The 71,841-nt window shown below is 43.0% G+C and overlaps 1 protein-coding gene, 1 long non-coding RNA gene and 2 other non-coding genes across 10 annotated transcripts in view; 3 read left to right on the forward strand and 1 right to left on the reverse strand.

Annotated features, from left to right (window-relative positions):
* The first annotated feature begins 9,562 nt into the window (after positions 1 to 9,562).
* Positions 9,563 to 9,633, forward strand: Trnag-gcc (transfer RNA glycine (anticodon GCC)). The gene has a single exon. It is a non-coding gene; the product is annotated as a tRNA-Gly (tRNA).
* Positions 9,634 to 9,891: 258 nt separating this feature from the next.
* Positions 9,892 to 9,963, reverse strand: Trnaa-cgc (transfer RNA alanine (anticodon CGC)). The gene has a single exon. It is a non-coding gene; the product is annotated as a tRNA-Ala (tRNA).
* A 110-nt stretch (positions 9,964 to 10,073) lies between these two features.
* On the forward strand, positions 10,074 to 42,797 carry LOC126489163 (uncharacterized). 2 transcript variants are annotated; one of them, XR_007588873.1, is made up of 5 exons: positions 10,074 to 10,385; positions 11,033 to 11,105; positions 14,805 to 14,944; positions 40,319 to 40,408; positions 42,171 to 42,797. It is a non-coding gene; the product is annotated as an uncharacterized lncRNA (long non-coding RNA). The 2 variants fall into 2 exon arrangements; XR_007588877.1 differs by lacking the exon at positions 40,319 to 40,408.
* Positions 42,798 to 55,230: 12,433 nt separating this feature from the next.
* Positions 55,231 to 71,841, forward strand: part of Nr4a2 (nuclear receptor subfamily 4 group A member 2) — a 17,025-nt gene continuing 414 nt past the window's right edge. Inside the window, exons 1-8 of one of the 6 annotated variants that reach the window (XR_007588917.1) lie at positions 55,231 to 55,361; positions 66,128 to 66,248; positions 66,714 to 67,579; positions 68,338 to 68,467; positions 68,842 to 69,005; positions 69,855 to 70,057; positions 70,497 to 70,554; positions 70,706 to 70,774. Coding sequence is in view for 5 of the 6 variants with exons in the window: in XM_050123643.1 (XP_049979600.1) it covers positions 66,716 to 67,579; positions 68,338 to 68,467; positions 68,842 to 69,005; positions 69,855 to 70,057; positions 70,376 to 70,554; positions 70,706 to 70,962 (1,797 nt within the window). In the remaining variant the exon portion in view is untranslated. Of the gene's footprint in view, positions 55,362 to 63,908; positions 64,507 to 65,163; positions 66,249 to 66,713; positions 67,580 to 68,337; positions 68,468 to 68,841; positions 69,006 to 69,854; positions 70,058 to 70,375; positions 70,555 to 70,705 lie in introns of those variants that run through there. The other 5 variants (XM_050123643.1, XM_050123666.1, XM_050123674.1 and 2 more) reach the window with 5 other exon arrangements.

Consider the following 71,841-nt stretch of genomic DNA (forward strand, 5'->3'; position numbering starts at 1 on the left):
CCCGCCTTCATTCCTTCCCTGTGGCTTTTGAACCATGACCCAGAAGGAATACTTCCTCTCTTCATTTGCTTCAGCTCAAATACTTGATCGTAGCGCTGAGAAAAGTAACTAACAATAAGGTAATAATAAGGTCATGGGATGAAACCCTGATGAATGGAAGAGGTGCCCTTACCAAAGGAGCAACCTGTGTGCCTCCTCCACTCTTTCGGCCATGACACGGGAAATCATCAGTCTGTAGCTGAGAAGAGGCCTGGTGCAAATATCTGCACCATGGTGCTCCAGGCTTGGCCTTCCTCATTCCAGAACTGTGAGAAGGAAATTCAAGTTCATTAGTCATGCAGCCCGTGGCAGGTTGTGGTAGCAGTACTGGCATTAATTCAATATTCTTATCATGACTTTCCTCTAGTGTCGGATGAAGGAATGAAATGTTTGGCAGAGAATTCTTCTTTAGAGAGGGGGCCTGAACTTGTTTCCTATTTTCCTCAAATATTATATATTCTAAATTTAACCTGGCAAATTCCAACTAATGTAAAATATCACTAATTGCATTATAGATAAAAAATATACTAAGCAAGTAGCAGAGAGTTAACTCTATTTTTACCAGTGATTGTGTGATACGAAAAAAATCTATGTGAAGGGGTTAGATATTGACTATGGGTTAGAGGGGCAGCCATCCAAGGGAAACTATGATCTTAGACTTCCCAGTTTCCATAGTGAAGATGTATATCTATCACAAATGTGGAAATATTAAGTATTTTGTGAACATATGCTATTTAATTTTCAATGGTGTACCATGCTCAAAATCCAGTTTCCTTGTCTGAGACTAGCCTGATTTCCCTATACTTTGAGCATAAGAAGGAAAGCATCATATAGAGACAAAAACAGTATTCTTGGGGGATAGTGTAAAGCAATCTGTCAAGCAACTGGTTATGGGTTTGGGTCCATGTATGTGGACTCAGAGACACAGTTTCTTATTCCCGGCTTCTTGTTGTTATTGTTGCTAAGCTTCCTGTGGGATAAGCAAAGGCTGTACTACTGAGCCACCTCTCCAGTCTGAAGGGACTTTCTTCTGATAACTCACCACATGAAGTTTCTGAACTTGGAAAATCGAGGAACAGAGCAGCCATCCTTTTCCTCCCTGAGCGTTGAGGCAGCATGAACAGCCACTTCACAGGCCTGTTCATCCCTTCCTTGTCAGGAAGGCCTATATCCTTAGATGGTGAGCAAAATGAAACTTCACCCTCCAGCACACACACACACACACACACACACACACACACACACACTTAAAAACCAAAAATTGAGGACTAGACCATGAGCTGTGTAAGTCACCAAGGTAAGTGCTGGAAGGCAAATATTTTAGAAAACCATCTAGCTTGACTTTGACATTGAGGTGTACCTCATAAAATGCCAAGCTTACAGCTGATAATGGCCCTCTGAATTTTCATATTCAGATGGATTTTGTTTTTAGTGATAGGGATCAAACAGAAGACCTTTGGCATGCATCCATTGAACTATATCATTAGCCCCAGTTTTTGCTGGTTTGTTCTTGGTTTTCAGTCTTATTATGCAGCCCAGCCTGGCCTCAGACTCATGAGCTTTTTCTTTTAGGCCCAAGTGCTGCAGATAACTGATTTGTCTATATTTAGCAAAAAAAGATGACATGCAGTAGAACTTGAAACAGATATAAATAATAAGAAACCCCCAATCTAAAATGTTATTAAGAGGAACCTAGTAAAGGAGAGCTGTCCCCTCTATTTGATAGGAGAACTAAGGTTGAAAGACTCAGCATCTACTAACCAAGAAGCTGGTCAGTGGCATGTATACTTCTCCATCTACCACTCCGCTTCTGCCAGCCTTTCCCGTCAGTCTCCCTTTTATCATTAGACACATTATTTTCTTTGCAAAAAGGTTAATATAAAGTACCATTTCATAATGAGCCTTTGTTCTCCTCATGCCCCTCCCCCAAATATATCATGAAGATTTGTGTGTGTGTGTGTGTGTGTGCTTGAGACAAAATCTCACAATGTAGTCTTTACAATCTGGATACTTACTATATAGATCAGACTGGCTTCAAATTCATAGGGATCCTCCTACCTTTCCTTCCCAAGTTCTGGGACTAAATGTGTATGCTGCCATTACCAACTAATCTTTGAAAGAAGGATGAAGATGCTGGCACAGTTCACTGGCCTATAGGGTATTGGTGCATTTCCCCACCCCACTTCCTTTTGCAGTGCTGGGTTTGAACACAGGGTTCTGTGCTTGCCACACAAAAGCTACTGAGATAAAAATTCTCATCTCTAAAACATCTGTGTGTGTGTGTGTGTGTGTGTGTGTGTGTGTGTGTGTGTTTGCGCGTGTGTGCATGCGCAGGTTTTGGATCTCCTGAAGCTGCCTGCTGTGGGCACTGGGAACTGACCATGAATCCGATGTAAGAACAGCAAGCTGTCTTAATCACCGAGCTTTCTCTACAGCCCCAATCATTTTTTGAAGCAGAGTCTCTCACTGAACCTGGAGCTCACCAATTAATCTTCATTGACTGGTCTGTAGGCTAGTGCTCCTGTGCCTCTTCCTCTTCAGAATTACAGGTAAGACTTTACTTTCTGGCTGTTTTCCTCTTTTCCTCCCTCCTTCTCTCCATCCTGCCCTCCCTCTTTCTTTCTCTTCCTTTCTTTCTCTCTTCTTCCTTTTTCCCTCCCTCCTTCCTTCCTTCTTATTTTCCTTTTTCTCCTCCCTTTGGGCACCAACTGGGAACCAAATATTCAAAGGACCCCCAAATGTGAAGGGCACCTCATTCAAAGCACCACAAAAAGCCTGGGACCTCTTTGAATTTCTACCTCCCTTTGTTCTTTTAAAGACAGAGTCCTCCAGGCCGGCTTCAGACTGGAAACTCTCTTAGCACAGGCCATCACTTGCTTTGCAATTTTCTTTTTCTTAGAGCAAGCCCTCTAAGTAGTTAAAGTACTGTCATGCTATTTGACTTTATTCCTTTGTGTATTTACAGTTATATTTTAATATACCACCACACTCCGGTTTCTGTTTGTACTCACAATTTAGAGTTTGCTTTCTACATCAATTTTTATTAAATTTTAGCATTGTAATATTTTTAAATGGTCCGACATTAGAAACTGTATAAAAGTGAGCGATAAAGGGAGTCTACCTCTCATCTACTTCATTCCCACGGAGCGCTTATGGATTTCTCCTCCATGATTTCTTTTTTTCAGGTGTGTGTGTCAGTTAATACATGTATGTGTGTATGTGTGTGTGTGTATGCATGCACATTCAAATCAGGGAATTTAAAAATATAGATGATTAATAAACAAAGCATACACAGATTTTGCACAATAACTACAAGATTGATGGTGCAAATAAAAACAATATTTCATGCCCTCCTAAAGCTCCATGCAGTCTGTACTTTGTAGTTGATCTCTGATGGAAACCCTTTGGAAGTACTGATCACACTTGCTTCTCCCTAGACATGAAACTAGAGTTGTAGCATTTACGCTAGAAATTTACACTAGAAATTATTAGATAAGCTTATTCAGAACAAGTGGTTTCTGTTTTACTTTTCCATTTTTGTGTTCATTTAGTTTGTGGTACTGGGGATTAGAAAGACCGTTCTTAAAAAGCTTTTGTCAAAATTACTTTATTTGAGAGCATTCCTGCAACAGCTGTACTATTAACCTGTTTGGAGTACTAGAGCATTATGAAACAATTCAAAAATATTTTCTAAGATTTCTTAAATTACATCTCTAGTAACTGGGATATTATCCACCCCTTTTTTTCTTTTCCTTTTTTTCCCTCCAAAATCAAAATGTTATTCTCATCCTTATTGTTAGACATAATCATGTTTTTACAGATTGCTGTTGTGTGTGTCGACGACATCAAAAGCAGTAGTGTCTTTTCCATTAATTCTTCATCCGTGTTACTTTCACTATCAAATAATTGTGACTGGTGTGTGTGTGCGGGGGGGGGGGAGTGTTTCCACACACTGACCAGTGCAATATTGCAGTTATAATTAAGGTGCCTTGGAGGCCTGGAAACGAATCTGTCAGACAAATAAATTTATTTCCACTTATTCAAGTAAACAAAATAATTCATAAATTATACATTTACACAGAAAAGCAATTATCTTTCCATTCCATTTTTATCTTTTTTCTCTTATTCTCTCTTTTTAAAACTTTATATTTATTCTTTGTGTCTTCGACATTGTGCATTTTGGCCCCATTTACTTCCCCGTCCCTTTTTATCTGTCTTCTGCCCTTGCAACCTCTCTCCCAAAATAAGATAAAATGAAGAGAAAAGAAAGAAAGGAAGAAAGAAAGAAAGAAAGAAAGATCTCATTATGGAAGCTGCAGTGTGACGCCCCCCCCATCTCTTTCTCTCTCTCTCCCTCTCCCCCCTCGCCACCCAGGACAGGCCTCTCCGGGGGTTTGGCATGGTGGTCTCCTTTTCCCACTCAGTCATTGTATTTTCATCTTAAAGAACTGAAGTAGTCGATAATTTTGACAAATTCTGAAAGCAACTATAAAAGAAGGAATTGTAACGTAGAATAAAGTCAAGAGCTAAGCCTGCATCAGTCTACCGTGAACAATGGAACTCTTTGTTCCTTAGCTGTACACCTGTCTCAATGCACAAAGTTTTAGAATGGTTTAGATTGGATCATTTTTCTCCAATAAAAGATACTCTAATTTCTGTATTTAATTTTTTCATTTTAATGCAGTCTCGTGCAGCCTAGCTTGGCCTCAAAATCTCAATTCCTCTGTCTCAGATTCCCAAGAGCTGTGATTGCCTGTGTTCCCCAGCACAAGAAGTAGCCAGGATATTATTGGAAATAAATCCAGTCATTCGGTCTTGGGAGAGACAGTACAGCAGATGAGAGTATTTATTGCACTTGTAGAGGGTTCAGGTCTCAGTACCCACATGGCAGCTAGGAACTGGCATAAGTCTATTTCCACGAGATCAAAAGAAGCTCTCTTCAGATCTCTGTAGGCTCCTGCACTCACATCGGGCACATAAACACATTCAGAAGCACGCGTGCGCACGCGCATACACACACACACACACACACACGAGTTCAGTCCTATGTCTTGGCTTTGCTATTAAATACTTTGCCACCTTTGGTTTCATAATACTGCTTAATTTGAGAAACAGATTAAATCAATAATTATAAGAATAAAGCTAATATTATTAATAAAAATGTAATGGTCTCTGCCTAGTCAAAAGTTCAAGCCTACAGTGTCCTCCTATTTGGTTGGGTCTCCTTTTTCTTATAACCTGGCACATTATACTTGGTAATTGTGTCGCTTAAAGTGCAGAATCCGTTACCCCAGTTCTGGAGGCCAGATTCCAGAATGCGGTGTCAGAATGTGTGCTTCCTCCTGTAAGCTCTGAGGGGGATCTGGTTTTGTCTTTTTTTTTTCTTTTGTGATTTTCTATCAAAGGATAGATTGCTATTGGATATTAGTGATTATCGATAGGTGACTTTATATATTCAGTTGCCATTGTTGCCCGGATAGCTGTCACATCAATATTGCATTAATTATAAAGAGGGGGTCAAGCAAGTGGACATGCAGATTAGCTTTCCGGCTGGGCCTGTTTGTGTGCACAGGTAGCTGGGGGCTGTGAAGTCAGGAACATCTTGATTGTGAGGTCAGCAGGGAGTGGCTGTATAGGAAGACCTTGTCTTAAAAGATAAACCAAAGGACCTTTGACCACAAGGACAACGTGTTAGGAAGGTTAGGGCAACAGCAACAAAATACAAGCAGTAAATAGTTAAGAACTATACAGTGATACTCTGCCTTTAAAATAAATGAACACTCAACTCTCCCCCAGCAATTTTATTTGCAGGAATTTATTCTGCAGCTGATATAATCATGCAAAATGGTACTAGTTCAAAGCACTGACTGTAGCATTAGTCCTACCACACAGCACCAGGAGTAGGGTGAGCATCCTCTGCTGAAGACCCACCCGAAGACTCAGCCTCTATGACATACACTATCCTACCATCCTTACGCATCGTAGGACTGCAGCCGTGGTCTTTACTCCCATGCTTTGAGTCTAATCTTTAGGAAACCTGGCCTGAGGATACTACTTACAAATGAGAAATGGAAAAGCCAATGTCGTAATTCTTAACCTATAAATACAGTTAAAAGATGTACACAGAGCTCCCTTTCCTGCCTCTATAAAATGTAGCTGCCTATGTTAAGGTACCTTTTTCTAAGATGATTTTTTTTTCCTGGAGAAAAAAAAAAGCAAAGCTTGTGGCTACAACCATATGTATTATGTCATGTGCATACACCATGTACCCTCTCTGCTTTCCAGTAAATGAAATATTTGTAACTCCTGAGATGAGGTGGGACAAAGACCACTTTCAGTGACTAGGCTTTCAGTTGAATTTTGAGTCATAAGCATAAGGTACTTAATGCATAGATATGTGTGTGTAGACACTTTAGACACAACATGACTTGGGAAGAAGAGAGCCTCGGTAAGGAAGGCAATAGTGACTTCTGCCAAAAGATGGTGGTGGTCGCATGGCACGGAGACTCTTTGAATAAATGCTGCCCCCCCAAAAAAAAATAGGAATCAGAAGGGTGATGAATTTATACTTGCATCTCCATTCCACACTCTGTAGGGCTTGGAAACCAATTCGGTTTTAGAATCAATAATAAAGGAACAATGAAATTCTCAAAGAATAAGGGAGAAAGGAATGGGAGAAGAGAGAGGAACTGGTGAGGGAAGAGAGACAATGCAACTAGTAGCTGCATGGACCATGGCAAAAGAGATGCGGGTGTTCTCAGTCTAGGGAGTCAGGTGGTGATTGGCTACCCCCAAGTAGGAGAGACTGCTGTGAGGAGGAGGAGGAGCAGAATTCAGTTCCCTTTAGGACAGAAGCCTCAGACTTGCTGACTGACTGGGCATGCCTGGGAACTAGGAACCGCAAGCAGGTGACTCTCAATGACTGCCTTCCAGGAAACAGCGGGGCATCCTCAAAGCCTGCACGTGAGAATTATACCTGGGTTCTTCCTTTCCATGTCCCGATTTTCATCCTTAGGGAAGTGGGCCTTAGGGTACTACTCGTGATTCTAAAATGGAATAAGTAATGATTTAATTCCCAACCAGTAAAGGGCAGTCCAAATGACAGGCTCCTCCATTTCCCCAGGGCTAGTTTTTAACCTGGGACAGAAATAAGCCACGTGTATTAAATCAATACAATCACTCACAGCTTAAAAAAAAAAAAGGAAGGAAGGAAGGAAGGAAGAAAAAAGGGCGCTCCTTTGCTGAGTGTATTATACCAACTACTTCTTACCTCCTTCAGATGGCCTAATCCTAACTGCCCTTCAGAGCCAAGCCAACTCCATCCTTGGATTTGGTACCTTGAGCAATCACCCAAAGATATTTCTACTGAAATATAAGCCCAAAGACATGATGTGATATTCTGCAATTCCATGCCACTCCTGTGCTTTCTCGTCCTCTCTTTCTCAGTGGGGGCCGTCTCTGTGAATCAGAGAGACCAGACTAGAGACAGTGGGACTGTGTGCCCATGCTCAGGCGCGGTGAGCCGGCCTCGTGAACTTCGCATGCATTTTGATCACACAGATGGCAAAGTCACTGCCCACTGAAACATTTCTGCTGCTTCTCTGGTGCCCACTGCCCACACGCTCAGGGTTATGGTCTCAATTTTCTACCCATCGGCTCTGGAATCATCACTTTCCTCCTCAGCCACTCCTGCGGTCATAAACCCCTTTCAGTTGTCACTCCTTTCTTTTTCCCTTTTGCTCTGGAGACTACATTGGCCTTGACTTTGAGGCAATCCTTCTGCTTCAGCGGTCCAATTATAAGTGTGTGGCATCACCACCCAGCTTCTCATTTTTCATTAAAAAAAAAGGAGTTCAATTTTGACATTTTCACATATGAATAACACACTTTTCACGCACACAGTAAATCTGGATTATACATATTAAAAATATATATTTGTCTTTCTGCATCTGGCTTACTTTGCTTAATGTTATGATTCTCAGCTGTAGTCTCAAAGTTCTCTCTCCCTCTCTCTCTTTCTTCCTCAAGTTTCTGGCTTACAAACTAATAAGCAGATACTAGTGAATGAGGGGCTTAAGATGATCTGATAAATTGAGGTGCGGGACGAGGAAGCAATGGCTTTCCTCACTGGCCTGGAACAACACTGGAAGGTCAGGTCCTTTCCACAGTGATATTTTAAACCCCATTTCTGCCCCCATTTCTCTCATTTCAAAGAACAAACTGTGTTCAAAGTAAAATGGTTTTGACCTTGTTCTCTCACAGGTGCTTGGGATTGGAGTTTAGATTTTTTTTTTTCCAGCGCTCTAATACCTTATACTTTTCGCTCGTTGTGATTCTGTAATTCATTTGCCTTCAAATTCTGCTGTTTACCCCCACACTCAAAGCTCCTTAGGAACAATCTCATTGTATAAGCCCTTACATTATTTCAGGGGCTGCTTAGGATCGTTCGTGATCAGCATTCGACTATTCTGAATGTATAGCAACCCGAGTTACATCGCAATATTTCAGGGGAACAAATTGGGCAGTCGGCAAGTCCTCAGACATCAGACATGATCGGTGCCAATCATGCCCCTAAATGCCCCGGCCTCATCATTTAAGTTGCAGCAATTTACTTCACTAGGATGAAGTCCACCTGCAACATAGGCATCAAGCCTCAGACATAGTCACTGCTAGTATAGCTCGTATTTTATTTTCTCCTGGAATCTTCCTCAACTAGTCAAAGGCCCATCACAATTTTTGAAATTTTCATTCAAAAAACAAACAAGCCAAGGATGCCCAAATCCACAGTCTTCTATGAATTACAAACACATATTTACATTGAACTCATTTTTTTTTCCTGTTACCTGATTCTTAACTATACTGGTTGTTCCTCGGCAATATCCCTTTCCAAGAAAACAAGCGCAGATTCAGACTCATTCTGAGTTGAAAGGGATCCTGGGACTGTCATTCCACAAACGAAACAGGGACAATTTAGAGAATCCAGGTCACTTGGTTAGAGTAAGTAATGATTTCCAGTTTTGTGGGGGTCGGCGTGACAGTTCGGCGTTCTCCTCAAAACTCCGAGTTTCTGATCCGTGATTCCTATTCCCAATCCTGAAAATTTTCCACTGTGTAATTTTGTCTGAGTATTTAAAACAATCGATGAAAACCAAAAGGGGTGGGATACACAGGCCGGTGATCATGTAATCCTTTACAGAATACAAAATCTCTTCACTTGTGTCCTTTGTCAAGAACAAGAAAACTCAAAGTTTAACAAAAGTTAGAACAGTGAGAATTTTAAAATGTTAATGTTTTGCCAGTATTTAGCGACTATTGAATTAAAATTTCTGTGCCATGTTCTAAAATCCTGTGGTTGGCAAAAAAAAAAAAAAAAAAAAATCTAAATACAATGCATGTAAGAGATAAAAACTGAACAAGAGTAAGAAGAAAATTCTATTCTTTTTTTCTGATTTTTGAATGAAGACACAATTAACAAATTTAATGGTTCCTAGTATAGTATGAGAGAACTGAATCTTGCGTGCTTGCATTGGTGGTTCAGTGGTAGAATTCTCGCCTGCCACGCGGGAGGCCCGGGTTCGATTCCCGGCCAATGCAATGTGAGGTATTTTTGTGGTTCTCTTGGCGCACAAATCTTGTTTTTGTGAAATTATCAGCATTAATGAGGAACGGAAATACGAGTTTTCTTTCCGAATCTTTCGTTTCACTTTCTCTTCGAGCAAACACGTATCTGTTTTCCATATTTTGTAGAATTTTCTTGGTCTTTTTGTTTTGTTTTTTTTATTTTTCGGTGTGTTAGTTGTGAGCAAAACGTTGATAAAGATAGAGAAAAAAATTAAACCCCTTGCGGCTGCTTGGAGATGCCGGGGATTGAACCCGGGACCTCACACATGCGAAGCGCGCGCTCTACCACTGAGCTACATCCCCCAGCCCGTAAGGGCACTCTTAACAAGCATACTCATTCGTGCAACTGAGCGACGCTCTACCACGTAGAACAAGGATTAGGTCTGACTTCATCCTAGTACAAGTTTCTACGGTGCATTTCTTTCTTTGTGCTATCGATTTAGGCTGCGCTCCTGTTGCCCCTGGGCCGGCCCCTTGCAGCGAACCAGCAGCTGAAATTTAGCCGCCAGGCGAGTCGCAGCGAGGGCTGCGAGCCGGCTTCGCCGGGGTCCGCCGGAGCCGGGAGCCTTGAACAATCAGAGGGCCAGGACCGTCCCGCCGCCCGGTTCCTTCCCGAACCCAACTCCGTGAGCCTACTGCGCAGGCGCCGGAGATCCCTGCGGCCTGTTGAGTGGTGCTGAGTTTTTTTTCGGAGCTAGGTTACAGACCCGGACTTCTACCCGGAGGTCAAGTCCGCTAGGGGAGGGCCGGTGGTGGTGGTGGTGGTGGTGGAGGAGGAGGAGGAGGAGGAGGAATTGCGGGCACCACTCAAATGACTCAATAGACCTCTTGCTGCATAGGCCTGTCTCTGCATTTAAGACTTTTATAGATTTAGCTGGGCATCCTGCACCTTTGGAAACCCCCTACGTCTCAGGAAAACCACATCAAAACTCCGTTTTACCCAGTGACTTTAACCTTCCTGCTCTGCCTTTTGCTGGACCAGATCCACAGAGATTCTTTAGATGGAGGTTATGGCCACTTTTTGCAGCTGAAGAATGATTTTGTTATTTGTTCTTCTTTTGCATGAGGCTCAGGCTGAAACAAAACCATGCTGTCCCCCTCTAAGTGGCTTAGGCGTGTATAAAGGATAAGTGGGGTAGGGTAGAGAACCTTCTCTAGATAGTCTTTCCAGTCCTTTGATATTTACACCTTGGACCAGTTGGATTGGCGGATGCACGTATAACTAGTCGATATGCATATAACTCTTTTAATGCCCTCGACATTCCCTGACCTAATCATGCCTCGGCCCTAAAATTTCAGTCGGCTGGGAGCAAGCTAGATGATCCGGTGGGCCGGCTATCTTTGAGTGAAGTAAGGTGTGTGTTCCTTCCAGGTGCATTTAAAACAGATTCCACTCCAGGAGGAGAGACTTTGTGGTAGCCGTTTCTGCTGCTAATGGCGGCAGGGTAAGTACCTGGTGGAGATGGGGCTGCGTCCGTCCAACCTGTAAGGTTGAGGCCAAAAGGCTGCAGCAGAGCGAGGGCCTGGAGTTGCCTCGCCCTTGGCTCGTGCAGAGGTCAGCTCTGCAAAAGGCAGAGGGAAAAGTAGAAATGTCAGAGTCACTGGGTAAACCACAAGCTTCATAATCACACCCTGCATTACGAATAAGTAAATGACCATGTTTGCTCACAACAATTTAAACAAATGATAATTCCGATTCGGGTTTTTTAATGAGAACAAGTCTCACTTGGATCTAATTCAGCTGTAGAAAAAACGGAGTTCGGGGGAACAAGTTAGACAGCTAACAAGGAGGTCTAATATATACCTAAGAATGCCCAGGTGTTCCTTCCCAAGGCATCAGACACACATTTCTTAAGCTGATCCTGAATGAGAAATCGGAGGAAGATCCAGGTCTCTATCCCAAGGTTTTCACCAGGGAAACTGGGGGTGCTTGCTGTTGCTGGCTACTTGCTCTGGAATTCCTTGGGTTGCCTTTCCTCGTCTTCTGTCTGTTTTACCCACTACCTGAAACCTTTCCTTTCTCATAGTTCTTTCTCAGGTAATTCCGCTTTTGTGGTTTCTAAGGCAGAATCTTAAATGTAGCCCAGGTTGGTCTTGAACTTTGGACAATCCTTCTGTCTACCTCCTAGGTGTTTGGATAATAGGCACATGCTGCTAGGCCAGGCTCTCGGTAATTCTGAAGATTTCAGATCTAAGTATAGGGAAACCTCATCTTAAATGCTACTCCTCCAATTCCACAGATCCCCAAGTCCCTAAAACATCAGTTCTCAACCTATGGATCACGAAATACGTGTTTGGTCTTAGGAAATGAGACACCACTCAGTAGCAAAATTACAGTTATGAAGTAGCAACAAAAATAATTTTATGGTTGGGGCCACAACATGAGGAACTGTATTAAAGGGTCGCAGTGTTAAGAAGGTTGAGAACCACTGCCTGGAGATTCACCTGAGAAGGCAGATGAGCCTAGGCTCCAAGACCAACAGGGACTGACTGGGAAGCGGTATCACAGGTCTGGCTTAGCCCAGGAAGATAGCTTTAACTTACTGCACAATTTCACGGCCGTGTTGATGGAGAGATGAAAAAGGAGGCGTGTTTCAGAAAACTCCTTGAACCACATCCATTTAGAATGCAGATAAACCTTGAGCCTCAGCAAGCTCAAGGTTTGAAAAGGCTGATCAGGTATCCCTAACTATAGAATTTAAAAAACAACCAAGCTATGCAAACAACCACACTCGAACAGACCAGTCTGTCTCCTCCTCCTATGCTCCTTACATTCCTTACATTACATTCAGTTGGAGAATGTTTTCTTATATTCCCAGATTTTTTTTCCTACCAAAAACCTGATACCAAGATGTATACGCACATGTGTACACATGTTCACGCATGTGCAACGCTACTCTGAGCGCTCCCCCCCCACACTCCCAATAATGTATACTGAACTTAGAGATAATAGGGCAGCTATTCATCTCCTGAGCTGAGATGCATTTCCAGTCCCCTTTTCACTTTCTTCTTCTGGGACAGAATCTCACTCTTGCCCAGGATGGGCCATGGACTGTAGCTCAAACAGACCTTGCATTTTCAATCCCCCTGCCTCAGCCTTCCACCTCGAGCCTACACCACTAGAAGCAACTCAAACCTCTTTCTAAAGCAAGCGGTATTTGTCTCTAGTACTGCGTTAACTTATCTTGTCTCAGCTCTTAGCACACATGATCTGGCAGGTATTGCTCAGCCCTCCGTTAGTGCCAGCCACAAGTTAAGGTGTCCGTTCCCTGTCTAGGAAGTGGACTTATTCCTGACTGTGCCTTGGAATTACTGGCACAGCTTTTGAAAAAAGATGCAGTTGTTTATTTGAGCCCAAACCTGGACCAACTGAGTTAGTGTCTCTGAGGATGAGTCCAGCAGCAATGTGTCCATAAACACATGCCTCTATTTGATAAAGAGTCCATGTATAATGTGATGATTTGGAATATATGCACATCATGTGAAGACTGCATTTTAATTAACATATCCTTCAAAGTTTACATCATGCTTTAGATCCCAGGGCTTGTTCATTTTATAACTGCAAATTTGTCCCCAGAGTTCAAGTTTCTCCATTTTCCTCACAGCCGTATCTTTTGAAAATTCTTCAGATGATTCCAATGTGCAACAAAGACCTAAAGCTGCACGCCTTTTGTGTAAACAGGAGAACTCTAACACTAAGTCCGTGGTTCTCAACCTTTAGCACATATGAGGATCAGTAGGAAGGCTGTAAAACTAAACTGGTACTTGCATCTCATCTCCAAATATTCTAATTTAACGGGTTTAGGGTGGCCTGGGCATGGGATGTTGGAAAGGCTTCCAGGTAAGTCTCCTAGGAGCCAAAGTAGAGTATCATTGCATTCAAGCGCGTACTTTCTCAAGTTCTCCACTTGTGTGTGAACATCCAAGGCTGCCATAATTCTGCAAGTGGAAGGCTCATTGCCCAGAGCTCCCCCACACACAGGAATTAGTGCTGCTGGAGGATGGAGCTGACTCATTCCAAGTTCTCTTCCTTATTTTCCTTAATGTAAAATCAAACTGGTGGAGGCAGGTGTTTTAGTGCTAAAAATGAGCATTTCTTATCCTCGGGTTCTGCGTTCTCTACCCCACATTCTTATGAATGGATTCCTTAAGTGGGGGTGACCCTGCAGATTTGCTGCCAACTCTGAGGCTCAAGAAGGGGCTGGGCAATGAGTGGGAGGGGTGCGATTTGCACTTGGCACGCGGTATGCTTGGTGCGTGTAACTTCCTGAGTTAAAATCCCGATTGCTTTACTCAAGCAGCTTTTCCAATACATTTTTTTTTGTTCCTTGGGGGCCATAACCATTGGTAATTCTTCCTCACCACAGTTAATTATCATTAATACCAATCTGAGGGCCAAGAAAACTGCTGATTACATTTATTACAGAGAAAGTTAATAAACATTACTCTTTCCAATATGGATCCCAAAGTGAAAAATTATAGTGATCATGGTCTACATGTAGAGTCAGAAGTGTTCATCAAACAGTAAGTTAGATCTTACAAGGAAAGCTGTAGATTTAGATTCTAATCACAAGTAACTTAGAACAGAAGGAGTAATGTATTTAAGGGGGGGTCACAAAAGTCTCATACATCAGGAAAGTGTCAATGGACACAGCTTTACAGAGGTTTATTTTAATATTAGAAGGAGTAAAATAATAACTGTCTTAGTGTGCTATGAAATATTTTTTCTGAATTTCAATGATCTGTTCAACCCTAGGAGTTTCGGTAGTCTCCATCTCTTATCATTAGAAATGGAATGGGTAGTTTCTCATGGTTGTCTCTGATTGAGACTTATCACCACTGGGTATCTGCATGTCTGTGACATGTGTTGCCTTACAGTTCAGTGAGGACAGTGGTACAAAGAACTCCTAGGGGTAAATGGGCACACGGAATTCTACCAGAGGATAACGATGTCATGACACTGGTTTATGGGATGGCTGCACAATGCAGTAGACATCCTAAAAGTCACATGATTGCAAGAGGAATGGATGGATGGCAACATGCAAATTGTAAGAAGATGGAGTATGCAAGGGACAGATGATTTCAGTAGGATGGAATCCTATGGGAGGTTCCTCATACACACTGTGTTTTTATGTTGATAACAGAAAATAAAGCGCTGAAGCACAGAAGATGGAGAGAGGATGATGACAGCAACCATTTCCCATGGATGCAGAAGGAGAGGAACGCATCTTCGGCAGAGATAGGAAACTGCCATTCAGTGACATCTTACCCATGAGCTGAAATAGTAAGTGATACCATTGTTGGCTACTGAACTGAGTCCAGGGGTACATTGCAGTACAACAGAAAAAAACATTCACAAGCGTTAGAAATCCCCTGTGTTTACAGAAGGAGAGCAGCTGAAAACAAAAATCAACCCAACTTACCTCAACCTCATTCCTGTACCCCAAAGTTGTACCTTCCAAGAATACTGCTTGCCCTTAATATCTGCTCCTCATTCTATGGCAGGAGATCTTCTTACCCATAGCTGGCCTCATGGCCACAGAAAGTAGTTAAGGTCTTTATTATCCCAAGGTGTATCTTCTCCTAAAGACACACCCAGAAACGTGATCCTCTCTTTCCTCATATTCTACAAGCCAGACCCTGATCTAATTCAAGCTTCACACGAGTGCAGAAAGAGAAAGAGGAAGGAGAGGAGGGCTCAACACACTAGCCCTGAGCTGGCTGCTTTGGGACTTCAGTGGCTAATAAATACTCACTGAAGGTTAAGCAACTCTCTCCGTTCTTCCCTCCCTCCCTTCCTTCTCGTCCTACCTCCCTCATTCCTTCTCTCTTTCCCCCCCCCCACTCTCCCCCATTTTTTCCCTCTCTCCCCTAAATTTTAATTCATAAAAAGGAAGCTTGTCATGATTCTCTCTGGGCCAAAGTAAACACACAGAAAAATGTGGCCCATGTGACCTGGCAGACATCAGATATATGTGCTTGAAGCAGTGTTAGTCAAACTTTATAGGTCAAAGGGGGAGGTGTGATTCTTGTCACTACGAACAAGGCTGGTGCAGAGAAGCCTACCAGCAGCCAGCAATTTATTTATTCCTCTCCTCTCCTCTCCTCTCCTCTCCTCTTCTATCTCTCTCTCCCCTACCCCTTTCTTCTGTTAACTCTAGGTAAAGAGCATCTATACTACTTTTTTGCTTGCTTAACCTCCCAAGGAAAGGAAGCAAAGGCAATGTGCACAGGAAAGAAATAATCTTCCTTAGCACTTCCTCTTGCTTTCTACTTATTTGTCACTGGTCATAGCCAAATCAAGAGGGGAAAGTTACCACAGCCTGTCCTCTGAGTTCAGAAGTTTAACTTCCCAAAGACAGGCTTCCAGTTGCTTTCTTCTACTTCTTTTCTTTTTTCTTTCTTTCTTTCTTTCTTTCTTTCTTTCTTTCTTTCTTTCTTTCTTTCTCTCTTTCTATTTTTTCTTCTTTTGGTTTTTGGAGACAGGGTCATTCTATGTAGCCCTGGATGTCCTGAAACTTACTATGTGGAATACGCTGGCCTCAAACTCACAAAGATCTGCTTGTCTCTGTCTTTTGAGTGTTTGGATTAAAGGCATGTGCCACCATGTCCCAATTCTCTTCCTCTTGTTTTATATATATATATGTGTGTGTGTGTGTGTGTGTGTGTGTGTGTGTGTGTGTGTGTGTAAGTGTATCCACTGAAGCTGGAGTTAAGGTAGTTGTGAGCTATCCCACATATGGGTGCTGGGATCAAATACATCATCCTTGCCCCCGTAGTATAGTTCCCTCCCCTTCTCTTTTTATTCCGTGGTGGAGATTGAACTTGGGACTTTGAGCATTAGAATGGTAAGCACTCTACCAACGTGCTATATTCCCAGACACTAAGTTCTTGAATTTTTTAAAAACATTTATTTATTTACTTATACTGTGAAACTGAGCTCCAAGGCCTTTGGCCTCTGTGGCAACCTGCATATAGACCAACATAAACAAAATAGAAATAAGATCTCTAAAGAAAAATGAATGTTGTAGTGAGTACATTGGTTTAACTCTGTAAATACAGTGCTTGGGAAGTTGAGGCAAGAGGAGGAACAACATAAGTTTGAGGTTGAGAGGCCAGCCTAATCTACATTGTGAATTCCAAGCCAGCCTGGACTAAAAGATGAGACTCCGTCTCAAAAACAAAAAATAAAACTGCAAATGTCGTATAGAATCCCGAGGAAAAAGTTCCATAGCAAATAAGCCCAATACATGTATAATTAAACCACATAACTAAATATAATTATGCAACGATTACATAGCTATATATATGCTTTAAGACGACTATACAAATTTGCTGATGTAAGACATTTCTAATACCAGCCACTAAATATTAATTGATTAAGACTATATAATGGATGGGAATTGTGAAAGAAGGAAGTGGTATCTACATTTCTGGCTTGAGCAATTATATACAAAGTGCCCATTAAAAAGAAAGCATTCAAAGAAATATATGTTTTATTTTTGAAGCAGGACCTGACTGTGTAGTTCAGGCTGGTCTAGAACTGGTGATCCCCCTGCCTCAGTTGCCAAGTGCTTAGGTACAGTTGTGTGCTGCTGTATCCAGGTGAGTGAGTGGTAGTGGTAGTCATTAACTCCATTTCTCCTCTGTACAGCTTGGAATTCATCCATCTCTCCCTTAGGAGAGCTTAGGTAGATACTGACATGTCTTTAGAGACAAGAAGTAACATTTGAGCTGGGCGTGGTGGCACATGCCTTTCATCCCAGCACTCAGGAGGCAAACGCACACAGATCTCTGAGTATGGGGCCAGCTTGATCTACAAAGAGAGTTTCAGGACATCTAGAGCTGTTCCAAAGAGAAACCCTGTCTTGAAAAACAAAAATAAAACATCATCGTCATAATAAAAGAGATTTTGAAATATGTGTATGTATTTGAATCTGTCAGGCTGGGTAATAAATGCCTAAAAGTCCAGCACTCAAGAGGCTAAAACAAGAGGATGCTGAATTCCAGGGACAGACAAGGCAGGGAGGGACAGAGTAGCCGAGAGGCTCTGCTATTGAGAAAATAGGGTTGTAGAAATGAAAGAGAGCATTGAAGAACATCAAGAATGAACAGGAAGGAATAGGGAACCTAGAGACCAAGAAAAAATGAAAAAGAGGGGCTTCAAAGACAGGAAATCTGGATCATTTCAGAGATCCCTGTAGGAAGAGAAGGCTTTGAAAGGGTGGTTAAGGTCTGGAAATTGGTATCAGTGATAGAGTGTTGGTCTACCATGTGAGAGGCCCTGAATTTAAACTCCTGAACTAGAAAGGGAAGAAAGGATAAGCTTTAAAAGGCCTGAGGAGTCAGGCAGAAAACTCCAGACTTAATGTTTCCATGAGAGTGAGTAACATGAGCAACATCTGGTTATCTCCAGTGACAGCTATTTCACCAAAAGACTGAGTGCTAATTCTTCTAAGAAGTGCTCTGCAATTTACAGTGGTTTTTATTTTCTGGAACAAGTCCCTGCCTTTCTTTTGCTAAAGCAGATGTTTCATGTACTTGACCTTTTAGTACCTACCTCCAAGAAATTTCCTTCGAAGCAAGTGCATCTGGATATAAGAAAGAGCAAGAGGCACAGATATCTTTAAGTCACCAGGACCTTCACAAATAGTAAAAGTTTCTTTCTATTTTATTTTTGTTCCTACCCCCAAATTTATTCATTGCTCAGTAAACAGATCTCTCTTGAGCACCCTACCACATGCTAAGCCCCATTGTAGAGTGGGACACCTCACAGCCACACAGCTAGTGCCATTCCTATCCTGACCTCAGTTAAGGCCAAAGAATTAACATCCAAATACAAAAGAATTATTTGCGAGACAAATGCAGGTAGTCTTCGCCCGTACGTACATATAATCCAAGCACTTAGAAGGCTGAAACAGGAGGTTGGCCGTGAGTTTGAGACCATCTGGATCTACATAGAGAGACCTGTCTCCAAAATAAATATAAATAACAAAGAAATCATCAACAGTGCAAAAGGATATGGTTGGAATTGCTGAGGGTTGTACATGAGCACATGGGATGGGAAACTTGGTCCATATTTAAGGCGCCTGGAACAGTCTGATGAGACAAAATGTGAGCAGAAGACGCACAGGGGGAACAAAAGAGCATTCTAAACAGAAGGATCAGAATAGACAATGACTAAGAAGGCAAAACCATGAAGATGGGTTTAAGGAAGGAGAGAGAGAGAGAGAGAGAGAGAGAGAGAGAGAGAGAGAGAGAGAGAGAAAACAAGTGTGCACTGTAGTGTGGGCTATGAAAAGCAAGTGCTGGAACTGAGAAACAGGCAAGTTCCAGGTCATGCAAGGCCAGGGAAATATCCCAGGACCCAGAGAGCCCTATGTACAGTTCTGTAGAGGCAACAACCTAAAGTTTTATTTTACAAAAATGGGGGCTGGTAACATCATTACGTGCCTGCTGCCAAGCCTGATGACCTGCGTTGATTCCTGGAGCCCACATGACAGAGAAGAGAACTGACTCCTGCGGTAATGTGTTGACAATATAGAAAGGAAACTACTGGAGGCTTATAAAAAAGGGATTTGCTTTTAAAATTTATGTATATGAGTTTTTTTTCCTACATGTATGTAAGTTCAGCACATGTGTGCCAATGGAGGTCAGAAGAGGGCTTTAGATCCCCTGGAGTCAGAGTTACAGCTGATGGTGAGCTTCTGTGTTCTCAGTGCTACGAAACTACCGAGGCATTTCTCCAGTCCCAACTGGAAGCTTCTCAGTGCCCAGTAAAGAGTCCATTTTCAGAAAAATATTAATCTAGAGAGCTTACACAGTCCATTATGGTGACAGCTAGCAAGGATATGCATAAAACTTCATAGTGAATATTTATGGAAAAGACAATGTGTTAATATTTGCATTAAATGGAATATTTTATTAAATTTATTATCTAATAATAGGTCTGTGATGTGGGATGCCCCTCTGCATGCTGTGAATGTGTTTTATTACCATTGTTTAATAAAGAAACTACTTTAGCCTTTTGCATGGCAGAATGTAGCTAGGTGGTAAATCCAAGCAGAGATAGAGGGAGAAAGAAGTCAGAGCCAGGGAGAAGATGCCAGCAGCTGCTGGAGAAGCAAGATGTGAGATAACAAGCCACAAGCCTCATGGTAAAATGTAGAATAATAGAAATGGGTTAATTTAAGTTGTAAGAGCTAGTTAATAACCAGCCTGTAGTAGTAGGTCTAACAGTTTGTAATTAATATTTGTAATTAATTTTAAGCCTCAGAGTGATTATTGGGGAACTGATGGGTGCGAGAGAAACCTCCAGGTACAGGACTGCTATATTTGTGGCACAATATAGTACTGCTATTAAATATATCTATTGTGGCTTTCAGAAAATTAAAATAAATCTGCATGTGTGGTTTGCATTGTATTTCTGCTGGATGCACAGGTTCTAAACTTCACAGTGGAAATGGAGAAAAGCCGAGGAATACTGAGACAAAAGGTGGGCTTCTAGATCTCATATATGTTTTACTGAGGGTTTCTATTGCTGTGAAGAGACACCATGACCACAGCAACTCTTGTAAAGAAAACATTTAATTAGGTTGGGTAGCTTACAGCTTCAGAGGTTCAGTCTATTGTCATTGTGGCACAGAGCATAGCAGTGTGCAGGCTGATGTGGTGCTGGAGAAGTAGCTAAGGGTTCTGCATCTTGCAGGCAACAGGAAGTTGACTTAGACACTGAGCAGTATCCTGAGCATAGGAAACCTCAGAGCCCACACCCACAGTGATACACTTCCTTCAACCAGGCCATACCCACTCCAACAAAGCCACACTCCTAAGAGTGCCACTCCCTATGAGATTATGGGGGCCAGTTACATTCAAACTATCACACATACCAGCTGGGTCCATGGGGAGAAGCAAGAAGAAGGAACAAAAAGACTTTCTCAGTTCTCACTTGAGCGTCTCAATGAATGTAAAGAACACTACAGAAACCTTGGGGGTAAGAAAAGCTTTGTTCTGCTTGTAAGATGAGAGAAGAGTCGGTATATTTAATGGAAGTAAAAGGTATCAAAGAGAGGAACTCAGACTGTGCTAAATGTTCCTCACAGAGAAGAAAGATGTAGTAGATACCTTATAAGAAAAGAGGAGGATAGGTGCTGGGCAAAGATTGTTAGAGACAATGGAATACAATTGTTTGAAAATTATTTTATTTAACAAAAGAGGGAGGGAGGAGAGAGAAAGGGAAGGAGAGAGCGAGAGATAGAAAGATACAGAGAGACAGAACAGGAGAGGTGTTAATCATGAGGAAAGCTGATTTATAAATTTTTAGCCATTCAATAAATATTAGTTTCTTTAAACAGCTTACATAGAAATCAATAAGTGATTTCATATTAGAATCACATTCTACTCTTCTCTCCACCAACACATAGCGATGGGTCTGTCTTTCTCTCAACACACACACACACACACACACACACACACACACACACACACGCACACACACACACACATCTCCCTACAAACAAACATGAGTCCAGGTTTTAAGACGAAAACATTCTTGATGATTTAGAATTTTATCAAGTTTTATGATTTCTTTCCTTGTTGCAGATCGAGAAAAGATGGTCTTGCATTCCATTAACAAAGGAACTTCAAAAGCGTGCTAAAGTGATAGCTCTAAAGGTTAAAGGCGGCCATTCCCAAGCCGAAGCAGCATTGTTAGTAGTGGATTTTGATGCTGAAGACTGCTGAGTTAGGAGCGGGAAGACCTGGTTTCCAGTCAGATTCCAGTCAGGTTTTCATTTGTGGTTTGGGAGACAAGATGCTTCCCTTTGCTGAATTTCCGCCTTCCTGTTGCTAGAAAATGGTGGTTTTTACAGTTCATAAAGTGAAACAGGTCTTTGTGAGGATTCAGTAGGAAAATGTGCCAGAAAGTCATCTGGAGCCTGTGATATGCACGTGGAGTTTGCTATATGACTGGGCTATTGCCTTCCCTCCAGTGAGGATGTTTTGTTTTGACACAAGGTTTTACACTGCGGCCCAGGTTGGCTTTGAACTAGCTGCAATTTTCCTGCCTCACCCTTCAGAGTACTAGGATTATAACTGTAAATCACCACACCTGGCTAAGTAAACACTTCACTTTTTTTTTTTTAAAAAAAAAATCATGACTGCTATTGTATTGATAAAATTCACTTTTAGGATTAAGAATGAAATTATAGAACTATGATTTTAAAATTTTTATTATTTATGTATGTATGGGTGTTTTGTTTGCATACATACCTGTGCATGCCCGGTGAATGCAGAAGCCAGAAGAAGGTCTTGAATCCCCTGGAACTGGAATTACAGATGGTTTTGAGCCGTCGTGTGGGTGCTGGGAATCACATTAGTGGAATAGCAGCCAGTGCTCTTAACCACTGAGACATCTCCCAAGCCTCTAGTATTCTGATTTTTGATACATGGGCATTTGCTTATTGGTTACTTTTGAGTTTGGTAGGGTTTCTGTAAGATTTTTTAAGATTTATTTTTTCAGTGTAGATGATTGAACCCTCAGCTGGTAGCCAGAAACACTAAAATAAATAGATATTAATTTGAAAGAAATCTACATGCCATACAATTCACCCCCTCAAAGTACACACAGTGATAGTTTTAGCTGTATTTAGAAAGTCATGAAGCCATCGGCTTTATACCTGGGCCTGCTGAGCTGAGGATGCTCTGTGACTGGAATGTAAAGAATCCCCTACATCTTCCCCAAGAATGAAGTTAGAAGCAACAAATCATTGCATCCACAACCTCCTCTGCTTTCGTAACACTAGTAGCCTTCTGCTCCATCCATGTCCTCTGCTTTAGGACAAGGCTAGGATACTACAGAGAAAACACCGATGGCACAGCATGGAATTTTTCGCTTCCTGCAAGCTGGACAAGCTTTGGCCTTGACTGTCTACTCTATGAATCAGAAGATGTCTGGGAGGGGAAATGAATCATGATTTGGCTAGTTGCGAGAGGCCTCAGCCCCTCCATGAGACTGTTTCTAATTCAAAGGTCTTCCTCTGTTTTAAGAATGCAGGATCAATGCCGCTTCCTAATATCTTTGGACAGAGCTGATTGACATTTCAGATTGTCAGCTTCCAGAACTCCGCTGTTGACTCAGTTCTATCTCTGTTTAATTAGAGAGGAAAGACTGTTAAACAGAAACAGTTCATTGTGCTCATAAAGGCAAGTGTGGCAGGACAATGGAAGCTTTGGAGAATCACAACTGTTTAGGCTGGTAGCTTAGATGCTTTGAAAAATCCATTTCTTACTCTGTGGGGAGAGAGAAATGTTCTAAAGAGAGCTTTACTGGGGGATCCAGGCAATGCTCTTTTCCGGTTTTCGCTGTGAGGGTTTCTGATTTTGTGGTATAGTAAATATTTCTTTTTCTTTATTTTTAAATATCAAACCAGCAAAACAATAGTGGTAGCTTCCTCATTATGGCCTTACCCCTAAATGCACTCTTCTTTCTCTAAGTTGCCTTGGTATTTATCTCAGAAACAGGAAATTAACTAATACACAGCCCTTGACTTACATCCATACCCTACAACACTATGGAACCAGAGTTAGAGGGAGAAGGGGCTAAAGAAATTTGTGAACATTGACTTCAATCTGGATGCTGTCTGTTGAAATCGGGGCATTGTTGGGGTTAAGGGTCCAACCCTCTCCCTGTTCATCTTGAACTAGTTGGTCAAGAAGTGAACTTTGGGTCGGGGTTAATATCTGTGTTCATACATCAAAAGAAAGCTGACTGTGTGAGTTAATGTGGCACATCGTACCAGGATTGGGATGAATCAATGGACAGATTAGAAAGGAGTCTTCAATCACCCAATATAATGGCACCAATATATTAGACATGGAAGAAGACAAGGACTGGGTAGAGTAATGGTTTGCTATAGACAGACAATCGTGTTTCTCTTTCTTTCTTTCTTTCTTTCTTTCTTTCTTTCTTTCTTTCTTTCTTTCCTTCTTCTTCTTCTTCTTCTTCTTCTTCTTCTTCTTCTTCTTCTTCTTCTTCTTCTTCTTCTTCTCCTCCTCCTCCTCCTCCTCCTCCTCCTCCTCCTCCTCTTCCTCCTATTCCTCTTCCTCTTCTTCAAAGAAAGGTTTTTTTTATTTTTAAATTTTAATATTTATGGAACCCAAGTTAACTTTGAACATTCTATTCTATTGCTTCTGCTTCCTAAGTCCTGGAATTGTAGCTGTGTGTTAGCATACTCACACCACTTCCTCTAAACCCTTGAAGAGGATCAGATCAATCCTTTCTTTTTACATATAAGAAAAAAAATAGAGGCCAAAGCTAGTAGAATTTAACTAGACTTTTTTTTTCTCCTCGGTATAGGTGGTTACACCTATAAAGGAAGTTGTCTCTAATAAAATTTCCTGCTAACTTAAATACTGTGTTCAGGGTAAGAATCTAAAGGCATGATGAAGAAATCCTTAGCCTCTGTTAATAGCCCAAACATTATATTTTAAAAAATCATGAGGTTAAGTGAAAGCAGAGGGCGGGCTATGTCTTAAAAACTGGTTATTTTCCTTGCTGTTAAAATCAAAGCAGACCACAGGTAATGTTTAAGAGTTGGTTGTTTTCCTCTGCTGTGCACACGACTGTCATTTTAGTCTAAAGCTCAGTTCAGACACTCTATGGATGCTTTCCAGACTCCAAAGAGCTCTATCTGGAGACATCACTCAAGGAATTGGTAGCATTTCTCCATATTTCGTTGCCTCTTGTTTTGAAGCTCATGACCCCTCAATAGTACCGTCAGGTACGACCTGAGGCGTCCTGAGTGCCAGGAAATACCTTGTCATCACACTCTTGGCAATTTTTGGTTGCCCATCAGCCACGTCACAAATAGCACTCACTTTTCCCAGTCAGTCTTTCCTTTCCAGGGACCCGATTCACCTCTTTCTGTTTGGGTTTCCATGCTGACATTTAGAAAACCAACAGTCACTCAACTCATAGAGCCTTTTCTCTATGCGCTGTACTAATTTTAATATTGACTTTCTCCTAAAAGCTCCAAAACATTTTAAGGATCCCCCCCCCTTTTTTTTGCAAGATTAAGCTTCCAAGCTTGTATTTTTAAAGTGCTTCCAAATTTTTTTCTTAACATATGTTGCACGAAGTCTGTCCTATTAACAGAACTAAATCCTCTTCCAAATAGTATAAAAATCCAAAGATTTAGCCTTTCAGATAGCATTTCTAGGCTGTACAATTGCTTTGAGCTTTGTGTTCAGTTCCGACCATCTTGATTAGGATGGGTTCTCCCATGTCTCTTGTCTAGGAGTCATCAAAGATTCTGAGTACAAATCCGTTTCGGAAACACTCAGTTTGCTGTCTCTCTTGGTAAGGACACTATTCATTGTGCCCACGAGGACAGAAAAAGATGTTTAAGAAATGAACACAGCAATATATCACTTGATTCTAACATTTTTTTTTAAAAAGCAGTTCTCCTTTACATCCCCCTCCCGCTCAGGAAACTCTAAAATCACAGGATTTGATAAATATGTGTAGCAAATTAAGGATTTTCGAGAGGTGTTATGTGTGTGTGATTAAGCACTTTGATGCCGGAACCACAATGCTTCGGCTTGGAGCTGAGCTTTGCCACTTCCTTCCTTCTTCAGCAACCTTGAGAAGGTCACTAGTCTCTCCATGCCTCAGTTTCTAAAGAGGAATGGCAAAACAGAAGTGAAGATAAATATCAAGTATATGCAAATCTATTTGGACATGCCTAGTGCACAGAAGTAATAAGTATAAGCAGTTTCTATATAACTGCAAATACCAAGGATAACGCTACCATAGGACACTGCAAACAAGGGTTTACCAGGACACAGGCTATTTGAGGGGAATTTGAGATAAGTTCCCATACATTTTTATTTAGTGCCTTGAAGTTTTATCTCACTATTTTATTAGAATTGTTATGAATTGTTAGAATTTTTATTTCTCGCCCTGAATTTCAATTGCCTCATAAAGAAACGAGGTTGCAGTAGGAAGTAGTTAAGGTCCTTCTGTGGCTGTTACTTGTGATTTTATATGGGTTTGGCATCCATTTCGCGATAGGTGTAGGAATCAAATGAGATCTTTTTGATTGGTTTTGACGAATCTGGGCCTTCGAGATGCTGGGATGCTGCTGTAAGAAGTGTTCTGGAAACTCCTGAGCCACCTCTAGGATAAAGTGTGGGAGAGGGCAGGAGTACAGTGTTGTCTCCTCGGAGGGCCCTTCATAAACTCCAGCCAGATCTTTTAAAGACTTTTGGCAAGGCTTGAAGCTGAAACAAATACCCAAGAACTCATTTGTGGTGACGAGTTCTTGATTTACTTCACTGTGGGTAGGTTCTGGAGCTCAATTCAGGCTGGGCCTGGTGGCACACACCTATAATCCCAGCAGATTGGTAGCTAATGAAGGAGAATGTTAATCTGAGACCCATAGATCCTGTATCAAAACCTAAAAAATTCAGTTTTGCTAGAAATGAGCCAGATAATATGAAAAATGATGAACTAAAATTTTCATTGTCTTATTTAGTACCAAGACTTCCTTGGGCTGTATATAACCTTGGATTCCTTATGTGGAATCCAAATATAGTGATGGTTTGCTATGTCATGTTGTTGTCTAGCTCTTCTGTCTAGGTAAATCTCACTGTCCTAAGCAGGCATCGGGACTGGCATGCTTTTTTGTCCCCGTTAGCATTTTCCCAGCATGGGCTGTGGATTGAACCCTACTACTGCTTCACAAAAAGATCTCCGTGCTTACTCCCAACTCATAGCATGTTATCGCACACACTGTCGACAAGCCCATTTCGCCATTAATCTGCATGCATGGCATGGCAATAGATCTCCCTAAGGATGGTATCCTGTGTGTGTTCAATTATAATCCTCGCCAAAGGTCAGCTCTCTGCTCTGGGAGGCCCAAGAGCATGCAATTCTAGGAGCTATTGTAACTCCTTTCTGAAATGCGGTACAAGTATAACTTGGTTCGCCACACTCAGCTTAAAACACACACGCACACACACATGCATGCACACACGCAGTTATTGTAACTCCTTTCTGAAATGTGATAGCAATATAACTCAGTTTGCCACACTCGGTTTAACACACACACTTGCACGCACACATGCACACACATGCAAACTCACATACTGGACGAAACAGACTAAGAGGATTCAAAAGGGAAGAGAGTCGAGGCTTTTTGGTACACACGTGTCTTTGAAAATTGTATTTTCTCTTAGTCTGTTCAAGCAGAATAAGATAGGTTGTAGCTTTTTTTTTTTTTTTTTTTTTTGTCTGAGACAGGGTTTCTCTGTAACTTTGGAGCCTGTCCTGGAACTAGCTCTTGTAGACCTGCCTGCCTCTGCCTCCTGAGTGCTGGGATTAAAAGCTTATGCCACTACTTCCTGGCTAGGTTGCAGCTTTTAAATAGCAGAAATGTGTTTCTTATAGGTTTGGAGCTGATAAGTCCAGTACCAAAGCTCCAGTAAATTTATCATCTGAGGAAGTTTTCTTTCACGGCATGTAGAAGGCAGCTTCTTGCTGGATCCTCAGATGGAAGAAGAAATTGTTTCCAGGTCTTAATTTTAACACGGGACTAATCCAACTCATGAGGGTGCTGTCTTTATGATTTAATTAGTCCCCATGGTTCTCATCCTTCCTAATGCTGTGACCTTTTAATATACAGCTCCTCATGTTGTGATGACCCCAACCATAAATTATTTTGTTGATACTTCATAACTATAATATTACTACTGTTATGAATTGTAATGTAAATATCTGATATATGACCCCCAAAAGGGTCTTGACCCTCAGTTTGAGAACAACCGCCTCCTTATGCCATCATACTGAGAGGTAAGATATCAGCATATGAATTGGATATCCATAGGATATTAGCACAAATATTCAGGGCACAGCATATTCATAAAAGATGCAAAACCATGCTAAAAATACAAACATTAGCTAAACTATTTACAAAGTTGTGAGCTGCCTGGAAGAGTTGTTATAGCTCCTGTTCTTTCCTCTTTCAAGAAGTTGCACGCAGCAACAACATGGTCATTTTTATTGCTAAGAAATGTGAGTTATGAGTTTCCACATCTTTAAAGCTCATATTGATTACCTGAGTCATTTTTTTAATTGGGAAAGACTAATAAAGCATCTAGTGGTAGATATTATCTGTCAGCTAAGACAAATGAATGTTTATGTGCTAATTATGCTTAAGATACAAGTATAAATAACTTTGCCACAAGTATGTAAAGCAAGTATCTGCAGCATACTGAAAATCGGAGGTGATGTCTTGGTATGATTTCACTTTTTCTCCTTTGTTCTCTTCCCCCTGATTCCTTCCCTTTTCTTTATTTAGCTCTATACTTTTCTATTCTTAAAACTTGACTAAGTCTGGGCAAAGTAGCACATGCCCATGATCCCAAAGACTAAAGCAGGATAAGTGAGTCCCCCCCATAGCCTGAGCTACACAGCAAGCTATACAAACTGTTGTAATAGTAGAAAGAAAACCTAAACAAATATTTCTCCCATAATGCTCAAAAGCATTTAGTGGTGATAACTTCATCTTAAAATAGATTATAAACATATATAATTTTATGGATAACATTAATATACAATAACAATAACAATAGATCCAATAAATACATTAACTTTCAACATTGGTTATTCTCTGTAGCAAAATAAGAAGCTTTTAATTCCCTTCTAGCTTTCTATGTACTTTAAGCTTCAATAGACATATTTTTATACTTCTAAATATTAAGCAAACATCAATTCCATTAAAAGCAACATTGTTGGCTTATTTAAATTTAATACAAGCCGCTTTATGACAGGCAGCAAGGCCGATGAAAGGGCTGGTATGTGGGGAGACAAAAAATAAGAATATAAAATTTAGTCTATGGAATACTTGAGATAATTTCCAGAACTGTAACTTTCCTCCTTCCCATTTCATGGTAGTCTTTTGGATTTGGTGGTCTAGCATCTCCAGCTTCAGGCAGGGATGGGCTCTGATGTGTCCAATGAGGCCATATCATCACTTGGCATCCGTATTGTTTCAGAAAACCACCCAATGCATTCCTGGCCGTGCTCACTGGCTCAGAAGCTGGCCAGTCTCCTTAGGGCTGGAATTTTACTCCTTCCATGGTTGAAAAAATATCGTATTTTCTTACGGTATTTGTTGTTGCTTTAATGAATCATCTGCGGGTGGAAGTATTAACTGTGAAACATGCTGATTTAGCACACAACCGTGGAGGTTCAAGAGCATAGCTCCCACATAAACTAGATTCTGGCACGGAGAGCCTTGTGAAAGACAGTGTTGTCGATGGCAGGGTTATGGGGTGGGAAGTTGGAGAAAGATCACATGGCAAGACTGAGGGTAGAGGAAGAGAAGACTGAATCTGGTCTTTATTATAACAATCCTCTTGCACAACTAACTACAGTCCCAGGAAGGCTATTGCGGTTTCTTCCAAAGGGCGATGCCCTCGGGGACCTACTGACACCCCACTTGGCCTACCTTGTACAGTGTTCACATCATTCCTCCAAATTCAGACTGAGGATTGTTCTTCCAACGTGAACCTTTGAGAGACAGACCCATGGCCCAACCCAGCGCTTACTGTACAGGAGGCTTGACCTGAAAACTGTCCAGAAAGCCATCTAGAAACGAAACCTGAGTATAGGAAAACAGAGCCACAGTTGAGCTCAAACAGTGCTGTTACCTATCACAAGATGTAGATGTTTCCCTGGCTGAAATAGGGGTTGCTATTGCTGATTAGGCAAGAGGAGTTAAGGTTTGTTGCTAAGGAAGAGAGAAGAGGTTTTTTTTTTTTTTTTCACAAAATAGTGGTTTTTGTTTCTTTCTTTTAAGTTTAAATTTATTTTACATACCAATCACAGTTTCCCCTCCCTTCTCTCATCCCGTCCCCTCCCTCCCCCCTGCACCTCCTTTTTACCCCCTTCCTATTCCCTGCCCCTGGAAAGGGTAGGGCTCCCATGGGGATTCAACCAAGCCTGGTTTATTAAGTTGGGTCAGGACCAAGCTCCTCCTCCCTGCAGCAAGGCTGAGCAAGGTATCCCTTCATAGGGAAGGCCAGTTCATGCACCATGGACAGTTCCTAATCCCACTGCTAGGGGCCCCACAAACAAACCAAGCTACCCAATTGTCACCCACATGCAAATGGCCTAGATCGGTCTCATGCAGGCTCCCTAGCTATTGGTCAAGAGTCCAGAGTCCTTGAGCTCCCATGAGCTCAGATCAACTGTCTCTGTGGGTTTCCACCCTCCTTGCTCATATAATCCCTCCCCCCTCTCTTCAATTGTGCTCCCAGAGCTCCGCTGGTGCCTGGCAACAGCTGAGCTCCAGAAATTCACACTAGAAGTGTTCATCTTGGAAGGAGGGAGAAGTCACAGAAAGTGTCAGTTCTCAAAAGCATTTTCAGTGCCCCACCTGGCCGCAGTGTAATCACTGTGAGAAGTCCCATAGAAATCAGTGGATCTGTTTTTAGAATGTAGCCTATTTCTAGGCCCCAAATATGATGGTAGATTCTCACAAATTTACTCTTATAACTTGAGTTATAAGTGATTTTCACCCTAGCTTTCAGAGCCTCTGAAGTACGAGGTTCCCTGGGCCATTCTGAAGACAAAACCACAGCAAAACTGGACAACTGTGGGCAGCAGAGAAAAGAACTACCACTGCTCCCCAATACCATCCTTTGGGTGTGTGTGTAAGCGACAACCATTAGTGAAGAAAGAGATCGGGAATTCAAGAAAAGCAAGGGGGAACACATGGAAGGTCATAGAGAGAGGAAAGGGAAGGGAGAGATGAAATTATTTTTATAATCTCAAAATATAAAACAATTTTTAAAAAGGAAAGAAGGGAAGGGATGAATATCACTAGATAGTCGTCAGAACAGAGAACCAGAAGACACATCGTACTGATCCGTGTGGGAGTGGAGCCTGTGGTGCAAAGAGAAGAATATTAGACGACTATAAAAATGTTCTGGTGAAAGAATGCAAAGAAGACTGACAGCCACAGAAGCGAACCCTGTGTCTCCCGGGACAGACCATCTCCAGCGTGATTTCTTATCAGAATTACCTGGGGTGCTTTTGAAAAACAATAGTTGCAGAGTTTTTATGTATTACTGGGATAAAATATGACTTTGATTTTTGTTTGTTTATGAGTTATTGCAGTGCCCAACCCCAGCGGGCATCCCCTGGGAACCCGCTGGTCACTTCAGCCAAGGATCAGAAGGGAGGGGTGTAGATCTTCATTTCCAAACCCATCATATTTGGGGCCTAGAAATAGGCTACATTCTAAAAACAGAGCCACTGATTTTTATGGGGCTCTCACAGTGATGACAATGTGGCCGGGATGGGCCACTAAAAATTCTTTTGAGAACTGATGTTTTCTGTGACTTCTCCCATCTTCCAAGATGAACACTTCTGGTGTTAATTTCTAGAGCTCGGCTGCTGCCCACTGTCGCTTTTGCTCTTCTCTCCGGTGCTTTCTCTTTCCCCTCCTCTCCCCCTCCTTTGTACTTTGGCAGTCTGCCACTGACATTTTTGTCTTGGCACCTGTTCTTCAACTTCTCAAGGAGAACATTTTTGTCATTACCAAACAAGGCTCATTCATGTTGGGTAGGTGTTGGCTCAGGTGCCAGTGCCTTGGCTTGGATGTTGGTCCCTTGGCTTAGTCACCAACCATCAATGTGGATGGACTGGTTTGACTGCAAGCACTCAGCTCAGGAGAACACAGCTCCTAAATCTTCGGAGACTCTAAGTCATTGAGTTTGATAAAGTTTAGTGAAGAGCTAAAGACAAAAATCTCTGGACAAGAGATGGGGGGAGAGGGGCCTCACAAGCAGCAACTTTTTCAATTTTCTGATACAGTTGATGGCTTAAAATACCTAGATTTCCTTTTTACCTCCTTCCCTCGCTCCTTCCCGCCTTCCTTCTCTTCCTCTATTCATTCTTCCTTTCTCCCCACTTACTTATACAATGAAAGCTCAGAAAGCTATTCCATTGCTTCTTTAATAAAAACATTAGAAAAAGAAAAAAAAAAAACAGGACCACCAGAACTTGAAGCCCCACTTCCATGCGGCTTTTATGGCATGACTGTTGTTAGCCTCACAGTTTCTTCTCACTGCTCTGGCTGTGGATGATGCCGAGCTCTAACTGTTTACAATTCTCTGGTTGCTCCCTACACTTGCAGAAACATCTCTCCACCTGTTCACTTTCCAAGGTATATTAATTAATTAGCCATCTTCAAGTTGAATTAAGACTCAACGTGAAACCTTCCTTCATGAAAGCTCTTGAATGTGTTCAGTAACTGTCTTAGGGTTTCTATTGCTGTGATGAAACACCATGACCAGAAAATAAGCTGGGATGGAAAGGGTTTATTTGGCTAACACTTCCACATTACTGTTCGTCACCAAAGGAAGTCAGAACAGGAACTCAAGCAGGGCAGTATCCTGGAGGCAGGAGATGATGTAGAAACCATGGAGGAGTGCTGCTTACTGACTTGCTCTATCAGCTTTCTTACAAAACCCAGGATCACCAGTCCAGGAGATGGCACCTCTCATCACGGTTTGGGCCCTCCCCCATTGATCATTAGTTGAGAAAATGCCTTACAGCTGGATCTCATGGAGGCATTTCCTCAACTGAGGCTCCTTCCTCTCTGATGACACTAGCTGTGTCAAGTGGAGACGCAAGTACACTATGCCAGCTAGTACACTAATCTACTATAGTGTATTCTATTTCTGACTTGTTCAATCGTTCTCTCTCTCCCTCTTATACTTCCTCTTTTTAAGATAGGGTTTTACTGTCCATCACATACATATTGGCCTGAGTCTCACTCTGTAGCTCAGGATGGGATTGAACTATGTAGTCCAAACTGGATGATCCTCTTCACTTTCCCACTGTGAGTAGTGAGATTATGGGCCTGCCCCACCGTACCTGGTTCAACATTATCTCCCTTTGTAACCTTCCAAATGGACCCTCAATTTGTTAGAACTTGGACAAGAAAATTCTCTCTGACTCTTGGGGAAGCCACTTTTAGCAGTTGGCCTAGGAACTCTCATAGGCAGATTGTACCCTGTGGGACACAAAGAGAAGTCTGTCTGTATGAGAGTTCTTTTCTTAACCAGACGACATCACAGAAAAACAAATTCCTTAGTGCAGGGCCAGTCCTGGTTCCTGTGCTTGAATATTACCTTTCTGTAAGAACAAGGGATGCAGATCGCTGCAGTGTTGCAGATCACTGCAATGTTGCAACTATCATTTGTCTGATACGGAAGCCAGTCGGGTTGCACATGTCAGCACTATCATTGATTTTCTGCCTGAATCTCAGCTCATGAATGCTACTGTTGGCCACTTTTCCCCCTTGCCTGTGGTGGAAACCACTCCTAACCATTACTTCTTTTCTAGGAACAAATGCAGCCACTACAGAGCTCCTGTCATCTGCTTGGGATCAGGGCTGCCAGTGAGAAAAAAAAAACAAAAAAAACAAAAAAAAAACATCTTCACTCTTAAGCACTGCCACATTATTGGTAGCAGGAAAGCATCTATAATTGAGTATATTTGGACACACGCTTGCTATGCCAATAAAAATAAGGCAGCTACCTTGGCACAAAGATCTGATGCTGTCATTGAGTGATAGAGATTAGAAGAAGCCCATACTGACCAGGCAAATTGTCTTTGCAGTATACTGTCTCCCTGGAAAACAGAAAAGAGAAACTTCTTTCGGCTCAGTAGAAATAAAAATAAGTTCTGGTCTAATGATCTTCATAGTCTCCCAATAAGACAACCAAACTGCACATTATGAGAGCCAAAAATCATCCATCATCAGCTATATATGTTTCTTGGTCTATATTATTTCTGTCCCAGACATTGGAAGCCTGGACTTATCCCAGAGAAGAGAGCTGTCATCCTGTCACATGACTGCATTTGGCAAGTCTTACCAAGAAAGTTTGGCAGATCCTAAGAACAGGACTAACATATGTTTTATATATGTGTGGGTAGGTGTATATATAGCCATCCATCTACATACATATATGTATACTTATTTATTTATAAGCCTAAGTTAAAGTTAGAAAAATTAATTTTGCATATGGATAAGCCCCACAGATTAGCACTGCTTTAGAAGGGATTAGTGGAAGCCTAAAAGCTATCATTTTGATTCTTTCAAAGTAAAAATGCCAGCGTAAAAGTTAAAAGTAGACTATCATGCTAATAGCTTTTATCTTTAGGTTATTGCTCATTTTTAGTTAGCAATGATTCATTCATGCAACAAGTGTTTATCAAACACCAGCTAAAAAGCCGCACAATTCACAGAGACCTTTGCCCTGAAGAAGCCTATGATCTGTAGTATATAGGGAATGGAGTCTGCCATTCATGTAATCATTCAAAGATCATCACTGGTGGCTGGTGGCTACATTTATGTGGACAGAGAAGACTTTTCTGTGAAGACATTTAAGCTGAGCCCCAAGAGACCATAGGAAGAGCATGATCAGGTGGAATCAAGCATCTTTCTTCTCTCTCTCTCTCTCTCTCTCTCTCTCTCTCTCTCTCTCTCTCTCTTGTTTTTTTGAGACAAGGTTTTTCTGTGTAATAGCCTTAACTGCCCTGGAACTAGCTCTTGTAGATCAGGCTGGTCTTAAACTTACAGAGATCATGCCTATGCCTCCCAAGTGTTGGGTTGAGATTAAAGGCGTGTGCCACCACTGCCCAGCTCAAGCGTCTTTTTGCAACAATTGTTACTACCACTAACAATTATGCTTATGGGTGGCTTGGTGGTGCGTTCCTAATATCCAGAACTCAGGAAACTGAAGGAAGGAAGATTTTGAGTTCAAGGCCAGCCTAAGCTATATATAAAAAGCCCTGCCCCCAAATAGAAAATAAAATCAAGGACAGATGACTGTTTTAATAATGAACGCATGCATGGCTCTATGTACGTGTGCATACACTCAGGAAGGAATTAAAAGTGGTTTATAATGTGGAGGATGATTGAGAAGAGAAATGGTGCTTCAGTACTGAGAGAGAGATACAAGAGAAGCCAAACCGTGGAAAAGGACGCCGTGAATGGAACTCAGTTTTCAACTGATGGTAGCAGCGGAAGCGCTTGTTCCGTAATATAAGGCAGGCAGGGGATGACGCAGAGTAAGGCGGGTGGGTGGTTTTAAGTTGGGAGGCAATGGAGTTCTTGTTAAACCCATTTTGTCAATGTTTCTGAAATAAGGTGGTACACGGAGGGTATGGAGAGGAGCTGCAGAGATTTAAGAAATAATGGCAGGATAGGAAGTGATGGCTTTGGAGATGTGTGGCAACAAAGTGCTAGGGGAAGAGCCACTGCTCTTGACGACTCCTTTGAAGGTCACAGACTGGATTGAAAATGGCATTAGTAAGTGCCGTCCTTACATCCTCCTCCCTGTGAGGTTGTCCTGGGACCTACCAGTTTAATCAGGGGAAGGAAGGTGGCAGATGTCAGAGCAAAGGATGTTGTTATAGGTAGGCTTAAATATCAAAGACTCTCTGCTTAGAGGAGAAGGAAGGGAGGACCCATGGCAGGCAAGATAATAAGAATGCAACCATAAGCTCAACAGTTCAGAAAGTCAGAAATTTTTCATTGAAGTTTACTACTATTGTTATTTTGCACTGTGTCTCTGATCTGGTGAGTGTCTGAGCATATATGCACACCACACTGCGAGTGTGGAAGTGCATAGGACAAGTTTTATGAGTAGTTTCTTTCTGTCCTTGTCTTATTGTTGTTGTTGTTTATTTGGGATTTTTATCTGTTTGTTTGTTCATTTTGTTTTTGGTTTTGGAGAAAGGGGTTTCCCTTTGTCGCCTTGGCTGTCCTGGAAATCACTCTGGTCTTGAACTCACAGAGAGCTGCCTGCCTCTGCCTCTGAGTGTTGAAATTAAAGGTGTGTGCTCCCTGCCACCCGGCTCTTCACCCTTCTTTTGAGGCAGGGTCTCTCTTACTTCTGTTGCTAGCTGACTAGAGGTCTTCCAGGAGATTTGTGCTGTCTCTATCTCCCATCTCCCTGTAGTAGTACTGGGATTATAGAAGCATACCACCACATCTGGCTTTTAATTTTTATTTATCCTTTGAAATTTTCATGCATGCCTACAATGTTTCCTTATTGTTCATTCTACTCTTCCAGCTTTCCTCAGGACTACCATCAGTCACCCTTCCAAACTCATGTTATTCATTTAAAACTGTTTTCGTTATTTGTTTCTTGTTTCAACCTACTGGATTCATTTGGTCCATTTAGCTTTTTAGGTGGCTTCTGACATCAAACTCTGGTTGTCAGGATTGTGTAGCAAATGCTTTTGCCCACAAAACCCTCTCCCAGGTTCCATTTTGAAAAGTTTTTAATGAAGTCAAGACGCTACTTGTGTATTGGGTTAGGAGACACTAGGCAGAGAACTACATGCTTGAGTTAGGGATTTTAGAGATGATCAGTAAGTCAAGAGTATGATGATAGGAGCCTGGCTGCTTTGTTCTAATGTGAAAATGAGAGTGAATGGCATCCAGTGTGTTATCCCTGTGAGCACTGAAGTGAGCAAGGAAGACAGTGAAGAGTAACAAAAGGAAAATGATGGGGGAGGGGGACAGCGGGAGGGTGTGTGCCTGTGCTGAAATGGTCAGAGAATGTGAAACAGAGTTCACTAGACACCGAGGATGTAGCAAACTCTGTTATCATAAACCTCCACGGAGCTGGTTTGCAAGGATGCAAAGAGCAGGCTTTGTCCGGGAACCAGAGAACGTGCTGGGCCTGCAGGTGCACAGGCGGCAGACACACACTACCCTCCTTTGCCTCTGACTGCATCCGGGATGGTTTCAACAGACCCAGCTAGATTTAGCCTAGAGTAAGAAAGCAATGGAGCCATTCCCAGATGGTGGCGAGGATGCAGACAGGTTTGCTGTTGACTACTTTCCCGATAGATGGCAGAAGCAAAAGTACAGGTCAGAAGCAGGGAGGTACAGAATAGGGAGGATGACTAACCAGGGACCAGGTGAAAGGACAGAAAATTTGTATAATAACCCAGATGTTAAGCTTGACAGCCCTGGGGCTCTCTTTTTGAAAGATTCAACCCTACTGTTTAGTGTGAAAGCAATATGCAAAGGAATGGATATGGTTATACTCCAGTGAAGTTTTACTTACAAAGGCAAGTACTGAACATGCTGGACATGGGCAATAAATTGAACCTGTTACAGAGTTTGTGCTTCTGGTGATGAGTGAGATAAGGAGTGAAATTTTGGGTTAAAATGTGAGTGTTGGGCTGGAGAGATGGCTCAGAGGTTAGGAACAGTGACTGTCTTCCAGAGGACCTGGGTTCAAATCCTATCACTCACAGGACAGCTCCAAGATCTGACACCCTCACACACACTTCAACAACAACATGAGTGTTTGGGGCCGAGAGAGAAGGCTTAGTTGGTAAAGTATTGTCTGATGTACAAGGATCGGACTATTTATTGAGTAGCATAGAAAAGCTGTAAGAGCCAGGCACGTTGTCTTGGTAACTCCAGAACAGTGGCCTCACTGGCCAGCCAGGCTAGTCAATCAGCGAGGCTCTAAGTGATCCAAAGAAAAAAAAAGAAAAAGAAAAAAGAAAAAGTTAGGGAACAACAGAGGGAGGTACCAGAAGTGAATCTCTGGCTTGTGCACACACGTGCACATGTGTACACACACATGCTCCCCTGCCCACTCTCCACAAGGGAAGACAGTTAAGATGGAAAGGGAGAAGCTGCCAAGTGTGCTGCCTAGGTGTGGTCTCCCAGAATGAGAAGAGCCCTGGCATGAACCTGCAGAAAGGGGAAGAGAGCAGTTTGGGTGATGGTATCTCAAGTGTCAGATAGAAGGTCCAGATATACACGCTTGGGAACACCTGATGCCAGGCTGCTCCGCATTGTGATTGGCAGGATTCACTTGGTGGAGAAGGGCCATGTAGAAACATTTTAGGTTTTTTGTTTTTTTTGTTTATTTTCAAGACAGGGTTTCTCTGTAGCTTTGGAGCTTGTCTTGGAACTAGCTCTTATAGACCAGGCTGGCCTTAAACTCACAGAGATTCATCTGCGTCTGCCTCCCAAGTGCTGGGTTTAAAGGCATGCGCCACCACTGCCCAGCTACATTTTAGGTTTTTGAGAAAGAACATGCAAGCATCCTTAAATATGGGAATAGGCAAGGCTTTCTCACTCAGCTGCTGACTCGATCCCAAAACACTATCATGACGTGGGCTCATTGAGGTTTCCCAGTGTATAATAAAATATGAATGACTCTACAGCTTCCAGCCAATCAGGCTGCTACAAATCAAATTGTGCCACTACCTGCGTGGTATGGGGATTGACCCGACTGGGGAGGCGGGGGATGAAAAAAGGACAGTGTGTACAGAAAAGCTGGGATAAGCGGCTGGTGAGCTCTGGTAGAGAAGACACACTGGTAGTACATAGGCTCAGGTTGTCCTTTAGATACAGCTGAATTAGGAAGCAGGTTGGTTAACTCTGTAAGGTTCTCAATAGGGAAGCAGTCTCAGACTGAAGTCATTCTGGAGGAAGAAGCTGTGGTTGGTACTCTCTGCACACATTGTCAACATCCAACAAGATCCACACTTGACCAGGCAAAGCCTTGTTCTTTCCATGGGTCTGAGGCATTGGGTCATTAACAAGACTCTTCCCATTCCACGAGTGCTTATTCATACAGGGGGTCATGTGCTCCCCACAAAATTACCTATTTGAGCAACAGGTGTTTGTGTCCGACACACTTGGAGCCACTGATAAGTCATTCATTGAGACAGCACAGTGAACTCAGTGTGCAGAATCAGCTTTAAAATGCCTCTGAGCTGAAGCCACTGCAGCCATGGTAAATGTTGAATAAATACTGTCTGTATATAGATTCATGGTACTCAGGTAAGAACTCAACTGAACTTTTCATCCCCCCCCCGCCCCCTGCCTTCTTTTTGAGGCAGGGTTTTGCTCTATAGTCCCAGCTAGCCTTTAAGTCACAGCAATCCTGTCTCGGCCTCCTGAGTGCTGGGATTACAGGCACGAATCATCACACCCATGTTGTTTTCTGCTCCTCACCACTGATTGTACCCCACCAAACTGGAACAAACAGTATCTGTGTTGTTATTATTATTGTTTTTACTTATGTTATCTTAAAAATTCTCCAAGTGCATCAATTCTTTACTGATAATAAACCAGGCTGTACTTTACAGAGTGATATGAACTCTTTCATACCTCTGGAGTATAATTTGGTATGTTTTCTGAGCAACCAGAAGATACTAATATGTTCCTTATGGTAAATTGGGCCCTGGGATACTAATTTATTGCTCATAACTTATGAGATCCCTGTTGCACTAGAGAAAAAAAGGGTAGGCGTGTCTCTGAAGAGAATGTTTCCTTTGCTCTCCACTAAAAGAAAAACAAAAGAGTAATTTAATCTAATCGAATCATATTAATGTGCGGCTTGGTTCCTTTCTTTTGCTCTGATAAAATATTCTGACACAGCCAGGGAGGGTGGTGCTTGCCTTTAATTCCCGTACTCGGGAGGCAGAAGTAGGTGGATCTCTGTGAGTTGAAGGCTAGCTTGGTCTGCATAGCCAGTGTGTCAGTCCAGCCCAGGCTGCAGAGTGACATGCTGTCAAACAAACAGACAAAGGAAACAATTGCAAGACAGACAAAAAACAACTTAGGAGAGAAGAGATTTATTTTGAACTCACAATTCCTGGTTACAGTCCAGCAAAGCCGGGAAGGGAGGCTGTCGTAGCTTAACACAGCTGGGCGAATCACGTTCACACAGTTAGTTCAAAGATGAAGAGCAGGGAAAAAGAACTGTATTGCTGTTTGTTCTCAGATCATTTTCTTCACTCTTACACAACCGAGCACCCAAGCACAAAGAAAAGGACTGCCCAAAGTGGGCGGGATCTTCCCATATCAATGAATGTAATCAGGAAAATCCCTATGGCTATACTCATGGACCAAGTTTATCTAGACAGTCTAGCATGGAGCCTCCCTTCCCTTCTCAGGTGATTCTAGATTTTGTCAAGGTGACAAAACTTTACAGTCCAGTGTCCAAACCAAGGCTTTTCCTTCCTGCAACCTATTCTTGCCTGACAGGAAAAGCCTATTGTCCTGAGAGCCATTTTGCAGTGGACTGGCTAAAACTCGACCTTCCTTGAGCAACTACTGTGAACAGAATTTGGGCATTCCACTGCTGGAGAAGAGAACTAACCGAGTCTTCGCGCTGTGCTGTGGTTTTCTTACGTTTGCGTTTTCCTTGCATAGAATGCGAATATTCACGTACGTGTAAATATGTAAGGCTTGCATTCAGATCAGTAAAAACCAACAATTTCCAAAGAATGCTCTAATTAAGTAATTACAAATTATATAAATAATGGCACTTCATGATGGCTGAAGACTTTTCACCATTCAGCCTTATAATGCTAATGTTATAGGTACTGACCAAATTACCTCTCAACGACAGCCTGGCGAGGTGGCTAACACTGTGCTATCCTCGATAAATAAATTCCCCAACAGCTTGTAAGTGGCAGGGTTGAGTTTTCTTTTTCTTTTTTTTTTCTTTATTTATATATTTATTTATTAAAGATTTCTGTCTCTTCCCCTCCGCCGCCTCCCATTTCCCTCCCCCTCCCCCAACCAAGTCCCCCACCCTCGTCAGCCCGAAGAGCAATCAGGATTCCCTGCCCTGTGGGAAGTCCAAGGACCACCCACCTCCATCCAGGTCTAGTAAGGTGAGCATCCAAACTGCCTAAATGGATGGAAATAGAAAACACTATCCTGAGTGAGGTAAGCCAGACCCAAAAAGAGGAACATGGGATGTACTCACTCATATTTGGTTTCTAGCCATAAATAAAGGGCATTGAGCCTATAATTCGCGATCTTAGAGAAGCTAAATAAGAAGGAGAACCCCCCAAAAAAAACATATAGGCATCCGGCTGAATATTAACCTTCATCAGGCGATGAAAGGAGACAGAGACAGAGACCCACATTGGAGCACCGGACTGAAATCTCAAGGTCCAAATCAGGAGCAGAAGGAGAGAGAGCATGAGCAAGGAACTCAGGACCGCGAGGGGCGCACCCACACACTGAGGGTTGAGTTTTAAAACTAGGTCTGTCTGAGTGCAAAGCCCTTGGTCTTCATCTCGATCTCATTATGCTTCAGAAACACACACTTTAAACTGGGTAGAATCGATAAGGAAAAGCCGGTTATTGTAGGATATGGATTTTTGCCACTCTTGACAGACAGAAGATGTGACATTTCAACTGCTGGCAATAGGTCTTCGAGAGTTCTTCTTCAAAATGCAAATCTGTACTCCCAGGAGGATAACATATTTTTTTAAAAAAATAAACATTCCAGGCTCTTAACTTACATGTCCTTGTAAAACCTTAAAGGAATGGGTTGAGCGACAGGTAAGCGTTGAGATGGGTAAGGAAGAGCAGGTGTGGGAGAAGAGAGAGGCAACCCAGAGTGAAAGAGAGGGAGAAAATTCACTTTGAGGAAACAGGCATCACCAAAGAATGGGACCCCCCACAGGGGGCCCTTCCACATGGGCACAGGAAATGAAAAATATCCAATGCACAATTTACAACCACGTAATTTTGTATAAGGCCAGTATTACTGTCTTCACACAATTTGGTCATCTATCATTAGCAACTGAGCAAATTATCAAATATAAATTAACAAGTAAAAATAACAACAACAAAAAATACACTCTTTGCTCTAAGCCATGGCTGAGGTGCCATTTCCATTGTCTAGAAGTTCCAAAACAAAGAAGCGCTTCCCTCTTCTTTTACATCCATTTGCACCACCAGTCTTTCCATAATGTTTATGCTTTACCCATGATCATCAGCAACACGGCTCTAAATGAGTGTTATAACCAGACCGGGGATGCTAATACAACCGATTGCTAATTAGTTCTGTTGCTCCTTTTCATCACAATTATGCCCCATGCTAGCATAATACTTGTCGATATATGACTCACTTACAGAATTTAACTGTGATGTTAGTTAAATACTCAGTTTCCACCCTCGTAATGCTAATAATTAGAAGGATGATGACTGTAATAATAATTAGCTCAAGTGTTCTAAGGGTTAGAGATGGGAGTCTAAAAATGAGATCTGCGTTTATCCTACATCAATAATTTTTGCAACGAATTTGCCCAATTTTCAAATCAAAAATAGATTCCTCTGTCAGCAAAGCATCAGTCTTCTATCTGAAAATCAAGCGCAGCTTGTTCATCGTCAGAAACCAGAGAGGCTCTGAAATCAGAAACTTAGCTGCCAATTTTGTTGATGATGCATAAGACGAAACCCGGTACAGCTGGCTCTTCTCTCCTATGCAAGCTCTGCAGTACTGACATTCGTGAAAAATCTGTTTGTTTTTTGTTTCAGGAAATTAAATAGCTATGACTAAAATGAAGCAGAGGGAAGAGATATATCTGGGTAATAACCAGGTGCCATTTTTATTTTTAAATGTATTCATTTTTCTTGTAGCGTCACTTGATTAGCCGAGACACTACTTTAGCGTGACCAGTTGGAACGAATGACCTCAAAGAATATGGGTGAAGGTCCTGCCACAGACAAGCCGGAGGACACCGTTTCCGATAGATAAGTGGAGAACAAAATACTTGACTTGTAACTTAGCCTCCGTCATGGATAAATCCATACCAAGTCCTCAGTGACTACTCCTTCTGACGGGGTGTCACATTTCACGTTTTTAAAAATAGCTTCTTTTGCTGACATGTAAACTGCTTTTACAGAGTGAGCACTTGATGTGATTTGCACCTAAGCTTAAAGCCTTCGTTTTACAGAAATACTCCTACTTCCAAATATTACCCTAAAAATGAAGAAACAAGAGACTAAATACTGCAACATCAACTTAATGACATGTGGCTACATTTTAAATTTTTAAATCTAATAGTGAACCAGAAACATCAATTTTCTTGTCTTCTTGCAAGCCTTAAATACACTGTGCCTAGTTCAGGGTTAAGGAGGGGGTTGGATATATGCAGTAACTGCCAGCACTCTGGATCTTTTTAAGGTGATCATAAAGACTAGTTTTTTTTTCTTCAGTGTGTGTATGCACTTGTGTGTGTGTGTGTGTGTGTGTGTGTGTGTTGTATTCACACATGTCTGGGATGAACTGGCCCACACTTGCCTGTGTGGCATCACAGGGAAATGTTGAGTGCACACTAGTTTTTGAGACAAGGTGTCTCCCTAACCCTGGAGCTTGCTATTCTAATTAGACCACCTCTCTGGCCAGAGAGTCCTGAGGGTCCTCCGGTCCCTAACCATCCACAACACTGGCATTACAGACCATGCCACTACACCCAGCTGTGTATGTGAGAGCTGAGGATACATCCGAACCTCAGGTCTTCATGTTTGCAGAACAAACACTTCACCAGCTGAGCCTCTCCCTACAACCACCCTCCTCAAGGTTTTAAAGAGACAAATAGAGAAGGGAAAGAAAGGAACATTTTTTTTGTTGTTGTTGTGTTTTGGACAAAGATTCACTGTTTATCATCTCGGTTAGCCTGGAACTTTCAGATTCCTTTCCTTCTGCATCCTAAGTGTTGAGGTAACAGGAGGGTCCCATTATGCCTGGCCTGGCATACTTTTTTTTTTTTAAGATTTATTTATTTATTATGTACACAGTGTTCAGCCTTCATGTATGCCCTCAGGCCAGAAGAGCGCACCAGATCTCATTACAGATAGTTGTGAGCCACCATATGGTTGCTGGGAATTGAACTCAGGACCTAAGGAAGAGCAGACAGTGCTCTTAACCTCTGAGCCATCTCTCCAGCCCCTGGCATACTTTTAATAGCTAGAAAATAGATGGGTTAAAGCTTTTCTATTTATATACTTATTAATTTATTTATTGTTGGTAGTCTGGATTGAACCTAAGGGCCTCACATATATTAGGAAAGTACTCTGCCTCTGGATCACATACCTAGTCCCCAGTCAGCTCTTTTTTCTTTTATTCTTCATCAAGAACAACAAGTTAGTTCGGGTGGTAATCTCTATGGTAGAATATATACTTCCCATATGAGAGACCCTAGATTAGACAGGCATAGTGGTGCACACCTTTAATCCTAGCAGTTAGGAGGCGAGGCAGGCTGATCTATTTCGGGGCCAGCCTGGTCAATATAGCAAACTCCTCAACACCAGGACTATGTAGAGAGACCCTGTCTCAAAACACTAAAATAAATAAATAAATAAATAAATAAATAAATAGCCTTCAGTTCTATCCATAAAATCACTAAAATAAATAAATAAAAAATTAAAAAAACAAGCATTGTAAGAAATTTGAAAGGCAGTTCTATCATGGAAACAAGATATACTTAAAACACTAAACACAATTTGAAGAAAAAGATATTAGATAAACAGAAAGAAATACAAATATATTTATTAAACACGCAATCATATGTGAAATATATATGAATAATATATATGAAAAGATATTATAGTCCTGTAAAAAGAAAAATATCATAAGTGTAACAATGAATGAGAAGAATTTTTGAAAATATATACAATGTAAGTTAAAAAACGATATGAAACACTAATATTTCTAGAAACATTAATTACAGCTACCAAAATGTAGTAGTAACCTGTGTTCACCAACAGATGAGTGAAAAAACCTGGTGTACACACAGTGAAATGTTCATTCTAAAAGGGAAGCAAAGTCTGCTAAGTTTTATAATATGGATGAAAACTGAAATCATTATACTAACTGAATTAAAGTTGCAAAAGTATATATATATAGTAGGATTTCATTGTTTTAAAAGTTATTAATTATGTGTGTATACATGTGTGTATGTGTGTACATATGAATGCAGTGCCCAGGGAGGCTATAAACAATCTCCCTGGAGCCAGAGTTACAGACAGTTGTAAGCTACCTGATGTAGGTGCCAGGAACTGAACTCAGTATGAGTTTTCCGTATGAAAGAGCTCCTCCCTGCTGAGCCAGTTCTCCAGTACTGGATTTTATCACTTGAGGTATATTCACATCTTAAATGATTCCATTGAATCCCTTCAGCAAGCAGGGGAACATAGATGCAGCAAAATTACTCTCGGTCTATGGCTTTGGACCATTTGAATTTTGAGAGTTTGAATATGTCACCTGTAAAAACAAAATTAAATTACCATTTTGAAAACGTGGGGCCGTTTAAAATAGCCTTCATTATTTTCATCTCAAGTCTTACTTTTCTCTCTATTGTAAAACCAGTGTGAGATCTTCTCTGTATTGCTAGAATTCTGGTTTAATTCCGTAAGGCTTAAGAAATGAAATCTGTTATTCCCGCTGGAACAGGAACAGTTGTCAGCGTGTGTGGGCAGCAGCGGTGAAGGGCTTTTGAAATATAAGGAATGTAAACCAAATAGTGGAGTCGACTGTATTATAAAGTAATGGTTGATACAGGAGACATTTTACATCAATCACAATTATAAAAACATATGATAGAAATGGGGGCAAGGTCTGGACACAGTCTCCTAGACCACTCTGCCATCCTGATTTGGGGACAAGACTCTGTAAACCAGTTTGCGCCATCCAACAACAGACCAAGGATCTGCACAGACAGAGGAAAGAGCCCATCGTATGGCTATTCAAACTGTGCTTGGATGGGAAGGAGAGGCTGGGCATGTATCATGGTCTTTATTTCTCGACTATGTACTTAGAAACAACTTTCATTGTGTAGAGAGAAAATCTGGGCGTGGACTTTAAAAAGTTATGAAAAATCTCAAAGTAACTTTCAGGGCTGGGGAAATTGCTTGTTTGGAAAGTGCTTGCTTGCTGTGCGAGCATAAGGATCTGAGTTCAATCCCCACATTCAAAACAACAGCCAGGATTGATGGTGGGTTCTTGACACTGCCTCAAAAACAGGGTGGACTGGTCCTGAGGATTGTGAGCTAAGGTTGACCTTCACCTCCCCACCCCCCATACTTGCATACACACATGAATATCCATGTGGAAAAGATAACTTTCAGACAATTGAGTGGGCGTGGTAGAAACCAGGTCCTGTGTGGCAAGCCATGTCTGTCTGAAGGCTGTCCTGTTCTCTGTCATGCCGTCCTGTTATCATTTCCCTTCATCTAGACTAATCTAAAACCAGAAAGTTGGGATGGAATTATAAAATTATCCAAGATGTGTAGCTCACAAACCTAAATGATCATTATATGAAGAGTTACTTTTCCTAACAAAAACCCACAGCTTTTCAGGGACATCACAGCTCCTACTGTGGGGCCTTCTGTCTTAGTTTTGAAAATTTGGGTAATAGTTAAATGGGTAAGTCTTTAAATGGAATCTTCTTAGTGTGACAAATGACTTCAGTGACCTTTCTTAACTGAGGAAAAAATGGCATTTTAAATGGATCTACAAGAAGCCCAAGCCAATAGCTCCGCACACCGAAAACTCTAGATACAGGGACAGCTTCTGCAGCTCCTCAAGAGCATAAGCTATAGAGATATTTATCCATAATTTGTTTTGTTTTGTATTGTTTCTTTCTTTTTCTTTTCCTTTTTTTTTGAGTCTTGTATACGTAGCTCAGACTAGCCTTGGACTTCAGCCTCACTAGTGCTTACATTTCAGTTGTGTATCAACATCTGCTTTTACCTTACTTTTCTTTATCATCCATTTAACCACATGCACACACATATATGATGTATATATATATGTATATACAGAGAAAGAGAGAGACAGAGAAGGGCAGGCAGACATACATACACATATACACATACACACTACATTCACAATAAAGATAAATAATAGTTTATAAAGCAAGTTCTTGCTCTATAGCCCAGGCTGCCCTCAAACTCACTGTATAATCTAGCCCGGTCCTGAATTTTCTAGGTACTGTAATTTAGCCTTGAACTCAGAACAATTCTCCTGTCTCAGCGCTAGGGTTAGAGGTGCACAAAATTACACTCAGCTTCAAGGGCAAATGGCTGCATTTTCATAGATAATTCACATTAATGAAGAGAAGCTGGACGTGGTGATGCAGGTCTTTAATTCCATTTAATCCCCGCTCTAGGGAGGCAGAGCCCAAAGGATCTCTGAGTTTGAGACCAGCCTGTTCTACATAGTTAAATTCAAGGCTATCTAGGGTTATATGGGGAGGGGGAGAGGGAGAGAGAGAGAGAGAGAGAGAGAGAGAGAGAGAGAGAGAGAGAGAGAGAGAGAGAGAGAGAAGGAAGAGAGATTTCTCCACATATAACACAATCTGCACGAGCCTATACTAAATGGGGATAACTGGATAGATTTTTGTGCAGACGTTTGCTGCCTCCCACTCTGCTCATCCTTCTGTTTCTGAGCCTTCCCAGATCCATACAGGTCTGTAAGGAACAGCATCCATTACGCTAACCTTTTCAAGTGACAGCACTTTCTTCCTACACACGATACGGAAACCACGGGACTATTAAGGCGTGTGAATGTGTGTGTGTGTGTGTGTGTGTACATGTATGTGCTTTACAGAGTGGGTAGAGCTTCATTTTTATTTTCCTGTTTACTTCATTTTCCCGTATGGACTTAGCCTGGTTCTTTAAGGATCTGAATTTATTGATTGCTTGACCCAATGTTTTGTTTCAGGTTATTACAAAATATTATGCAGTCACAGGTACTGTAACTATCTGGGGAATAATCAGCGTTGCATAGAAAATAAAATACAAGGAATAGAAAGGAGGTGATCTGTTTGAGGTAGTGAAGCAAGATAAGCCAGTTTAAATAAGAAAGTTTTATGCTTTATGATACACTATTGTGCTTGCAAACTATAGAATGCTGCTGTATGATGAGTTATAATAAATATATTTTTCTTAGAATTAATAATTTTTCTATTCCTTCTACTATATTTTTTTAATTCATAATGTGGCTAAATTCCAATTTCCCAGTTATAAAAAAATGTGCATCTTTCTTTCATTCTTGCTTGCTTCCTTCTTTTTTTTTTTTGAGACAGGGTCTTACTGTGTATCCCTGGCTGACCTGGACCTCAGTATATAAACCAGGCTGTTCTCAAATTCACAGACATCTGCTGCTTCTGCCTCCAAGCCCTGGGATTAAAGGTATGTACCACCACACCGGGCTAAATGTGCACCTCCCTGCTTCTATATCCATTAATTTACTGAATCAAGTATTCCTCCTTTTAAAAAAATCCATTGATGATGGCTCAGTGAACAGATGCTTAAAACTGCAAGATGACGGAGAGAACCCCCTTCCTCACAGAACTGAGGACGATAGGTGAGCTGTACAAGGAAACAAACAACGTTTGAGGTCACGACAGAAGTGTGCATGGAAAGCAATAGGAGTACCCCACTTCTGATTGTATGGGTGGGAATCCCAGGAAGCAGTGTGGGCCTAGTGGCAGCTAAGTTAACAAAGGTTGTGTGCTTGAGCTAGGCCTTGCCAGGTAAGTGGTGAAAGCAGGGACGTTCACTGTAGCCTGAGGAGGAGAGAGCATGGGAAGTCAGTGCCCACAACACGGGCAGGTTCAACTAGTGTTGATTGGTGAAAGAAGGAAGCAGGTGATGGCACTGAAGCAACAGAGATGTCGGTGATTGGGAACCAAGTTGTTGTATGCCATGCGTCCAGCTTTGACTGTTCACATTTGTGTGTTGTTACTAAAAGGGTTTAATATCTGTGTGGCAAGAACATTACTGTCCACACTAAAATCTTAACCCGAAATAGGAGCTTGCATTGGATTTAGAGCTAGCACATGTGATCATGTTAAATTTCCCTTTCCCCACCCAGCAGTAACTAACATAAGGAAACATTAAATGTATGTGTTGATGTTGGTCAACATAAGTAAATGATACATTGATTAATATTGGTCAACAGATAAGTTCTGTACTTACTATCTCTGCAGTAAGTAGAGGTAGGATTCTTTACATTAAATGACAGAGAGTTCAGTTCAAACTTACTCAGTTAAAAGACAACAAATTGAACCAGATGGTGGTAGTGCATTCCTCTAAGAGGAGGCAGAGGCAGGAGGATCTCTGTGAGTTCAAGGCTAGCCTGGTCTACAGAGCAAGTTCCAGGATAGCCGGGACTACACTGAGAAACCTTGACTCAGAAAACCAAAAGCCAAACCAAAACAAACCATCAAACACAAAACAATAAACAAAAATAGGTTAGAAAAGATAACAAATGAACTCATCACTGGACCATTGAATCTGTAGCTCCAGGAACAGTTTGATCTAACTTTAAATGTCTTTAGTACTCTCTATGTCCTTTCCTCTTTCTCTCTTGCTCAGGTCAGCTATCCCTGTGTTTAGGATACGATGTCAGTTTTCCTTTTCTGTGTTGAAGTGTAGAGGACAGAAAGCAATTGCTTTCTGATGACAACTCCTGCAAGTTCTGGCTTGTCATTTTGGCCACCCAGGCTATGATCTTGGCAGTGAGGAAACGGGTAAGTATTGCCTTTGATACAAATGAATGCTGTCTGTGTAGAATTCTCCTGAGGATGTCTCTCGTGACACACCTGGATGCTAACACCGTGAGATCATGGGACATCTCTGCCAAGTCTACTCTGGGACTCCTCTTCCTTGAATTACTCCTTTGAGTATCAGCTCTGAGTGAATTGCTTGTTCTTTAGGTAACCTGGATCCTTGCCCATTTCATTCTCTGTTTCTATTTGCCAGGGTCCTTTTTTAGGTGCAGAGGAATCCTTTTCCCCTGGAAACATCTTCTGGATGGTGGTACATGTGAAGGTATATGTGTGATGATATATGTGGATATGTGATATGAGTTTGTGATATATATGCCTCTCTGTGTGTAATATATAATGTCAGAGGGAATGAATGTGTGTGTGATGTACGTGTGTGCCCATGATGTGTGTCATATGTGTGTGCATGTGTGTGATGTGTGGGTGTGTGTATATGTGACATGAGTGTGTGATTTGTATGTCTCTGTGTGTGTAATATATGATGTCAGAGGGGATGAGTGGGTTTGTGTGTGATATGCGTGTGTGCCTATGATGTGTGTGGCATGTGTGTACATGTGTGTGATGTGTAGGTAGTGTATGTGATGTGTGTGTATGATGCATGAGTTTATGGCGTGTGTAATGTGTGTGTGGTGTGGGGTGGTATTAGAGGATGCATTGTGTGTACGTGTGTATGGTATCAGGAAGGGATGCCTATGTATGGATATGTATAACTTGTGTTTCATTTTCATTAGCCCTAAAAAGGTGTGGGGTACAGATCTAGAGGCTCAGTAGCGATGCCATAGCTACTCAGGAGGTTGGCTGAGGCAGGAGTCCACAAAGAGAACCTGCTAAGCTACAGAGTGAGTTCAAAATTAGCTAGAAGATTTAGTGAGACCCTGTCAAAAGTAGAAAGCTAAAAAAAAAAAAAAAAAGTAGCCCTTTCCTCTGACAATTTACAGTTTTATAAAGCAGGGTTAGAAATCAGCACAGCCCCTTCCTATTTACCTTGATCTTGTCAGGAGACGATGCCCTCTGATTTTCTTTCAGGAGCTGGGAGAGAGCAAAGAAACAATAGCAGAAATTACAGGGAGAAGAAAAGACCACAGATACTGTATAGATTTAAAATACTTCCCTACAGATATGTGATATTTCAAATTAACAATCCAGAATTCTTGTCTTTTCCCCTGTGTTTTGGGATCCAAGGAGGCAGAGACCACTGACAAATAAGCGGCTGATGGAGTGGGCCTCGTGGAAGACGTGTAATGTAAATTAAGCCCTGACAGGTATTATATGCCACCCTTCTCATTAGCATAAAATTTATGTCTGCGTCTCAGCTAAGAGATTGCCAGGTTCTGAGTAATGTTCAGCAAAGTTACACAATATTTTGTGTTTCTAATTCTTAATTACGCTCCTGGAAAAATGGATCTTTAAAAGGGTGTGAGTTTTCTTTCTGCCTCTCTTAAGACTGAGCCACTTAATTGAAATAGCACATTTTTAAGAAGAAATTTCCAGCAGAAGAAATTCACTGAACAATTGGCTTTGTGCTCCATGCCATTTACAAGGCTTCCGTAAGTGAGGATTTCGGCTCCCACCAGAAAAACACAAACTGCTGTTGTATTCAGTGCAGGAACTGAACTCCCAAACTCCAGTCCTCTGTAAAACAAGGAACAGAAGAGGGAAGCCAGCAAGGATCCTTTTGTAGTGAGAATCAAGGTGAAGTCCCTAAAGGCCTAAGGGAGGAGGCTGTGGCCCTGGAAAGGGTGGAGAATACGAAGGCCTTTCTCCTATTCCAGTTCTCTAACTTTTAGTTCAGGATTATGCTTGGTCCGAAGCAACTGGGAACCCGTGCATAAGGAAGCTATGGAAACGTGGCTTTGGCTCTCCAAATCAGAGGGAAGACCAAGGAGGTGTGTATAGCCTAGAACCTGAACCCTCACGAATGATTGTTTTGGGGGAGGCGGGAGGCAGATGTCTATGATCTATTGTTAAGGCGTTGTGCACCCTGTGGGTCCATTTGGATAAAAATGTCTGTAATGTATTTAGAGAAGTGAAAGGACAAATGATGTTTATCAAAAGAGTAACAGTGGCTATGTCAACACAGTGGCACGATTATTGATTTTACTTAACCAAGCTCTCCCTTGTTTTGTACATGTTCATTTTCTACACTAAAGATTGCTTTTGGTAAGGAAGTGAGGAGATGAGGGGGTTACTGACCAAAGAATAGCTTGTAGACACCCCCAAAGCCTCCTCCTAGCAAAGCCAGTGTTTCTGGTTCAGCCTCACAAAGGATTTCAAAATATTGTTTGCATGGTCTGATGTTGATTATTTATTTATACCATTAACACAGTCGCTTGCAGTACCTTCTGTCGCAGGGAAACTTGGTGGATCGACTGTTAACATCTAGTAACTCCTACGAGAGAAGAGTTAATTCTGCATCTCTGCCCGGATCTTGCACTGATGTCAGGAGTTCTGTAATTTTTCTGAATTAAGTTATTTTTACTTATTTACCTACTTACTTATTTATTTTTTACAAGCATTGCTTGTCCATCTGTTGATTAATCAATCAACTGATTGGACTTTTTGAGACAGGTAACTTAGGCTGACTTCAGATTCAAAATGTAGCCAAGGATTTTGAACAGGAAGCTGACTCTGTTGTCTCCACCTCCCAGATGCTGGGATTGCAGGCATATGCAACCACCCCTGGCTGACTTGTCTTTTCTCAATGAAGGAAGTCTGTAGCTTTGTTACTTGGGTTGCCTTTTTTCTTTCATTTAGAATACTCAAAGTCTTCATGATTTATGTAGCTAACTTTCTGTTTATCCATTTGATGGTTGCTGAGATTTGCTTATACTGTAATGTCAGTGATTTTTCACGTCAATCACAAGAACTGTGCTGCATAGGATATGGCAAATATTTGTGCTCACTGCTTTGAAAGCTCAAGCTGGCAGGCACCACTCTCTAAATACAGACCGGGATTAACTGAGCTATGAAGCAAGAGTGCGCAGTGGCTCCTTTTATGAATCCTTCAACGTTGCTATTGTAGAGGAACCCATTGAAGGATTTAATCTCCGGTAGACAGAAACTTTGGAAATACAGGGAAATGTCCACATTCTAAACCACAGTGTTATGGAGACTGTGACAAGCTTTAAGCTATCAAAGAGATCCAAATATTTATAAAATATTTTCTATGCTTCTGTTTCAAAGATTTTGGTGCCACTGATTTTATTTTCAGGAAATAATAGGGTGTTCCTACTGGTTCTAGAATCAAGTAATTTGTGTTAGTCCGTTGGTGTAACAAACTTCCTAAACATGGAGGAAGAGGAAACTTTTATCTTAGCTCAAGATTTTAAAGAGCTCAGGCCAAGGTGAAATACTGCCATTTCATTAGGCTTGAGAGGAGACAGAATGTCCTGGCATGGAAAGTGTGTGGCAGAAGAGGATGCTTGTCTTATGGTACCTAGACAGCAAAGACAGAGTGGGAGAGGGGCCAGGATTAACCAACTGATAAGGCAAATGTGCACAGTAACTTCTCTAATAACAGTCTTCATGTACGATATGATCCCCAGGGCACACACCCAAGGACCTACTTTCTTCATCAAGGTCCTGCATCCTGTTTCCATCACCTTTCAGTAACCCATCAAATTATAAACCCATAAGTCAGTGCAATCATGATCCAATCATATCCCAAAGACACCATCTCTGAACATAAGTGCGTCAGAGATCAAGTCTTCAACACATGAACCACCGTGGGACATTTCAGGTACAAATCATAACACATCCCCAACCACTAATAAGTTTGGGCACATTTAATATTTAGTCAAGTTGTGCTAATTTTCATTTTATTAGAAGTTGAAGGGCAGGGTCAGTGAGATGGCTCAGAGGGTGAAGGCCCTTATTGTCAAGCCTGCAGACTAGACTTGGATCCCCCACATCTGGCTGGTGGGAGGAGAGAACTGATTCCCTTTAACCTCCATGCTTCCTGAAAAGGCAACTCAGCCTTTTAATAGTCTTGTGTGTCCCGCCCCTCACACCTGAACACACAAGACAATGAAATCAAAACCTGTAAACATTAAAAAAAAAAGTATAAGGACAATGATAAGGATCAGAAAAGATCACACTAAAAGTGGAAAGAAGTCTAAGTGGTTTGCTAAAAACTACAGGGGTAGCTGGATGTTTCTGGAAAACGGTGACCAAAGAAAAAAACACCTTTGAGGAGCAGCAGCAGAACCTTACAGCAGAGTTAAGGAAGAGGGAGCCGTTTGATAGGAAAGAGGCAGATGTGCTTAACTGGAAGAAATAGTGGTTAACTTTTAGCTGTGATCACACTTTGGTGGTGTCTATGTGAAGCAAATGTTTTGGCTCCAAACTTGTTTCTTCCCCTTTTATGTTTTCTTAGTTTTTTTTTTTTTTTTTCCCCCACCAACCTGGAGACAGGAGGATAAGGCACATTCTTTCTGACTGTCTATGAAGGTCAGTGAGAATGCTGCCGGGGTGTTAGCTGTTTGCTAGAGAGTGTTTTATCTTTCAGGTGAAAATAGTCATAGATGGGGGACAAAGTACACTCAGAGGAAATGGTCCTAGTGTACTTTGTAATGCAAAATCGGATCATTTCTCTTGAAAGGGAAAGCGGTGTTAGAAAGGGCCTTGGACGTCTTTAGAGTCTTTAGACAGTAAACAGGTCTGCTAGAATGCAAACGAAACAACAGTGGCCACCACTTTGTCCTCTTAAATAGTAGCAATGGTATACACTCCATTCCTTTGTTCAAGTAGTGCTAATATATTCTTTTTGGAAAAACATACAAAGAAAAAAATGGTGCAGAAAGGTACAGTGAAGACACAATACTCAAATTTTTCTGATCTTCCAACTTCCAGCGCAGCGCCTTGGTTTTGGACTAAGAATCATGTCTTCAGCCCTTGTAAGGCATTGTGCATGCCTCATCACCTCACACACCTGCTTAGCTCTGCCAGTCTTCTGTATAGCAGCACCCCGGAAAACAGAGTTCAAATGTCTGAGGCATTTGGTTCAGAAGAAATAATGTTTTTGAGGCCAACAGATGGCTCAGCCAGCAAAGGTTGGCCACAAAGATTGGATACACGGGATCAACAAGGTAGAAGAGAATGACACCAGGAAGTTACCTTCTGACCTTCACCCCGGTGCCAAGGCGTGTATTTGCACACACATACACACACACACACAATCGATATTAGTGTAATAACAAAGAGTGCAGTCTCCATTGACTGATAATTGATGATTCCAGCAGAGAAGCTGATCTTCGTTTGTGTATGAGAACCTTAATGAACAAGACATGCGTCAGGGAACGTTGTGACAGAAACGCCTGAAGAAGATGGTAATGGAAGTCTCTGCAGAGATTTTTACCTACAGAGAAAGCCCCTTTAAATATCAGCCTTGACTTAACTCCCAACTGCCATAAGACTGCAGACTTGGAAGATCACAACAGCCTGTGCCAACAGGAAGGCCACAAAGATGCAAAGGACACCGTGGCTGAGATGGTGAGTCCTGGGAGGCAGGCCTCGCTGCTGCTTCTGAGCCCTGGGTACAATCGCTTAATTGTACCATGCCCCCCCCCCCCACCCCGCTCACAGACATTTAAGAAGTCAAATTCTTTATTTTGGGTTTTCATTGACAATTTACTACCCCCAAACCACCCGGGACCTGTAGTGGAGGGGGGAAGTTGGGGTAGAGAAGCGTCCAGACGGTTTTAAAGCAACTTGAGAGGAACTTGGTGAGGAGTTTTGAGCACAGGGCATCCAGGTTGGCGCGCGGTCGCCGGAAGCTGGGACAGCCCCTCGGCCAGGCGGGGGAGCGCGGAGGGCCGGGCTAGCGGCTTGGCTGCCGGGTGCAGCGGGTCATTGTTTCCCCGGCCGCTCCTCCCCGCGGGTCCGGCGTCACTGGCGGGGCGCCCGGGGCGGGCTGCGGGTTATTTATAGCGCTGGCTGCGCGCGTCACGGAGCCCGGCCCGGCTGACGGGGGCCGCTGACGCGCTTGGCCGCGGCACCGAGGGCGCGGGGTGCGCGCGGGCGGGCGGGCGGACGGCGACAATGGACCGGAGCGCGCGCCTTCCTGGCCGCTCTCCGACCCCCGCCCTCCCGGCTCCGCGTCCCCGCGGGGGTGGCGGACCTCGGCCCCGGGACTCCCTCCGCTCGGCGGTCGGCGCTCCTCGCTGCGCGCCCGGACTGCACGAGGAGCTGGAGCCGCCTGCGCGATCACTCTCTGCGCCCGGGGACGCGGCGACCTGGGGCCGGGAGCGCCGGGCAGGTAACGTTTCCTGGACCGGGCTGCGGGCTCGGGGAGGGCCGGGGGCAGCCCTGCCCGGACTCCTGTCCCCGCTTGTCCCGCGCCGGTGCAGGAATCCGAGGTGGGTGTGGAGCGCCGGAGCGGGTGAGAAACTTCGGTGTGACCAGCCACAACAGGCTCCTCCCGAGAGGCCGGCGCCACACGGCCACCACGTCGCCCTCCTCTCTAGCCCCTCCCCAGCCACTCCTTCCCCTCGTCTCCCCCTTTACCTACGCCCGGGACCCCCACCCGCGGGATCCCATCCTGGCCCGCTCAAGCCCTCACTGTCGCGCTGCCAGGGACTTTTAGGGACTCGTGGGCTGCGGAGGCCAATCGTGAGCCCTGCCCTTCCGACTGCTCTGCAGCCCCCCTCGCACGTGGCAGGCAGGCAGGCTGGCTGAGAACTTGCTGTGCCTTCTAGGAAATTGCAATCTATTTGTAATGCACTTTGGCTAATTGGGAGTTCAGGATTAAACTTTAATAAAGCATTTGTGTCGTCTCGTCTAATTGTGAAAGCTTCCATTCGCCCTAGTAGATAGACTCTTAAGTCTCAAGTTAATGGCGCTAAACTAGATTTCCAACCCCCAAGTACAATTCTGCCAGCCATCCTCGGCGCAGCTGGATTTCTGTAAGATACAGATGTTGCTAATGGCGGCTTAAGCACGGATGGGCAGATAGCATACGGAATGCAACATGTTGCCATATGGTTCCTTTAGCCTTTCACCTCCAGGGATATCAATCATATATATTCTGGGAGGAACCTAATGACTCTCTGAACAGCAAAATGAATTACCTGGTACAATTTATATCCCTTGACCTGATGATAACAACAGGAAGACAGCATCGCCCAACTGCTGTAGTATAAATTGAGTTACAGAGCTACATTTCAAATTCTATTTCAACTATTGGTAGTTTGAAGGGTCCGGTCACATCATTCTGTAAAATCTGTTTCTGCATTTCCTTTTTCTCTCCCACCTCTAGACATGCAAAACTGATAAGATTTAACCAAACTGTTATTGGAAATTGACACTCTACCTAATAGGTGGGATGTGGAGAGGTGGAAAATACAACTTCCGGAGTTAGTTACAGTTAGCATTCTTCAAGAGTATCACACTCTAAAGTCAGAAAAAAAAAAAATCAAACGACTCCGAGAAACATGGTTTCAGTATAACTCCTAAATCTAAGTACTTATTTGAAATTCTCCACCTAAAACAAAGTCCTACTTCAACTCTTAAGAAAAAAGTTCTGAGAAATAATGAACTATCAGAATCCTAAGTAGAACTTATTCTGCAAACCAGTTCCTGCACCCGGTTCCCTTTCTCTTTGTATTAATCCATAGAGATAATGGCTTTTTTTTTTTTCCTTCAAAGCTGTTAGTAGCTACATCCTGAAGTCATCCCTTAGATCCTACTGGAATGGCTTGGTAATATTTCATATTAGATTTTTAAATCTCTAGGTAGCGGCTAACCAAATATGGTAACTGCCTTTACGCTTGGTTTATAAGCAGGGCTGTGTTTTTACCACAGTCTGTATCGTTGATTCACAAATACAGATCACGGTGACAGATAAGCAAAAGACCTAAGGGTACAAATGAAAGTAGCATTCAAAATTTAATTTCAGGTTTACTTTTATGTATGAAAGTCTATCTCAAAGCTAGCTCCATAATATGTCTAGGTTCCTTTTTTCATTCCACAAGATGTAAAAGGCAGTTCGTGTGAGCTTATAGACCAGCCAAACACACAAATGGTCATGAATGGTCTAAATATGTGCTTACTGTTAATTTTGTGCTTTTTCAGAAAGTGTCACATTTTAAAAGTTTATACATCGTGTCCTTTTAGGATCATTTTTGAAAGGACAAGATGACACCCCCCTCCCCCCACCCCTTGTAAAGGCTAATGGTTTGTTAACTAGTGCTTGAGTTAATTCAGACATTCTGATTATTATACCCAACGTCTTCCATAGCTATATAGCAGAATATGTTACGCAGAACAAAATAGGATATGGCCAGCTTATGGCAAGTTTCTTTGCCTGGGCTGTTTTTGTAACCATTTAATAGCTGAGATTTTAGTGTGCTCTGCGGCACCAGCACGCCATGAGTTTAAACCCAGATCAGGAGCACGCTTGTCAGTAACAACTCCGTCTTCGTGACCTGTGAATTGACAGTGACTGTCCTTTAATCAGTCACACAGAACCTGCCTTATAAAGCTGTTATTGTCATGAGCAGATACGGCGATCATTTGTCAAGCCCTGTGATTATTAAAGTGTTCCCCCTTCAAATCCAGGCTAGAAGGCCTGCTGCGCTTCCTTTCAGAGTTCAAGCAAAATCTCAAGCAGTGCTCTTTGCTCCCTCTCCTTCCAGTTGTATCTTTCGGTGTGCATGCCATGAATCCTTTCAGGCACCTTTGCTGGTACAAACCATGCATCCTTTTGTAGGTTGACATGGCAGCAAACCTAACAGCATCATTTTGTTTTGAGTAAACAGCTGATAGGTGTGCACTGTTACTCTAACTAATGTGGCTGGCTGCCAGGGAGAACACCAGAACTAGAAAGTGCCAGAATTGCTATTGTACCAAGAAATCACTGTCTATTTTTTTTCTCAATCTTAAATTGCTTTTTCTTTTTCAGTGTTGCCCTTCCATGTTGTTAATATGAGAATTTGTTTAGACAGGAAAACTTTTGAAAACATGCTTGTGTTGGCCAAGAAGATATTTCTGTGTTTCTGTTGTCCATAGGCATAGGGCCTTTATCTAGAGCTGATATGTTTATTCTAATTGAACAACAACAACAACAACAGAAAAGGACTTACAACTAGGTGTATTCCTCATACCAACTGATTTTATAATTATGATAGGGTTCTACCTGCTTCCCTTCCCCCTTTTTGCTCACAATAAATTTGTGATCTTTAAGTACCCAATGTTTATGGTTTCCTCAAGGTGGCATGGAACCAGCTGTGAATAGGCATTAGACTTCCTCTAGTGTAGAAGCTCTTTATTCAGCTAAGTGGGGGTGTGAGTCACCAGGAAGGAGTGTGAACCCATTGCACCTGAATTCCCTTTTCAAATTCAAACTCATGGTGTTGCATCAGAAACTTGTTTCTCTCTTTTATGAGCATTTCATTAAAAAAAATACTAAAGTGTCAGTCTGGACTATTCCCCCAGCCAAGCAGGGGCAGTCTCTTATTCTGACCGACATGCAGCTTTGTTTTTGTATGGGTTAGCAAGAGGGCCATGCAAAGACCACATAAAAAACTGACTTGGGGTTGCCCTTACTTTGACTGAAGATTGACAGGAGCTCTTTCATTAATCTTGTTCTCTTTCATGTTCTGTATTCAGATATTGAAACAGTATTTTTATACATTTATAAGATTGTGTTTGCATTTATTTAATTTATGTTTCTTTTTTTAAAGCATGTAGCCTTGAATGTTTGTTCTCCATTTTTTTTTCCACATCATTACTCTGGTACTGCTTGATGTAACTTGATTAGCTCCCTCCCCAGTCATGATTGGTAATTAAAATAGGCATTAAAATTAGTCACTTAGCAATTTTGCTGTTCAATTGGCAATTAAATTACTTAATTGCAATTAAAGTCCTAATTTTAATTGGCAAAATGATAGATGTAGATTTAAGATAATATGTATAAATACTTTAATAAGTGTCTATATAAGGATTACTTAATTACTCAACTTCAAGTTTATGCTGTTAACTTTGGAACTTTTAAGTGAGCAATGAAATTTATATTACATCTATTCAAAGGATATGGTAATTAGATTTATTACTTATCGCTATAAGGGTCCTTGCAATAAGTTACTTTTGTAGTATTCAAATTGTAAGCTTGATAATTGAGAATTATGATGAGGAAAAGGACATATATGTCTTTGTCTGCATATAGCAATACTTTATTTTCCTTTTTATTAAATTAAGAAGTTTTCTACCAATTAGCTTGAAGTCAAAAGTAAAATATGGTTATTTTATCATTAAGTGTAGAACAAAACTAAAAAGTGTCACCTGTGACTTACGTATAACTTTTGCAAAGTGTATATATATATTTATATATAAATATAAGAAATGTTGTCTAGTTCTGTTAGAATAACTGATGTCATTGGCTCTTGTTAGAATTTTAGGTGTCTTTTGTATTAGCATATACCTTTATTCTTAGGATCTTTAAATGTGTTTTAGGGCATTGTACATTTTAATGTCTTTCATGCATACTGAAATAAGCAAATAAATTCTAAAACAAAACAATCATTTTTTTTCTAGTAGAAGATAATTTTTTCCTAAGGAAATGTTAAGTCGTTACTATAAAAGCAAGTATTAGAAGACCACTGCAAGCCAAGTATTAAGGAAAAAAAACCAAAGATTTTTATTATGTAAAATAGTTCTTGAGTGGCATGAGGTTTTACCATATGTTCAGTTTTATGATTTTAATTTATAAGTAGAAGCTTCTAGAAAAAAATGCTGTTTACTTCTGCGCATCTTTACACATTTTCTAGAATTGAGTTCTGAATTAAAGTAAGACATTTTAAAAATCAATGGTCTTTGCTGAAAAACAGACTGAGTAAAACTGAATAAAAGCTGCCTCTATCCAGAATGTGAATATCAAAGAAGCGATGGACTCCTCTAAGTATTCCACAGGAAAGGTGCAGTGTGGCTGATTAATAGCCCATGAATGCAAATGAAATGGCAAAAGCAAAACAATAAAATACCTTCAATACTATTTTTTCTTCTTCTGAGAAACAGACGGTTTAAGATGAACTTTTCTTTCTTCTGTCCTTACTGTAAGACTGCCTACCAAATAATAATAAAGGCTGTGAATGAAAGTTTGTTCAAACATAATGTAAAAATCCATCTCATTTTAATGCTTATAAGTTTCAATGCCTACAATATTTTAAAGAAATACCTTAAAGTTGCCTCCACTCTGACAGCGTAGCAGGTATGTCTGTTTCATTGTATCTGCCTTGTGAGGTCTTTGAATTCATTTGGGGAGAATAGAGAAATCAATCCCCAGAGGCCTCTTCCCATGCATTAAAATAGAAAATCCTATGGGATTACATTTATGTTTGCTCTCTAAATTATACCAAAAGCTCAGTTTTATTAAGTATAATCTGCTTAGCCATGCATAAAATAAAATACTTAGGTTTAGATGTGAATTTATATGCATTTATACTGATTTTCAATGAAAATATTTTTTTTCTACACACAGGCAAATATATTCTGCTTGGTATGTGTTAATATCATAAAAGGTAATATAATAACACTTTCATCAATGCTTTCTGAGGTCACATCATTATATTTATTAATAACAGCTTATAGTTTATATAAGATGGAGCTACTATGGATAGCACCAATATCTTGGTTCCATTATTTTAAATTATTAAGAAAATAGACCTTTATTGTGGGGAAACTTTACACATTTAGACATGGCAATAATTTAAAGTTACTTCAGACTCTGGATCTAGAAAAAACCTTATTGTCATTTTAATTGAGTTATAAAATACTTTATTTGAAATATTTATGTGTGAGAATGCAGAAGGGTTGCAGCCATATAAATGCAGAATTTCAGTTCCTTTTAGCCTAAAGCATCGTTTTAACATTTTCTGAAAGGTTGTTCAGTTCTACATTTTGATTCCATTATATGTGTAATTAAACCTCTGTGCACAAAAGCATTCTCTTATGTACTAGCAAATATACCCACAGGAATTCTCTTCTAAACTGTAATTTATTTAAACATGTAATCATAGGATTTTAAAACATGCTTTCATTTTTCCAAACTATATGCCAATTTGAACTGCTTTGAGATAAAATGAGAGATTTTTATTGCCATTTTGTTTTTTTTTTTTTTTCCTCTGTGACCTAACAGTGAGTTAAACATGGGCAGGAGGAAATAAAGAAAATCCATTGTGAACCAAATTCCATGTGTTGAATTGTTTCCGTTTTGGACAAAATAGGAAAAAAAAATAAAAGAGTTGTTGTTTATGAATTCCAAACAATATGAACATTTGGGCCTGCAGAATTTTCTCCTGGGGTTTAGTTAGCCAAAGTAGTAAATAGGGGTGTGTGTGTGTGTGTGTGTGTGTGTGTGTGTGTGTGTGTGTGTGAGCGCGCGTGCGTGTGCTTGTGTGAGAGTCTCTCGAACATTGTGGAGTCAGGCCCCCTACTGACAAGATCAGTCAATTGCAGACCTCGTCCTGGCTCCTGCAGTTTTGCCCCTTCAGAATCAAGTGTGTGTGGGGGGGAGGGGGGGGAACAGCGGTCTGAGGTTTTGAGCACGGCCCTTTTAAATTTTCCGATCTCTGCACTTGATTCTTACTACCTGGAGCATGTGCGACTCCGGCCCCAGACTCCAAGCCTAGAATAGTCTCAGTCAAGAATTAGTCTAAGCGAGTTTATGAGTCTTTCCTAAGTAGGGGTAACAAATCAGGAAGCCGAACATGAATTTGAAGAGAGGGACAACTCACACGGATGGAAAAGAAGTCTTCACTTTCTCTCATTTACGTGTTATCACTACTCTATTCTCACGTATTACTTTATGAAATTGCTATGACCGCTGCCTTTCGATCTTGGGTATCTCAAGACTTGAGCAAAGGCTCTTATCAGAGAACCACGAGTCGCACGTTGCTGTGCTTGTTCCGTAAGTGCTCAATACAAAAAAAAAAAAAACCTCCAGCCCCCCTTTTCTCTCTGGGAGGGCATTTTTCAAAATATTCCCAGACTCAACTCAACCCAAACTGAATGTTTTTAACGACCGAGGGAGAGGAGTGTGTGGATAGCAACACGTTTACTTAGCCACATTTGTGTAGGGAGGGCTGTGGTTGCGATCTTAAACTTCTCTTGGTACTCGCTCTCCTGGAACTGTATTAAAAAATAATAACTTCCACCCCAGTGTAGCTAAGCTTGGGTTTCCGACTGTCCGAAAATAGCTGCCGGGAACCTGGCCCACCGCGTGGATCAAGGAAAGCTCCCCCTGACCGCACCCTGCTCCCTCGCGGAAGGGGAAGGGAACCCGGGAGGGCGCCTGTGAGCTGGAGTTGCTGCTATTTTGGGCCCAGCCTGGCCGGTGCGTCAATGCCTGCGCCCCTGCGTCACCGCCACCACCACCCCCTTCCTTCTCCATTGCTCTCCAAACTCTCACTTTTTCCCTTTCGTTCGCGTGGAATCGCTTCTGCCCACGGGGCGCTGACGCTGCCGAGCTCACACTAATAAGCTGTTCTTCACCCTGCCCCCTCTTTCGCCCTCCCCCCCACTTCCTGGTTTTATTTTATTCTATTTCTTTTTCTCGCGCCCACTAGGGCACCGCTGAGCCGTAGCCGCAGCAGCTGGAGGGAGAGGCAGCCACAACATCTGGGGGAAACTTAAGGTGGTCACGTAGGTTTCCCCGAGGCTGCTGCACAGCGGAGCCCGCGGCTTGTCTGGGCAGCCGCAGGGCACCCGATGGCAACGCCTCAGCAGCCGCAGGCTCGCTCCGCACGGAGCCGGCAGAGGCGGAGGTGCAGGCTAGGAATGAGCAACCCCACAACCCTGAGAGTTCCTCGGTGCTCTCCGCCAGTGCCAGGATCACCGAGAGGGGGCCGAGTTGCACTTCGCACAGACCCCCTCCCCGGGTAGCTTGGGAGCGAGCCAACGCTCGGGAGGAGGGGAGGAGGAGCGCAGTCCTGGGCGGAGAAGGGGACCCTCCAAAGTCGCCCTCCCTTGGCCCCATTCCCTTCCTGGTCTTGGGAAAAACCCTAGGAAGTCTGCCGCCCAGCTTCGCTGGGGTATTGGGAGTAAGGCTCGCCCTCGGGAGGAGCGGCGATTCCTTTGCTAGAAAGATCCACGCGCTTGGCGGGTGGATGGTCTTGCAGAGCACAACGGGAGGCGACTCCGAGGACCGCGGTGGTAGGACACGCTCCCACAGCCCACGGACCCTGGGCTGAGGCAATGGGCACACACTTTCCGTTTTCCCCGAGGCGCCGCACGGCCCACCGTCGCCTCGGGCTCCACTCCCTTTGCCCAGCTTTTCCCACCATGCTTTCTTCTTGGTTTCGGGTACCACAGCCCTTGTGTTTCAGAAACCCGTGAGCGGGACAGGACAGGCTTGGTGGGCACAGCGCAAAGTCAACGCTGTTCAGAGCTGACCGAAGGGATGGATCAAGATCACCTTTCTGCTGGAGGCGCACCTGTTGCCCGACTCTGGTGCATTGTCTGCAAAAGAAATGCAGGCAGCAGTTCGCTCCTACTTGCGGGGTCCTCGAAGGCCTGGCTCAATGTCTACTCTCTCCTCTTCCACACTCCTTTAAGTATTCAAGCCTTTTAGTTTCAGGAAAGAGGGGGGAAAGAAAAGTGGGCGCTATCCCCCTTATATCTAGAAGGAGGATGGAAGACTGAGATAGAAAAAGGGAGAAGCGAATGCACGGACTAGTGAGAGTCCATCTATCGCCCAAGCCCCTGGAGAGCTACGAGTCACGGGACATTTGAATGCACTTCCGCTAAGGACTGTGTGGGGGTGATGTTGGGAAGCAGCAAAGCACACGTCTGCCCGTGCGGCCCAGGTGCCAGCTACCTGGCCCACGCCAGCGTTCTTTTCCATTCAAGCTTTTGTCGCACCCTCCCCACGTGTGAGGACTCAGGGCCTGGGGGCAGGTGAAGCATAGCATCACCGCGGGTTTCACGGACCTGGGTTGCAGAAGTCACACTTCTTTCGGAAAAAAAAAAATTAAGAAACCACCCGAGTGGGCTACCAAGGTGAACGCAGAACCGTTCCCACCTTAAAATCAGCCCCAGTCGTGACGTCAGGTCGGAAATATACCAAAGCGAGCGCGGGCCAGGAGTCCGGGGAGCGCGGCGGCTCGGCGATTGGACCGTGGGCCGCTGACGCGCGCTGACGCGCGCAGACTTTAGGTGCATGTTGGCAGCGGCAGACCGAGCCACATAAACAAAGGCACATTGGCGGCCAGGGCCAGTCCGCCCCGCGGCTCCGCACAGCTCCGCGTCCCTCTCGCCTGCCCCGCCGGCTGCCTGCCTCTTCTCCCGCCGGGCTGGCGGCGTGTGACTCCCCGCGCCCGGCTCCTGCACCGCTCCCGCGGATCCCGGAGCCCCGGCTCCGGGAGGGAACTGCACTTTGGCGGAGTTGAATGAATGAAGAGAGCAGAGAAGTGAGTAGGTGCGGCGATGCCGCCGGTGGTCTCGCGGTCTCCGGGTCTCCGCGGACCGGGGACAGGTTCTCTGCAAGTGGGCGCCAGAGCCGTGGAGTGCGAAAGGGCTGGGGAATGGCGAGTGGGCGCGCGCGGCTCCGCCGAGCCTTTGCTGAAACTTGGTCTGTGTAGCGTTAGGGGGGGAGTTGGCTGCCGGCAGAGACTTCCAGGCTTCTCATTGGTGGATGTGGAAGTGGGGGGGGGGGACTCCCATAGTTTTAGGAGATGCGGACTTGCCTTCGGAGATGTGTGCAAAGTTTGCTCTGGCTGTGAAATTTGAGTGTGGCTTGCTGGAGGTTCCAGATCTCGTGAACATGTGGGAAACAGTCCGGGAGAGAAAGTTTCTGCGTTGCTTGGGAACAGTGTCGCTCAGCTCGCCCGCGTGCGGATGTTTTCCCGGTACCGTCGTGTAAGGGTGGTGTCTGTAGAGTGTCCTGTTGCTAAGTTGCCTGAAATTTCTGGTTTTGATAAATGCTGTCCTTGGGTAATGTGGCAGAGTGTGTGCGTGAGGTAAAGAGTGCAGCTATGAAACCGTGACGCGTCTAGGGTTAATATCCAACACAGACATATTTCCAAGGGCGGCGGCGGCGGTTGGGGGGGGGGAGCAAGAGTCTTCTTTTTATTTTTTTTTTCTGGCTAACCTTCTCCACTCCTTGAAGCAAGATTATGGAAGAAGGGAGAGAGAGAGAGCAGAAGGAGCGGCTGTTGGGTTTCTTTATCGTTATTAACAAGTCTGTCTATGCTCTAGAGAGCCTTGCCAAGTGGGAACGTCTGAAAATTGCTAGGACACAAGAATGCCTTGTCCCAGCAAGTAGGCAGCCCATGGAAACATTGTGGAGAAGATGTTTAGCTTGCTGTGCTTCTAACTTTGGTGCCAATATTATATACGCAATATCCCCTTCCCTCTGCAGTTGACCCAAGATACTTCTGGTTAAAGTAGAGGTCTCTCTCATCACCTCTGGGCTATTAAAGGTGTTGAAAATCCAGTTCTCTGGAGAAACACCAATTCACTTGTACCCCCAAACCCCAGTGCTGGGTCAAAAGCAATTACAAAAGCATACACTTGCACTCAAATTGGCTTCTTGGTTGTCCAGGCCTTGTTAACATTTTCTAAGGGGAGGGTTTCTATTGTTTTTAAATTGTATTTTCTTGAATTCTACTAACTTTCTTTTCCCTTCTAAGAGAAAAGTCCGTTGGGCTACAAGAAAAAATATTTAAGAGAAGGCTTTGAAGCTGTGCTTTCTCTGTAGCTTAGTCTTCTAGTCAGGTTTGAAGTCAAGTAGGAAGAAAATAATGCTCTCGTCTATGGCAAAGGGACCAATTCATTATATTGTTAAGTATCAAGTAGGCTCATGGGATGACTTGCCTCTAGGATGCTTTCTCTGCAGGGATTTTTCACTGGGAGATGAGTGGCATTATCTGTTGTTTAGCCACGTCTCTGCATGTTCCTTTAAGCTGCTGTTTGGTAAAGGTCTTCACACTCATTCCTAAGGAGGCACTGAAGGGCCTGCCTGTGAGTCGCCTCTGCCCAGCCAAATCTCGGCGGGGAACCATCCTCAAACTTCCTGTGTCTGTATTTCAGGGAGATCTGACGGGCTGGATTCCCAATTGCTTTTGTAAAAATCTTGGAAACTTTGTCCTTCGTTGAATTACGACACTGTCCACCTTTAATTTCCTCGAAAACTCCAATAACTCGGCTGAAGGTTAGTGAGTTTTTTCTTTCATCACCTTTCCCGAGTCCCCCCAAATCTAGACAGGACAACGGGATCTTCTCAGGCCAGCTCTATGCCTTCTGGTCACAGAGAAGAACAGCCTTCTCATTGTGCAATTCAACTTCATGTCTAGACTGTGGATTCTAGAAACCCTGTCTACTTAAAGCTCAGCATAGAGGCTCCTCAGATTGGCTGTGGGAAGGGGTTGGAGTGGGGGAGCATTTGGAACCAGCCGGGAGTGTAGACCCTCGACAGCTTTCCAGCTCTGGGTCATTTGGGGGGGATCAAGTGCTTTCCTTTCTTCATCGCTGCTCTGACCTTTCCTGCCCTTCCCCTCGCATCCCTACCCTCCCCTCTGACACCGCGGGCTGCCGGTGTAGCTCCAGGTGTACCTGAGCCTGGAAGAAAGTGTTCCGTTGACCAGGCTGAGTGTGTATCACCCTGTTTCATTTCCAGCCATGCCTTGTGTTCAGGCGCAGTATGGGTCCTCGCCTCAAGGAGCCAGCCCCGCTTCTCAGAGCTACAGTTACCACTCTTCGGGAGAATACAGCTCCGATTTCTTAACTCCAGAGTTTGTCAAGTTTAGCATGGACCTCACCAACACTGAAATCACTGCCACCACTTCTCTCCCCAGCTTCAGTACCTTTATGGACAACTACAGCACAGGCTACGACGTCAAGCCACCTTGCTTGTACCAAATGCCCCTGTCCGGACAGCAGTCCTCCATTAAGGTGGAAGACATTCAGATGCACAACTACCAGCAGCACAGCCACCTGCCCCCTCAGTCCGAGGAGATGATGCCGCACTCCGGGTCGGTTTACTACAAGCCCTCCTCGCCCCCGACACCCAGCACCCCGGGCTTCCAGGTGCAGCATAGCCCGATGTGGGACGACCCCGGGTCTCTTCACAACTTCCATCAGAACTACGTGGCCACCACGCACATGATCGAGCAGAGGAAGACACCCGTCTCCCGCCTTTCACTCTTCTCCTTTAAGCAGTCGCCCCCGGGCACTCCTGTGTCGAGCTGCCAGATGCGCTTCGACGGGCCTCTGCACGTCCCCATGAACCCGGAGCCCGCGGGCAGCCACCACGTAGTGGATGGGCAGACCTTCGCCGTGCCCAACCCCATTCGCAAGCCGGCATCCATGGGCTTCCCGGGCCTGCAGATCGGCCACGCGTCGCAGTTGCTTGACTCGCAGGTGCCCTCGCCGCCGTCCCGGGGCTCTCCCTCCAACGAGGGTCTGTGCGCCGTCTGCGGCGACAACGCAGCCTGTCAGCACTACGGTGTTCGCACTTGTGAGGGCTGCAAAGGTTTCTTTAAGGTGAGCGAGACTGGGCGGAGGTGGCAGGTAGCGCTGACCTAGTACCTGAGACCCAGGAGTGTGCTCTCCCCTTCCGGTAGGCAGCCCAGCCCTAGTTCCTTGAAGCTACCCCACGGGCTGCGGAAGGGGCTTCGGGTGGTCTAAGGAAAGAAATAAGCAAGACTGGAAGAGTCAAGGTTTCACCCCGCCCCCCTCGCCCCTCAGCAACCTGCCGCCCCGGCGGGCTCCCGCCCGAAATTGCTGGAGCCAGAGTTGGAACAGGGCTATTTGCATGTGTTAGGCTCTGTCTTCCTCGTTCAGATTGAAATTGGTTAGGACAGAGAGCCGTGTCTGAGCTAACCAAGTGGAACAGAATTCCCTATGGTCAAATTAAGTGATCTCTTTATTTCGCCATCCTGATTGAATAATCTTATCATTTTAAATAGAGAAGGTCTCCAAGGGATGTAAATAATATGAATGCGCACGGATTTGTATTTACTGAGCGTCTCCTGCTCCTTCTCCTGGCATATAAAACACAGCAAGGAGCGGCAAGGTTAGCTCAAATGTTAACGCTATCAATTTTCTTCTGGTAAATGCCCTGGGGGAGGAAAAGGAAAGGAAATAGGAAGAAAAGAACAAGAAAAAAATTTTTTTAAAGGAGTAGTGTTTGTGTTTGTAGGGAAGGAATGCAGATCCAAGCCATTAAAAAATGTCTCCAGTTTAGTGGACTTTTAATTAAAAAATAATAATTTGTGGCCTACATTTCTCTCCCTCTGCAGCGCACGGTGCAAAAAAACGCGAAATACGTGTGTTTAGCAAATAAGAACTGCCCAGTGGACAAGCGCCGCCGAAATCGTTGTCAGTACTGTCGATTTCAGAAGTGCCTGGCTGTTGGGATGGTTAAAGAAGGTAGGTCGAGGCAAGCTGCTGATCTCTCCTACGTTCGGTGCTCTTGAAAGACCACCAGCTGCTTGTGGACCCTGGTCCCTGCCGCCTCCCCGCCCCCACACACACTCCAGGGTCCCACTGCCTAATGGCCCAGCCTTCTCTAAAGAAAGTCACAGGGCCCTCCTGGTCTTCGTCCCAGTTAGAAGAAAGTATAAAATACTTCCCTTCCTTTTTAAAATATATAAATTTAATGCTTCTCATCACCAAAGTCTTTACAAGCGAGAGGAGCCCTGGACCACGAGGTCTGGCTCCCACTGCGGCCTCCGAGGAGAGCCCTGTGAGACGGCTGAGTCTGGGCTCGAGGGACCGGCCTTAACCGGGCTATTCCTTTACAGTGGTTCGTACGGACAGTTTAAAAGGCCGGAGAGGTCGTTTACCCTCGAAGCCGAAGAGCCCACAGGATCCCTCTCCCCCCTCACCTCCGGTGAGCCTGATCAGTGCCCTCGTCAGAGCCCACGTTGACTCCAATCCGGCTATGACCAGCCTGGACTATTCCAGGGTAAGAAGCTAATGGGGGTTATCATGTGTACAAACCAACAGATGGGCAGGACCCTCTCCCTATACTCAACTTAAAGCCCCAGACTCAAGGGTAAAGGAGGCAGACCAGAATATCTGCTTCACAGCTCTCGGCAGGGTTCCGGAGCGCGACACTGAGGTGCAGAAGCTCAAGTGTAGATCTGAGAACTGGCCAGAGGGCTTGCATCTTTGCGAACCTCCATTGCCAGACAATCCTGAGCTCCGAAAGGCCCAGATGAGACTCTGTCTAACCTTCCTTCCCAGATCTACTTTACGCGAAGTTACAGGGATGCCCCCTCCCCCGCCCCCAGTGAAGACTGGGATTTGCTTGAGACCAGGAATGAAGAGAGGGCGGAAGGAATGACACGGGAAAGGGGGTGGTCTCGGGGTCAGGAATCAAGTGGGACTATTCCTCTTTTACTCCAGTTGTGAAAATGTGCAGGCTTTGGTTGGAGGGAGCATGGGCAAACCTAGTAGCGACGGCAGTATTATTAAGCGTTGCAAAGGGCGCCTCCGCTCAAGACCCACTCTGGGATTAGCATGAATACTACCGTGTCAATTGTTTTGTGGAGATAAGACTGAACGTTTCCCAGGGCTGGATGGCACTGTATTTAGTCTGTATGGAAATGGTAATTTACATATTTAAAGCGGCGACCTCAGAGCACCGTCCCTAATTGAATTAATTGCCCCGGAACATCTAATTTCCTTACTGGTCAGAGAGAGGTTTAATTGTTATAAAAACCTGGCTCCCCTACTAGAAACGGGGTTAGCAATTTCACGGGTTATATATTTTAGAGAACCTCATTAAGTGCTTTTTAAAATGAAATTCCAGTTCCAGGCAAACCCTGACTATCAGATGAGTGGAGATGACACCCAACACATCCAACAATTCTACGATCTCCTGACTGGCTCTATGGAGATCATCAGAGGTTGGGCCGAGAAGATCCCTGGCTTTGCTGACCTGCCCAAAGCTGATCAAGACCTGCTTTTTGAATCAGCTTTCTTAGAATTATTTGTTCTGCGATTAGCGTACAGGTAATGAGGGAGGCCTGGAGAGGACTGAGGAAGTACAGGAAAGGGAGGAAAAAAGGGCTGGGGGGGGGATTTTAAAAAAAAGGTGGGGAAGGGAAAGTGTGAGCCCAGAAGCCTTGGGTGAATGGAGTGGAGGTGGGCTAGAGGAGTTCTTGATTGTTATGAAATTAAACCCTTTCAAGGTCCACTGGTCTACATTTTATTAACTCTTCAGTAATTAGGTGCCTCTTAAATCCCTCATTTATTGCTCTTCAAGTAATTAGTTGTTTAGCTTCTCTCTCTCTCTTTTTTTCTCCCCTCTCTCTTTGGTATTAATTGCAGGTCCAACCCAGTGGAGGGTAAACTCATCTTTTGCAATGGGGTGGTCTTGCACAGGTTGCAATGCGTGCGTGGCTTTGGGGAATGGATTGATTCCATTGTTGAATTCTCCTCCAACTTGCAGAATATGAACATCGACATTTCTGCCTTCTCCTGCATTGCTGCCCTGGCTATGGTCACAGGTCAGTACTGCTGCTGCAGGGCACTTCCCCTTCAGAACTTTCTCTGGTGGGACCGGTCATGGCATTCCCAAATCACAGATTTTTCTCTGATTCTGCCAGCTGACTAACTCCCTATGCCTTCTTCTTTTGTTTCTGATTGCATTTTCTGCAGAGAGACACGGGCTCAAGGAACCTAAGAGAGTGGAAGAACTACAGAACAAAATTGTAAATTGTCTTAAAGACCACGTGACTTTCAATAACGGGGGCTTGAACCGACCCAACTATCTGTCCAAACTGTTGGGGAAGCTCCCAGAACTCCGCACCCTTTGCACACAGGGCCTCCAGCGCATTTTCTACCTAAAACTGGAAGACTTGGTACCGCCACCAGCAATAATTGACAAACTTTTCCTGGACACCTTACCTTTCTAAGATCTTCTCCCATGCACTTCAAAAGACCTGGAAAGAAAAACCATCCAGAGGGGGCTGGTCACATGGGCAGAGAGCTGGCTAAAAAGTCCAGTGTATGTCATCTCCCTCCTGTAGACCCCAAGCCCCCATCCCTACAGTAAACAACAACAAACAAACAAACAAACAAACAAACACTGTCGCTATTTCCTAACTTGCAGGCAGAACCTGAAAGGGCATTTTGGCTCCGGGGCATCCTGGATTTAGAAAAACGGACGCCACACAAAGCAGTGGTATAAACTTTTTATTATCAGTTCAAAATCAGTTTATTGTTCAGAAGAAAGATTGCTAATGTACGATGAGAAATGTTTGGCCATGCTTGCTTGTTGCAGTTAAGACACATGTTTTACACACACACACACACACACACACACACACACACACAAAGCCCTTAAGGGTACCCACATATTTTGCCCTTTACCATGACTTCAAAGTTTTCTGCTGTAAAGAAAGCTGTAATATATAGTAAAACTAAATGTTGCGTGGGTGGCATGAGTTGAAGAAGGCGGAGGCTTGTAAATTTATCCAATGCAGTTTGGCTTTTTAAATTATTTTGTGCCTATTTATGAATAAATATCGGAAATTCTAAAAAGTAAGTGTGTTTGCAAAAAAAAAAAAGAAAATAACTACATAAAAAAGGGACAAGCATGTGACTCTAGGTTGAAGATGTTATAGGCACTTGCTACTTCAGTAATGTCTATATTATATAAATAGTATTTCAGACACTATGTAGTCTGTTAGATTTTATAAAGATTGGTAGTTATCTGAGCTTAAACATTTTCTCAATTGTATAATAGGTGGGCACAAGTATCAATACATTGGCAAATCCTAACAAAAGGGACA

The sequence above is a fragment of the Alexandromys fortis genome, unplaced genomic scaffold, assembly GCF_014885135.2.
Source record: "Alexandromys fortis isolate MF-2015 unplaced genomic scaffold, M_Fortis_MF-2015_v1.1 scaffold_8_9099976_23576923, whole genome shotgun sequence".
In the NCBI taxonomy this organism is placed as follows: domain Eukaryota; kingdom Metazoa; phylum Chordata; class Mammalia; order Rodentia; family Cricetidae; genus Alexandromys; species Alexandromys fortis.